The sequence below is a fragment of the Fistularia commersonii genome, chromosome 5, assembly GCF_037954325.1.
Source record: "Fistularia commersonii isolate RoL2024-O1a breed Wild chromosome 5, RoL_Fcom_v1.0, whole genome shotgun sequence".
NCBI lineage: Eukaryota > Metazoa > Chordata > Actinopteri > Syngnathiformes > Fistulariidae > Fistularia > Fistularia commersonii.
The window spans coordinates 11,151,490-11,222,086 of NC_141288.1; the positions used below are offsets into that span (position 1 = coordinate 11,151,490).

Genomic DNA, 70,597 nt, shown 5'->3' on the forward strand with positions numbered 1-70,597 from the left:
CCCGGACCTGTGGTTCATCCTCTCCATCTTTGTTTCTCTGTTTCACCAACCTGTATAAATAATTCTCTCCCTAAGTTGTACCATGATAGTACAACTTAAAGCCAGCTCCTAAGCTTCTACCCTTACTACTTTTCCACCTGGTCTCCTGGACACACAGTATATCCACCTTTCTTCTCTGCATCATGTCAACCAACTCTACCTTTTCCTGTCATAGTCCCAATATTCAGAGTCCCTACTCTCAGTCCCAGACTCTTGCCTTTCCTCTTCTTTCTCTGCTTCCGAACACGCCTTCATCCTCTCCTTCTTTGTCCTACAGTAGCCCAGTTTCCATTGGTTCCCTGTAGGTCATCGGTACCAATGGTGGTCGTTGTTAACCCGGGCCTCGACCGATCCAGTATGATCTGGTTATTAAGTTTAACTAGCATGTTTGGTTTTGGCAAAAGTTTTACGCCGGATGCCCTTCCTGATGCAACCCTTATGCAGGCTTGGGACTGGGTCAGGGAGACACCAGCCCGTGCCGCCCTGAGACTGCATTTGGCACACATCCTGCCTTTTTTTGTTTATTTATTTTACTCATTGCTATTCATTTTTTTCACTCTATTTATATTGTTGTTTAGTTCTGGTTGTATATTTATCAGCCACACTGTTCCTTGATGTTTCCCAATGTTATCCCTGATGTTGTTGCTGTTGTTCTTCTTCTTGTTCTTGTTGTTATCTGCTGTCTATTTATCTGCTGTCTTTTTATTCGTAGAAAAAAAAAATCCTCGCTATCTACTGTCTTCTGCCTTTATATTTATGTATATCTTTTTTATTTCATATTTACTTTTCTTTTCTTTGACATTATAACTGTTCCATCGCTATAACAAAGGTATTTCCCCGATGGGGATCAATAAAGTTTATCTTACCTTATTATGCTTTATTTTGCAAAAGGTGATCAAACAGAAAGACCCCTGAAAGTAGAAACTTAAGAAAAAAACCTGTACCTAACCCTACTGACTATAGCTCATACTGTCTATAGAAATGCTTCAAAGTCATTACTTACAAGCTGTGGCCACAGAAACAGCCTCCAACAGAGTCTGAAAAAAAACAGACAATTAAAAACAGGTACACACAGACCAGACATACACCAAAAAGACTCAACCGCAGGATCGGACTATCAAGTTGAGCTACTACAAGCACTTTCAAAGTGAATAAGTTTAGCCAGAATTAAAGCTACCTAAGCCTCCTGGGGAGGTAGGGGGATCCCATTATTGTGAACTCCCACACAATAAATATAACTAATCAATATCTGTCTTTCTGTTAAGCAGCTGACATTAGATAAAGTTCTGTACATAACTGGACCCAGTTTCATTGCGCTGGATGAGTGGGTATGCCTGTGACCTCAGAGTCACCCCAGGGTTTCAGCATAATCAAATGGCTTCATGGTAAGTGATGCTCTAGGAGCAATCTATTCATTGATCTGGGGTCTCTGGGGTGAAATATCAATTAAATATGAAGGGAATCCTCTGAGAGAGCTCTTGGACACTCCCGGAGATGAGATTCCTATGGGTGCAAGTGTCATTTCTGGAAGCAGAACTGGGCGATGCAAGGAAAACAATATAGCAGGAGAAGGTCCTTTCTCCATTGAAGTACAATATATTTTAAACTATCTCTTATCTTGGAACATCACATGATAGAAGCAGACTAAGAAGGAGAATATCACATTCATCCCCAGTGGTGAAATGACTGGCAAATCAAGCAGACTTACAAACACGAGCAGCAGGTAGAGGTTGAGGGGGTGCTGGTGTCGGTATACAGCAAGTGCCAAGAGCAGGACCAGTGAGCCCAGAGCAGAGCCCAGTACCACAGCAGGACTGAGGAGAACCAAAGCAGTCACATGTCAGATAATTTAGCATCTGCTTATAACTAGGGAATAAAAAGTAATTTAAAAACCCTAGTGATTTGACCAAGGATAATCTCTGTTAAATCATAGAGGTCAAAAGTCAAAACATAATTGTGTGCTACTTTTTACTTTAATTTTTTTGTCATCTGGATTTATTTTATGTTCTTTTCAAAGTGTTTGTTGATCATTTTACAAAACTTTAGTAATCCATATTTTTTAAAAGGAGAGTTATTGGAAAATAATTAACTTGGCAATAATCAAATGTGGATATTCAAAGAACCTTTATTGAAATATCTATTTAAAAATAAAAAAGAAGCCGTTATTATGGCAAAAACAGCATCTACTCCTTATGAAAAATTATACATCAGCGATAACAATGGGCGAAATCAAGGAACAGTGATTTCTAGCAACTTCTTGTTATCACTACTTGGGAAACCTCTGTACCTCTGATAAATTTGTGAATAGAATTCAATAACTGAATAATAATGATAATAATAAAAAGGATAATTTCAAAAATGTTAAAGGATATGACGAGAGCAGCTTCTGTAACCTTTACAAAAACACCTTAGACAAGATTACTTTTCAAAATGGGAGCTCTTAAAGATTAGCCAAGGAAATCATCAGCTTTGAGTGATGACCAGTCAAGTTTACTGAAGATGATAATATATGTCCTTACCTGTCATGCACGAACTGCTTGATGGGCTGAGAAAACATGAAGAGGGCTGATGTAGCCGTGGTCAGGATGATCTGCAGGCTCAGGAGGGAGTACACCTTGCGAAGGAAGTCTACGGGAAACATTGCAGTGTAGTGCTCAAATGAGTTGACAACTTTTAGTGGCTTCAACTTTCATGCCTACATGAGGCATCAACCTAAAAAATACATACTTGCTCTTATAGTTCTCTTTTTTCTGCTATTGTTTGATGGGCTGTAATATTGTTTTAGGTATTTTTTTAATACCTTTTAGGTATTTTTTTTCTGCTTTCGTTATTGATTGCTTTTGGAGATTCCTTGCTAACGTTGGTCCATCACTTACATGTATACTAATAAATTAAAAAATACATATATTTCAGGTATCTGCTGCATAAGGGGTTGAGAGTAAAATAACCATGAATAAGAACAAATGATTATACGAAAAAGTCTTCATCTGAAACGAAGTGAAATTTCGTGCCTCAACCCTTGTTCCAACACTGACTTTAGCCGATTTAGAAAAACAACACATCTTTGACTAAACAATCATTCAAAATCAATAATTAACTATATCGATATAATATCTAACGACGTTGATATGCAGGCTTTAAAAAAGCCCAAGTAATGACTGGAGTTTGGAGTTGGCTATTATCAAGATTGTGGTGGACTGTGCAGATATGAGCGTTAGCCAAGTTAGCTGCACGGCTAGCGTCATACTAGCAAGTACTATTACTGTCAAAATTCATATATTTACTTACCCATACGGATCTGGACACTCGCTGTAGCCACGTTGGTGCCATAGTTGAAGTCGTCTTCAATTGAAGACCGTGGATATTTTTCGCTGCTCATGTTGTCACCGTGGTGTTCTTTCTGCACACTGCTACGGAAGCATAGACACACACCTACAGTCAGCTGTCTGGACTGACCGAGGCTTCACATAGGCGGGCTCAATTTACATGCGTTTTTTTACGCGCTTTAAATCTTTATTTATAATACTGGCATACAATTAACAAAAATAAAAATGTAAAATAAAGGATGTGGTATCAATGTGTGATTTGATCATTTTGATACACAAATGCTTGATGAAAGACTGGAAAAAATAACAAAAATAAAGTACTACCACTAGTAATAATGATAATGACGACAATTGCAGTTAAAACAACATTTTATGTATGTTTAATACCCAAAATGGTATTAAACATACAATTAGTTTTAGGTTGGCTATATCAAAGGTAAATGTGCATGTTTGACAGAAGGAGAGAGATAGAGATAGAATTCTGACTCCTAATGATTTTTTTTAATTTTGATTGAACACAAATAGCATAAACAAATATACATAGGTACAAATAAACATGCCAAGGTAGAATCGAATGTCAATGAAACAATCGGGGATGAGGAAGCAAAGGACATAAGGACATTCGTTCTATATGTAATCAGAAGTTAACATTGTTAAAGGTTTGTGAGAAATGTTTAATGCTAGACGAAAAAGAAAGTAAAAGAAAATAAATAAATAAATAGATAGATAGACAAATTAAAAACAAAGCCTGAAAGGGGAATATAACATGTATGTAACTTGATGGTTCACAAGGAATCTCAGACATCAGATTGTATATTTTTTGGTTTTTGGCCTAATGAATTTTACTGGTCTATCTAGTATTTCCTTTGCTTCCTCTCAAGCCATATGTAGCTATCTTTTCACTTTGTGAATCTTCATTATTATTGGACTTGTGGGGCTGATGTTGTCTGTGTTTGTACGAATTGGCATGTGACAGCACGGTTTAACTATGTTTAACTATGTGTGACAATTTCTCCATTTCGCTCTCTATTAATCTTGTAGGTGCCCTTTAAGCCTTTCTTGTCAACTATTATTGCAGCCTTTTATTCTTCATTATTAGCATAATTATCAACTTCTATTAGCCATTAATCAACATTTAATAGCGTGACTAGCTAGTTTATTTCCAATTCCAGTAGCCGGTGTGTGTGTGTGTGTGTGTGTGTGTGTGTGTGTGTGTGTGTGTGTGTGTGTGTGTGTGTCTGTGTGTGTGTTTGTGTGTATGCGTGTGTGTGTGTGAGAGCGAGAGAGAGAGAGAGAGAGAGAGAGAGAGAGAGGGAGAGAGAGAGAGGTTGTTTTGGAAACAATTGAGAGGCGGAAAGGGATAGCAAAACACGTTAGGTAAGTTTCAGCATTGAGACATCAAAAAAAACAAAATCACAGACCACATGACTTTTTGTAAGTGAAGGAAACTTGATATAAATAGATAAATAAGGGACATCAGCTTTAAGTTGCCCAGAAGGCTCACTCTTATGTTTAGATTCAAACATTTAAAATCTACTTTTATCAGCAAGAAAATATCAAATCAAATTATTTAAATGATAGATTGAAAAGGATTGATAACTGTTGGTTTTTACAATCTGGATTACAACCACTCCCAGTTCTCTGTTTGCTTCCTTTTGTGTGTCTACCGCCATATTCCCCTCGTCAGTCCTCTTCTATCCTGTTCTGTCACTCATCCAGTCAGCTTCCTGTACCTTGCTGTGATCTGTCCCTTGCTGTTTAGTTAGTTAAATTTGTATGAAGGTTAAATCTTGAATTTCAATTGTTGTTCAAGTCCCCTTAGCGGAATGTTTCCTGTTCTGTTACTCAGTGTAGACTTTGATACCTTAGTTGTTGTTATGTTTGGGTTTTGATCCCACATTTCTACACACAGCATAAAAAAAGTTATAAAAGACCAACATAGCAAGATAGGAAGATGTGGTTTTTTCCCCAAAATGGTATTAAACATACAATACATTTTTTAATATATATTATATATTTTTCTTCTTTTTTTTCAACTGCTCACTTCAATAGTTGCCACAGCAAATCAAAATAGTACTTAAAACATGATTTTGATAATTGCAACAACTAGCAAGGAATGAAGCAAAAGTAATAAGAATGCTGTTAAGTATCTCAGTCTTGATGAATTATTTAAAAAAATCATATTCTTTCAATCATTTTCCCTCATATGAAATATTGCTGTTTAAAGATAGATTGTTTATTCTCTGTATCTGTGTTTTGTTTATTATTTTTTATAAATTTGGATGGTACTGCATAAGGAAGTCTGGAGTGACAGAGAAGTATGTTAGACTGGTACAGGACATGTATGCTAGCTGTGAGTCAGTGGTGAGGTGTGAATGTAGGTGTGAAAGAGAAGTTAAAGGTTGAGAGGGGACAACATCGGGGGTCAGCTCTGAGACCATTTTTGTTTACAGCGGACATCGGTTGGCTGATTGATGAGGTTAGACAGAAACCTCCATAGACAGGGATGTTTGCAGATGACATTGTGATCTGCAGTGAGAGCAGGGAACAGGTAGAGGACAATCTCAAGAGCTGGAGGTATGTTCTGGAAAGGAGAGGAATGGAGGTTAGACACCGCAAGACAGAATGCATGTATACATGAAAGGAGTGCAGTGGAACCGTGTAGCAACAGGGACTGGACATAAAGAAGGTGATGGATTTTAAGTACTGAAGGTCAACAGTGCAGAGCAATTCAGAGTTTATAAAAGTGGTAAACAAACGGGTTCAAGCAGTTCTGAAACGGCTGGAGAAAAGCTTGGGAAAATTAGTTCATCAGAGGGACAGAACATGTTAGATGTTTTGGAGATAAGGGCAGAAAGGCCATAACAAGACACCAACGTAGGCTTACGGTCGTCTCGAAAACTGCGATGGAAACACGTTGTCCTACGACGTGCTTTGTTCCTGTGGGGCGTCAGTACGAGCCTGCCTTCATGCGAAGGTGCTCCTGGCCTGTATATTTCTGGCCTGCCTAGTAACACTCTGATAGAATTAATGATTGGCGGAAAATAGCAAGGTGGGCGGCCCTCGTCCGTTTTAACCGGGCTGCTCCTCCTCGTCAGACAGTCTCTTCTTTGGTCTTCGACTGAAGTGCAACTAAACGTTCCCAAGATGGCTTGGACGGTGAAGTTCGGCGTTTTTTTGACTGCTGTTGTCTTCCTCGTTGTTGACGCCAAGTACAGTAAGTAGTTAAATGCTTTCATGAAATGCTTTCATATATATTTTGAAATGGCGTACAATTTGAAATACGCTCTTTTAACAATATGTTAGTGTGTTACTTCTGGGCTGAACAAGGAGTCGTTTAAACTACTCGAGTCAGTAGGATATTCGTCTATTTAAGTTGATTTATAAAGAAAAGCTGGGTTTTCGTCTTTTGGTTTGCCGTCGTTCAACTGACTCTTACTTTCGATTTCTCCTTGCTGCGTCACGCACATATTGAAAGACAGTTTCTACAGTTTCGAGTTCTATTCTATTTCCAAAGCATTCGGACATAGGAAATTACATGGACGGGAATATAACAATTGAATTATAGAATTCAGGAAACAGTGGCCCTGGTTTGCGCGATAGTGTGTGTGTGTGTGTGTGCGTGTGTGTGTGTGTGCGCGCGCGCGCGCACATGTTCCAGTGTAAAAACTTCACTGTCCACCTGTAGGCCCAGCCAAGGTGGTGGTGTACAGCCAGGTTCCTGGGCAGTTTGGGTCAGAAAACGTCCTGATCTGCTATGTCAGCGAGTTCCATCCTCCTGACATCACCATCGACCTGATGAAGGGCGATGAGGTGCTCAAAGGGGCCAACCAGACCGACCTCTCCTTCAGTCAGGACTGGCGCTTCCACCTGCGCAAGGCTGTGGCCTTCACCCCCAAGTCAGGAGAAAGTTACAAATGCAGGGTGACACACATTGGTAAATCAACTAACTACGTCTGGGGTAAGTCCTGCCTGTTTTTCCTTTTCTATTATTCCTTTTTTTCCAAAAATAACTTAAAATGAACGAATAAATGAATAACTGAAATAGACAGTTCAGTTCCCTTTTTCCAAAGAAATCATTTGAAAATGTATAATCAAATGTGTTCAAAAAGGTCTTCAAGGTTTAAGAGAGTTAATGTTGCCTGTTTCCTCCTGTGCCCTGTGTGTATTTGTACAGAATCTAAATACCAAGATAAAATGAAAACTTAATTCGGAAGGCAATCAGCGCATAAGCATTCCATAAAAATAATTTAGAAAATAACTACAGATGTGCGTGAAATCTTCCTCCAAATATAAAAGTGAAACCCAAATATTTGTTTTATTACTTTGGGCGGTTCCCCTAAGTGGTTGCCACAGTGAATCTACTTCCATATAACCTTATTGTCTGCACCCTCTTCTCACACACCAGCTAACTTTATGTTGTCTTTCCTATCATACAGAAATATTTTCTTTGGTTTTCCTCTGAAGATTTAAGTGAAAGTGAAACTAAAGTATTTGCCATCATGCTGGATGTATGACTTCGTTTTGATGTAAATTCTATGAGATGTTTTTTTATAGTAAAGAGAATATCTCCCCAAGTTGTTTTTTTATGGCAGGAGAATCAATTAAAAATTATAATTTTGTACCTCTTTACTAATAGAAGTTTTATATGAAGCAACAATTCCTGTTTTTTTTCTTTCCTGTTCGTTAGAGAGATATGTGAATTAGTCATTTAAAGCCAAAAAAACAGAAAAGCATTCTTTTAAAAGCCATATATGGAATAAAAAGTGTGATCAAAGCTGATAAGTCACTTCACCTGTTTTTTTTTTTTTACAGAGACTAACATGTAAAGACTCCGAGATGGGCAGCCCTCGTGACTACCACCAAATTTCCTCAACCCAAATTGAAGTATCTCATGGCATAGATACAGCTTGATCCCTTCATCATCTATCAACCAAGACTTTTCTCCTCTTATCATTTCATACTCATCAAACCACTCTGTCTTAATAGAATATTCACAATCTCTTTTCTACATTTTAAAAAGGGACATTTGGGCTTTTGCAGTGAACAAGTTGGCTGTCTTTGTATGATCTTTTATGTTTATGGCCCTTTTCACAGCATGTATTTCACATTCTCATTAGTGACTTTAAAAAATGTGGGTTGCAAAATTGAAAAAGAAACAAGAGAGGAAAAAATGAAGGATGATCTATCCGATACTCAAGTCTGAGTAACTAAGACATTTAATACAGCACTTCATGCATGCCTTAAACAAAAAAAAAAAATGTTCACAAATATTCCAAAGTGTGTGTCATGAATATTTCCATAGTATTCGTATTGTGCTGTGCTGAACAATTATGTGGACTTGACATTTCTTTTTAGTCAAGGCTAAGATGTTCCTAGAGTTAAAGATACTGGTACATTTTGAATACGGATAAGGGTATCCAGCAGCATGCCTTTACAGATCATTAAATAATGTTGAATAACAAAATCAATATAGGTTTAACAAACAGTTATACTGGTGTAATATTATTTTACTATTAAAGAAAAGCACGAAAGCTTTTGAATTTGTCCAATTTATGCAATTTTCAAAAAATGTATTCTTACTTTACAAGTGTGGCCAAGATTAATAAAAATACATGGGGAACTGTTGGTAAGATTTTTTCTTGTTTGCTTGTATTAGTGGCAATATGCATCAGCTACTGATCAAAACACATTCGACCACATGTGTGCAAAATGTCCTCAACAATCATCAAGAACATAATCATAACCTATCAACTCACCTATTTGTTTACTGTGAAAAGGGCCTTTTTGAATATACTTTTGCTATTTAACAAATAAGATCTTTTGAACTGAACGATGCAATACATTCTTAATGCAGACAATACCAATTTGGACTATGCTCTCTGAAATGTAATTAATAGTATAATCTTAATTTCTCTGTCGTAAATGCCAAGTTAAATTTGCTTGATGTTTTGCTTTTAAAAATTTAAAAGTTAAAGAAAAAGTATCCTCTAACGGGAAATAAATCAGTAAGGAGACACTCTTCTTCATCATAGTCTCATGTTTGTATTCTTATTAAAATGTTCATGTTGGTTAACACATTAACTTAAATGGTTGCCTATTGTCATCCGGATAGTTTCGCTTGACCTCTGTTTGACTCCTTACCTGTGTTATATTGTTTTATGATACTGTCAGATGAGCGCTCCTAACCGCCTGCCAAACAGTGACAGAATTAAGACAATCGCCACATCAGCACAATATTTGTTACTCATCCATTCATTATATACACCATTTATCCTGCAATCAGGATCGTGGTGGCCAGTCCCAGTAATGCGAGAGGCAAGGTACACCCTTGGGAGGACATGGCAACATACAGAGAAATACAACCATTCACTCACTCAAGCATACGTCTAGGTGATTTAGGGTCTCCAATGAACCTAAATGCATGATTTTGGGCTGTGGGAGGAAAACAGAACCTGGAGGAAAAAATGGGAACGGAAGAATGTGCAAACTCCACCAAGAATGCCTCCCCATCAGAAGTGAACCAGGAACCCTCTACCCTCTTGCTGGGAGGAAAAAAGCAACAACTGCCATGCCAAACTATTTGGTATTTTCTACATATACTTGAAGAGATGGAAACTGTTGTCCTATTAACAGTTGGTATTGTGAGGTCTATGTGAAAACCAGTAAGAAATGATCTTATATCAGAAAAAAATATTGAAGGAACTAAATGACCAATGTTTCAATTTGTTGTTCATTATGTTGCATGTTAAACATCATCTTTAAGCCAAGGAGGAAAAATACCTCCACATGCAAAGTTGAGAAGGGGCTTATCGCTGTATTTTCAAATGATTCTTATACAAGTCAAGCAAGTAATACAGTCAAAAAAAAACTGTTTTATTGATAATTAGGAAAGTCTTGTACAGTCATGGCTTTATGATGGTTTTTCAGCATTGTATCATATTTATAAAGTCACAAACTTTAGTTAGTCTTAATTAAGAAAAACTTATCATGTTTTTTTTATTATTCCTCACGTTAATATTAGACCATAATAGGCGTGGATAGTGGGGTTTTTTGTCGTTTGTACATCAAATAATACCTGGTGCAGAGGCCAATTCCAGTCAGCAATGTAGAACACATCATAAAGTTACCAATGGAGTTTTCTGCAGTACATTGTACGGAAGTAGTTTATAAAGTCAAATGATAACATACAAAGCAAATGGTTACATAGGAAGTACTGTTAGTTTGTCCATATCTCAGCAAGCAGACTTTAGAGGGGTTAACTGTGAGCATCTAGGGGAGGGGTAAGGTGTAACTCTCCACAAACACAGAGTTTTGGTTTCCTGTTAGATGTCAAGAAGTTATGTCTTGGTTATATCTAGTTTCCCAGAGGGACGTAAAGGAGCACTTTGTCTAGGTTTCTTGTGAGACGTGGAAAAGTAATGTCTGCGCCAGTCACAACACAGCAGCACAAAATGAGTACAGGAGTACGGAGGGTTGTTTTCTGGTTGAGCCACCTGGTTGGGGCTGACAATACAATGTCTGCCGCACAAGTTACAACACAGCATGGCAATCTCCCAGGATCCCTTCTCACTTCACCCGTAAAAAGAGATGTTCAATGTTCTAACAGGAAATTACTTGTGTATTTGCATTGGTTCTGGGGCCTGTAGAACCAGACCAGTGGCTGTAGTCTGAAGTCCATGGAGACATCTAGGGGTTACCCACTAATAAAAAGGCTAAGAATCATTGCTATAGTTTGTTTTGTAGGAGTTTTCCACCACTTGCTTCTTACCTTGTAATGCTGAATTACTTGAGGAAGAAAGAGCTTTTTATTTTTACATATGGTAATACACAGAGCACAACATCAGCGAAATTTGACCACTGCATTTAACCCATAATGGATGAACCATGAGCAGAAGGCAGCTACTAAACAGCGCCTGGGGTTCAGTGTTTTGCTTAAAAACAACGCTACGACATGCTAGGAGGAGCCGGAAATTGAACCAGCAAAGTTCAGTACTAAGCACAACCGGTCCAACCGGCGCCACGCCGCCCAAAAATTACTGTATATTGTAACGCCTCAATAAAGACGTCGACTACGAGGCTTTCAACCCAGATTTCGTCTCTTTATCCCCAACAACTTCTCTAGATACAACCGTGCTAGACTCCGCACTCCTTCAAGACGTTTCATCTCTTATCCTCCACAGTTCACCACAGCCGCCCCCCTTTATAAATCTTGAGTTGACCTCGGATCACCTCAAATTAAATATAATTCGCCCACTATCGATTGAGATCTTTTTTTTAACAACCGAAATGGAAAGCAGAAAGAAATCCAAAATCTTTCAGAGAAACAAAGTCGAAAGTTTGAAAATCTTTTATTATCGAATTGGAGAACGCAAAATCGAAAAGTTGTTGTACCTCAGAAATTTTGTTGAAAAATAAAAATAAATGACTGCGCAAATAATCAAGTAAAGCTTTACAAAAACCGAGTCAACTTCCGCGTTGCGGCGGCACCTCATGTTTCCATTTGCAGAAGTCGTTTTTTCTCGGGGATCGACCAATCAGCGCTGAGTTCCATTTTACTTTCGATATCAGAATCAGTTTTTTCCTGAAAACACAGCAATCATGGGGACTTTCGTCTACATGTTCCCCCTTTTTCTCGCCTGTCTCCCGGTTGTTTCTGTGGCCACAAAACGTGAGTATGCTACTTAATTTTAAACTGTAGTCAATAACACAACGACATCGGTAGTTAACTGGAAATTTTTCGACGTCCGTATACATACACAAGCTTGTAAAATTCTACGACTATATTATGGCGTTTTAGTTAGGGAAAAACTCGAGTGAAGGTAAAACGCCTGTTTAATGTTTAATGGGTTCAAACCTCCAATATTAACACTAATCACATTCCCGCCACACACAAACTTTTGACCCCTGTCAAACTCTCTTACCAGTTAGATGTAGTAGAGAAGTACAAGTCTTACTTGTGTATGTTCTAGAAAATGTAAGTATCTTCAATGTTTGTATGTGTTTATGTGCGTATGTGAAGAATCACCCATGGTCCAGGTTTACAGTAAACGCCCGGGAGAACTGGGGAAACCAAACGTCCTCATCTGCCATGTTACCAACTTCTACCCTCCAACCATTGAAGTTGATTTGCTGAAGAACGAAAAGGAGATACCAAATGCCAACCAGACCGCTGTGGCCTTCGATGGTAGCTGGAAGTACCACACGACCAAGCACGTGGCCTTCACTCCGGAGGGATGGGACACATACAGCTGCAGGGTGATCCACGAAGGGCGGATTAAGGTCTTCCATTGGGGTGGGTGTCTTTATGTTGAATGACAACACCATCATTTTTCATACCAGTGTACAACACTATTATAATCATGGGGTTACACTTCAAACTCATGGAGGAATTATTGATGGTACATTCATTCCAAACTGAGAAGGACCCTTTTAAGACAGCGGTCTCCAAACCATTTATTCTGAGAGCTACTTTTACCAAATTGAAATGGCACAGACCCAAAACAAGTTCAATAACCTTGACTGCATGAACGTATATAAGATGTTGGTGTCCACAACTCACATTTTGTATCTAAAACATCACAAGCAATATTTGTATCACGAAAGTTGACAGACTCAATACAGTGAATTGAAAACCACTTGCACCTGTTCATGTGCAATTCTAGCTGTTTTGCCACAACCTTAGCCAATGGAACATCATGTCTATCTATTGAAAAAATAGTTGATATGTGAAAAACAGGTTCAGAGTGGTTAGTGCTTCGGCCTCACGGCGCTAAGGACCCTGGTTCGATTCCGACAGGGGACCTTTCTGTGTGGCGTTTGCATATTCTCCCCATGTCTTCATGGATTTCCTTTGGGTTCTGCTGTCTCATTCCATCTTCCCAAAAACATGCATGCATGTTAATTGTGAAAATTGGGAGAATCACCCAGATGTGTGAATAAGAGAGTGAATGGTTGTCTGTCTGCTGATGTGGCCCTGGGTTTGATTGGCGACCGGTCCAGAGTGTACCTCGCCTGTCGCCCAATGGCAGCTGGGATAGGCTCCAGCATCCTGCATGACCAGGAGTAGGATAAGTGGTGGACGATGGATGAATGGATGTGAACAGGAAACAAATTAATGTAGAGACCACATTCTGATCTCTTTTATTTTTCTTTATTTTTTGCTTTTTTGGGATAATTTTTTTGCAGATATTTTTAGAAGATTTCTGGCTTAATTTTTCGGGGACTTGCATTTACTTTTGTGTAAAGACAACTTTTGTTGAGTGAAGACAAGCGATCAGCTGATAACCTTCAAAAAATGATCAAAATAGTAGTGATGTTATAAATATTACCAGCTCGTGTACAGGTCTGCCTGACCCTGTCCTGTCCAGTCCGATTCCAAGCGGCTTCATCCAGCTGAGCCAATCACAGCCAGTTCTCGAATTGGGCATGTGACTAATACGAGGCAATCCCCTTCATTTTTGTAAAACACAATAGCTGTCACCATCACAGAGGAATGAAAGAGTTAGACTCTTCATTTACTTTAAAGGGTGAAGAAAACAAACAGAGGTCTTGTAGTACAAAAAAACACCTGTGTAATGAACTTCTAAAATATGGCTGCAGCATAGTGTCTTTTAGGATTTTTTTGTAGATGTCAGGAACAATAGACATTCCTGTGCTATGATTGGTAGCACGTCATGCCAATTGTGTCAACAGTGGTATTTGCTCTTTCTTTATTAATGTCTTGAAATCTCAGATGAGCCGTGGAGGACCAAAACTATTCACCTCTGAGATTTAGTGTCTTGATGCTTGACTGATTCCATGTTCCAGGCTGTTTGGATGAAAAATGTTAAAATCAAATTGCTTTTCGTCTACCTGAAGCTGATATGTTATAACTATCCCAGGAAAACAAGCTGTTGTACATTTAATGAAGTTAATTATTTTTCTTTGTAGAGCCTGATATGTAACTTCTTCACTGATTCGCTTCAGGTATGTACTTACTCACTTTTACCGGTCCAGTCACATAGCTTTGACACGTTATCAGCACTGAATATTTATTACATGGGAATCACACTATTTACTGGAATGCAACGACAATTTAGACACATATGAAAAGAAGTTCCAATTCATGTTGTCTTTGTGTTGTACTATAAATGAAAAATTCATTAAAAATTCCATTCTGTCTGCAACTCATTACTAAAAAATAGACAGTGCCATCAAGGTTAACATAATGGAAAAGTCAAGAGTAGCTTCCATAGAGGGTGGAGAACTTTCGACATTTAGGATTCATCAAATCACATAAAAAACACATGTCAGAATTACTGTTGGCAGGGACAGACTATTTTATAATCCTAGCTTTGCCATACGAACATTGTTTTTCAATTCAGTTTGCTTTTATTCTGTCTGCTGACCCCTTGTTTAAATCAATTTTCTCAATCAACACAGAAGAAGAGGAAACAGCAGCTAATTGTCTTCCAGAAGAATTCCAGAATGTCCTTCCTGCCTGTGGGACTTAGGTTTCTTTATGAATGTTGATTTCTCAGGGTCCAGATTCCCGGCCTTCAAAGATCAAGTTGCAAAATCTTGCGACATCTACTGGTGACTTTGCAGAATCAGAATCAGCAAAAATACTTTCATATGTCTCGGTGAAACATGATCATGTCCTCTATTGTAAGTCGCTTTGGATAAAAGCGTCTGCCAAATGCAATGTAATGTAAACAAAAAATGATCTTTTTTTTTTTTCAATTATACTTTATTACCAATTTTCAGAGTGGACTTGGTCAATGAATCCCAGGGGTTTGGTGAACATCTTAATATTTAGAGATATTTAGAGGATTCCGTGGCAATGTATCCATGGTGACCATTGTGGAAACATTTTGACTTTTCACTGGAAGTGTCCAACAATGACCAAGGTATTAAAAACATCTGATTGTAACATGAAAAATGAGACAAACTGTCAGATAATTTCTGTAAAAAATGTAATAATTTTTGCTGGATTATCTCAAGCTGAGGACACTTTAACATATCAAATATGCGTGTGACAGTCTGTATTTAAATAAAAAAACATCAACCTGTTGTCATTCTGGCTGTATTGTCTGGCTACCATTCGAATAGATTTGCTCAATACAGATCCGAGGGGACATTCACAGGCCTTTCACATGAATTTTTTAACTCCTCTAGCTCTAATCCACTGAATATTCAAATGGATTAGAAATATAATATATATACATATGTATTTATATATATACTGCTCAAAAAAATAAAGGGAACACTTGAACAACACAATGTAACTCCAAGGCAATCACACTTCTGTGAAATCATAGTGTCCACTCAGGAAGCAACACAGATTCATTTTGACTTGTTTTAAGGACATTACATCAAAGTTGGATCAGCCTGGGGTTTTTACACTTTCATTTTGAGTGTGATTCTTATCCAGCCCTCCATGGGTTGATACAATTGATTTCCATTGATCATTTTTGTGTGATTTTGTTGTCAGCACATTCAACTGTGTAAAGAGCAAAGTATTTCATAAGAATATTTCATTCATTTAGATCTAGGATGTGTTTTTTAAGTGTTCTCTTTATTTTTTTGAGCAGTGTATATTACTCCTTATTCCACAGTCAGTGCTGCAGTGGCGCTGGTGCATTTGGTGCTGTCATGGGTCAAGAGGTGGGCTGAACATTGACTGATCAACTGTCAATCACTGGGCCACGTATAGAGACTAACGGTCGATCATTAACTCTCTGGGCAATTTTGAGTATTAATATTAACTTGAAACATGTTTTTGGACTGAGGGCGGAAACAGCAGAGAACCCATGCAGGCCCTTGAAATCATTTAAAATCACAGGTAGAATTTAACTAGGACCCTTTCTTCACAAGGGAAGCACTATCCGCTGTGCCACCATGCCGCCTAAAACTATTTACAAATAACAGTTCAAAGAAATTAATATAGAATGCAGAAATCATTCTGAAACCAACAAGATAATAGAGGTTGTAATATCTGAAATGATGTACTTTCAAGAGTCTGAAATTATAACCTGTGAGGTTATTTTGAAAGGCTGTATCTGAAGACCTTCCACAAGAATGAAACAATTAGGAAGTAGAACTAAATTAAGCATTTTATCATTTTACATTTGATTCACGGTTCCTTGGGCTCAGTGACCATTGCCTAGATGTAGTGACTAGGACCGCATACTAAAAGGAATATCACCCAGACATTAGCTCAGTGTGAAAACTGGGCATTCATGACTTAATAAAATAGTGATTGAGCAATATTTCACCAGTAAATATGGCAGGACACCACCTTTTTTAAGGTTTTATTTATTTATTTTCTGACTTACCTTTAATACAAACCTGACCAATATGTTGAGTTCATTTTTTCAGTGTTTAATTATTTTATATTTTACTCATTTTCCCAATTTTTTGTTTTCTTATCATTATATGTACCTCTGGCGATGTTTTGCTTCTTGGATATGTTTTCGTGGTGGTAGTAGTCAGCACTTCTGCCTCAAAGCGCAAAGGACCCTGGTTCGATTCCCACTGGGAACCCTTTTATTTGGGGTTTGCGTGTTTTCCCTGTGTCTGCATGAGTTTCCACTGCATTTAAAAACATTGATAGGGTTTACTGGAAAAATTGCCCACATGTGTGAATGAGGCCCAGTCGACTGGTGACTGGTCCACGTCTCCCAATGACAGCTGGGATAGGCCCCAGCATCCCTACAACCCCGATTGTAGGTTATGTGACAGAAAATGGCTGGATGATATACTTTTGTCTTTTTTACACTGCAACTTGTAATTATGTAAGTGTTATTTTTCCAATGAATTCATTGTTTATAACGATGTGTAATTAATTGGAATAGAATTATCGGAGCTACTTGCGGATTTTCCTGAGCTGAATGACACAGATTGGCTTTGTGATTTCGCCTTTACTGTGTACGTACTGACACACATGAATGAACTGGATGCTACAAGGGAAAAAACGTTTTGTGCATGAAATGCAAGCAAACGTCAGAGCCTTCAAAACCAAGCCAGTTTTATTTTCAAAGCAAATGTCAGACAATGTTCAGACGAGTCTGATATGTACTGTTAACAAATGAGTTTTTTTTTTTTTTTTTATAGGTATCATATCTTGTGCTGATCCGGCCTGTCTGTCAAATTGTAAAAGTCAATGTGGCCCCTGAGCCAAAAACTTTGCCCACCACTGTTCTAGTCCATACAGCATCGCTGGTCTCACCACTGTCATGACTCATGGGATCCCCGGGCAAGCAGCACAGCAATCACGGCAGTTATCCCCCGCACCTGGTGAACACGCCTCACCAGGAAACAATCCCACTAATTAGGCAAGAGTATAAAAGGTGGACCCAAAGTTGCAGACATTGTCTGATCTTGTTGCTATGAGAAGTCTGTGCAGGCTTCTCCCTGATGTGTGTATGACATCCTGGTCTAACAACTTATCAAACCATCTGCGAATCTATGAACCTGTGTCTGTCCTCCTGGGAGCCAACTGTAACAGAAGATCAGACCTGGTATGGAGCCCACAAGCTCTTCCACGCCTCATCAGGTCATCCAGGCTGCCCTGATGGTTAGCCTGGCCACCTACTCCGGCTCCCCAGAAAGTTGTAAGGGCTTTCTGTTACGATGTTTGAGATGCAGCCCACTCTGTTCCCCACGGAGAAGTCCAAGATCGCCTACATCATCTCCCTCCAGTGGGCTGAGGCTATCTGGAATTCCCCGGGCACGGTGCAGAACTTCGTGGACCATTTCAAAGAGGTCTTCAGCCTTCCCGATGGGGATTCCTCACTTCAGGCCCGACTTTTCAACCGCCGCCAGGGGAAAGGGTCCATCGTGGAGTATGCCCTACAGTTCTGGACGCTAGCAGCTGCCAGTGGATGGAATGAGCCAGCCCCTCTGGCAAAGTTTCGACAAGGCCTGAACACCTCCTTGCGCCTCCACCTGGCGGCGTACGATGACGGCATGGGGTTGGAGAGGTTCAGCTAGCCATCCAGGTATCTCATCGGAGAGAAGCCTGTTTCTCTGTCCTGGGAAGGTCTGCCACAGGGCTGTCCCAGAACCAGCCGGAGCAAGCAGAAGCCATGGAGGTGGATGCCCTCCAATTATCGACCACCGAGAGACACAGATGCATAGACAACTGCCTCTACTGTGGAGATAAGGATCACCAGATATCACACAAAGCTGGGATAGTCAATGGTGTTAAATAGACGTTAGGCGAAAGCACAGCGCCCATCTGGGGTTTACGAGCACACAGTCAGGTAGAATTTTCTCCGGTTCTTCCGGGGTGTTTTCTGGGGAGTGAATTCGTGACAGAGCGTATGCTCGCCCATTGAGCGTGCCAGGGCGATATCGGACGTTGAACTGAAATCGGGTGAAAAAGAGGGCCCATCTAGCTTGGCGGGGGTTTAACCGCTTGGCGCAGGTACTGCAAGTTCTTGTGGTCTGTTAGCACTGTGAAAGGGTATTTCGCACCCTCAAGCCAGTGGCGCCACTCTTTCAATGCCAGCTTGATGGCCAGGAGCTCTCTATTGCCAATATCATAATTGCTCTCTGCTGAACTCATCCTTTTTGAAAAGAAGGCACAGGGCTGGAGTCAGGCCGGCTTTCCATGGGGTTGGGACAGGACGGCTTCCACCCCTGTGGTCGAAGCATCAACCTCCACTGTGAAGGGAAGATCTGGGTCCGGGTGGTGCAGTCGTGAAGGCCTTCTTGAGCTCCAGGAAGGCTCGCGTCAGGGATGGGGTCCGGTCGTGGCAGTGGTCTGAGAGCCACAATCCCCCAGTGCCAGGCAGAGCGTGCCGCTGCCCTTTATGGGATCTTGATTAGTGGCATCTGGTGCCGATTACAAATTGGGATCAGGTGTGAAACCCTGACAGTACCCCCCCCCCCCCCCCCCCCCCCCATGGGCGCCTCCTGGCACCCCACGGAGCCGGCCTGGGTGGGTGACAGTGAGCTTGTCTGGTTACCATCCCCAGACCAATGGACAAACAGAACGCAAAATCCAAGAGGTAGGCCGCGACCTCCGAATGTACTGCCAGCGACACCCTGCAAATTGGAGTCAATTCCTTCCCTGGGCAGAATATGCTCAAAATTCCCTCCAGCAGTCAACCACTGGGTTGACACCATGCTTGGCCACCAACCACCCATGTTTCCCTGGACAGGAGAATCCTCAGAAGTCCCAGCAGTCAATCAATGGTTCAGGGAGAGGGTGTGGGCCAGAGCCCACTGGCATTTGCAAGGGACTCTACGCCGCTGCCGCCGCTGTGCGGATGCCCACCGAGCCCAGGCCCCTGCCTATTTCGTGGGGCAGAAAGTGTGGCTCTCGACACGGGACCTTCGCATGAAACACCCCTGCAAAAAACTCAGGCCAAAATATATCGGTCCCTTCAGGATCTCCCACCAGATCAATCCGGTTACTTTTCGTCTACAGCTCCCGCCTGAATATAAAATTCACCCTGTATTTCATGTATCTGTGTTAAAACCGTGCTATTCCTCTGACTCTTCAGCCGCTGCAGACCCTGGGGTTGCTGTGCCACCACCTCCCCTCCTGGACGAGGGGCCCATCTACGCAGTCCCTCAGATACTCCAATCTCGATGCCGCCGGCACATTGTGGTGGGCTCAGTCTGGAGCTGCAAGAACACCTGTACCTGACCGGTATGTCATGAACTGGGTTGGTCACAGTGTCCAGGATGACCTTCACCTTGTGAAGCATTCTCTGATCTGACACCACTGTTAGAGGGTCCAGCTTCACTCCCACAAAGTCACTGGCTATGGGGATCGACCTTTTCAGTCTAATGGGATCCGCTATCCTCAGCCTTGTGCCCCAACACACCACAACATAGAGGGTATCACTGGTTAACAGAGGCCTCATGCCCTGCTTTTAACCTTTCCACCCTGCCAAGACTCCGTGCACGAAAACTCTCTCTCTCTCAAACACACACACACACACACACACACACACACACACAGTTTTGACCCTTAAGGACCACAAAGTCCATCTCCGGGATCCGCCTCTCACTTTTCCATGACGCAAACCCGCCAAAACTCCATGCACCTAAACATACACAGCTGAGAGTGTATCTTCAGTCGGGAAAGGTCAGTTAACGCCCCTGAAAAGATGTCACAGCTCGGGGGAGTTTCCGTTTTTGCGCCGGTAGCTGAAGCAGCAGCGGCGGCAAAAGCAGAGAAGAGCGACGTCCGAATGGATCCCTCCACCCTGCTCATCGATGTCCCACCGCTCCTCAACGAGCGAATTTGCGTCGTCCTGGACACCGGGGACGACCGGCTCGGCTGGCGGGGACTCGGTGAGTCTACGCCGGGTAAACTATTCGGTTGGTTTCGTCTTGGAGGAAACATTGACATTTACTAGAGAGGTTATGTTCACTGGTTGTGAATTGCAAAATAGCAATTTCAGAAATGTTATCAGCATTTAGTCTTCATGTTAGACAAACGTGTTAAATTAAATACTAAATTCAGCTTGAAAGGGAGAATGGGCTTTGGTTTGTTAGGCAGAGGAGTTATTTTGTTAAACACCAAAACAGGAAGCTAGCGATTTCCCTTTTTCGATACTCCACTACGGTTGCAACCGCGAGCGCCGTTATACAGGTATATTGGACTTGATTAGCGTGTTGATTACATGTGGAGAAGCCTCGCGAAATTACATCACTCCTGACCATTGAGCACAACTGCAGTCCATGTCACTTACCGATCCTGCTTATATAGGTACTCTTTAAAATATGTAAAAAAAAAAAAATAGAATATCGTGAAGAAGTTCGACATTTTTTCACTGAATTCAGCAAGTAAAACCCATAAAGTAAAATTTATTTCCCAGAGTGAAATATTTGAAGACTTTAATTTCTGCAAATTTTGTTGATTGTGGCTTACGGATTATAGACAGTAAAGCCCAGTTTTTCAGAAAATTTTATACAATTTATACAACTGGGATCTAGCAAAGGTGCCATCAGAGTTTAGAATAAATTGCTCTTTTGACGGTGGCTTTAATTTGACAAGTCGACTAACTGCTGCCACCTTATCAAGGTCAATAGTTTAATTAGCAGTGTAACAGATAACTAGTTGCTTTTCCCTGCTTTAGAAGACAAAAAGCACCAAAAGACAAGACTAAATTTGCAACGGTGTCCTCTCATCAGCTGTTAGAATCGCCCCCAGATTGTTGGACATCCGCATTTTAGAACGCCAGGAGGCTGCAGGCCGAAGTCCTACCCGGGAGCTGCTCTGGTCCTGGGCTCAGCAGAATGCACAGGTGCAGGACCTGATTCAGATGCTACAGGACATGGGCAATTGGAGGGCCCTGCAGATCATCCAGGGTACCTCTCAGACTCTTAAAGGTAGGTGTAAACTAATATTAGTCACTCCGAAGTACACTTTTTGCATCAAGGGTACAGAGAGCCACATGTTTTTGACACTCCTGTCAGATTGCTCATTCCTAAAAACAAAAATCTAAAAGTGTCAAGTTCTAGACTCCCACAGTTATGCTGCAAGACTTGTGATACCCTCTACCTTGCTGATTTCTATATAACTTCTAGTTGATTTTTTTTTTTTTTTATGGTGTCTTTCTCATTTTGTATAATTTCTTGGTAAATTTATTCATGTGATGTTACCTGGGTTATTAAAAAAATGCATTATATGTAATTTAAAAGGCAGGGGACTGGTGCAAAGAAGTAATTGAGAACAGGTTCTTCCAGGAGTTGTTTCTTAAAGGGTCCCCTAAGAGTTTCAAGAGATTCCTCCAGAAGTTACAAGTTACTTGAAGTTTCTTCAAGACCACACAGTTTTAACATTGACAATATGTAGTAAACATTTATATTATAAACATAATTCACACATGTGTATTGTCTAGAGACTCTTATGAATAGGAATTCAGGCAGTAAACTGTGACTCCAGAGTAAACACATCAGATTATTTTTCTGATTGTAATTTATTTGGCTTGTTTCACATGAGAGATGTTTTGGGAAGCGAACATATGTTCTTCCAACTGTACTTTTACAAATACTGTTCATGAATAAAATAACTTTTTACTTTCTGAATAGCTGTGAGCAAGGACTGTGAGCATGTTTAACAAAACCCTAGTGATTCAAACAATTTGTTTCAGATGTTTCACCTGCGAGTGTTCAACCTGCTGAGTTAGTGGCGACAATGAAGGTAGGATTATTTGGATTCAGAAGCTTGGGTACAAAAATTAAGGGGCCAGGCAGGGTAAAGATTTTCCTTTTAATCTCAAATATCTCCATCTTTTCATGTGATTAGAAATATTTTGCAACAATCATTTATAGTTTGTTCCTGTTTGTAGGAAGTTAAATAAACAATATACTTTTGAAAAATGGATACCTGTATGCTCGGTTGGACAGTAAGGAGGGAGAGAGTGATCTATACAGGTTGGCAAAACAGAGAGATAAAGATGGAAAGGATATACAACAGGTCCGGGTGATTAAGGATAGAGAAGGAAATGTATTGACAGATGCTAGAAGAGTGATGGGACAATGGAAAGAGTTCTTTGAAGAAGTGATGAATGTGGAAAATGTAAGAGACAAGGGTAGAAGAGGTGACTATTGTTGACCACAAAGTAGCAGAGATTAGTAAAAGTGAAGTGATGAAGGCATTGCAGATTGAAGAGTGGAAAGGCAGTTGGTCCTGATGATATAACTGTGGAGGCGTGGAAGTGTCAAAGAGGCAGCGGGAGTTTCTGACTAGCTCATTCAACAGGATCTTAAAGGGGGAGAAGATGCCTGAGGGGGATGTGCAGAGTTGCGGCAACTATAGAGGGATAAGTTGATGAGCAATACAGTGAAGTTATGGGAAAGAGTGGTGGAAACTAGACTGAGAGAAGAAGTCAGCATTTGTGAATAGCAGTATAGCTTCATGCCTAGAAAGTGTACAACAGATGCAGTATTTGCTTTGAAATGGTAATAGAGAAGTACAGAGAAGGCCAGAGGGAGCTGCATTGTGTTTTTGTAGACTTAGAAAAAGCATATGACAAGGTGCCAGGAGAGGAGCTCTGGTATTGTATGAGGAAATCTGGAGTGGCAGAGAAGTATGTTGGACAGGTGCAGGACATGTATGCTAACTGAGACGGTGGTGCGGTGTGCTGTAGGGGTTACAGAGAAGTTCATGGTGGAGGTAGGACTCCATCAGGGATCATCTCTGAGCTCCTTGTTTGCAATGTTGATGGACAGACTGACAGATGAGGTTAGACAGGAATCTCCATGGACCATGTTTGCAGATGACATTGTGATCTATAGTGATGACAGGTTGAGGAAAATATAGAGAGATGGAGGTATTTGCTGGAAAGGAGCGGAATGAAAGTTAGTTGCAGCATGAGAGAGTATGTGTGTGAATGAGAGAAACCCAGGTTGAACGGTGAGGCTACAGGGAGTGAGAATCAAGATGTTGGAGGATTTCAGGTACTTGGGGTCAACAGTCCAGAGCAACGGAGAGTGAGGAAAAGAGTTGAAGAGACGGGTTCAAGCAGGTTGGTGAGACCAGCAATGTTGTATGGCCTAGAAACAGTTCCAATGAAAAAGACAGGAGGCAGAGTTAGAGGCTGGAGTTTGCAGAGATAAAGATTCTCACTTTGGAAGTGACCAGGATGGATAGAATCAGTAATGAGTCTATCAGCACATGTTAGATGTTTTGGAGAGGTCAGAGAAGCCAGACTGACAAGGTTTCATATACAGAGGATGAATAGTGAATATATTGGTAGACAGATGCTGGAATTGGAGCTGCTAGACAGGAGGTCTTGAGGAAAAATGTATCTTTTCAATTTCGGATTTGTGCTTGATTTCCTGAAGATTTTTTTCATGAATTGTCTAATTAACATCAAGGTAATTTCTTGCAGAACCTAATTAAATATGTTGAGGGATAGGTTTTTGTACATTTTTAGAGTTTTAGAACAGGGGTGTCAAACTCATTTCTCATCACGGGCCACATACAGCCTAGGCAGATGTCCAGTGGGCCAGACCATTAAAATGATAGCATACTCAGCAATAAATAACCAAAATATCATGTCCTTCCTCTGTTTTGGTGTAAAGAAGTACAAGGGCATTAGGAAAATCTTGGAATTTAAGGAGCAATCCTTTTAAAAAACATTTCATAAAACACTTCATATTTCCTTTGCCAAACATGTAATTTACTTTTATCATTCACATGTATGCATTGCAACTGATCGTACAAAGGCACAAAACTTTAACAAGTAATTGGTATTGAAAAATATAGTAATGCACTTTAAGATTAAATGAGACTTATAAAGAAAGGGATTGTTAAACAATTTACACATGTGCATATAAAATGTAAATGGAATCCCTGCCACACCTTACAAACTAAAGCGTGCTATTAAATGTGTAATGAAGAAAGTATTCACCTGTCCTGTAAATGTGTAAACTTCATACATGAAACATGCATACACATACAATACATAATGAAAATGTCTGGAGTTGGAAGAACAGTAGAATTCCACCATACTCTTTTGTAGTGAAGCAGGTGACTAACATTAAATTGCACATTTTCGCTAGCAATTAGGCAGCTGGCTTTTACCACTGCTTCACTGATTTCTTGGCTATCAGTGAAAGTGTACTGCTGTTTCCTCAGACCCGCCAGCAATTCGTTGATCTTATCGCTTCTCAGTTGTCTTTGCAAGCTGTCGAATTTTTTGCTGTGATGAGTCTCGCAGTGGTGCCGAATATCATATTCCTTAAATACCAAAACTTGTTGCAAACACACCAAACATAAAGGTTTCTCGTGCGTCTCTGTAAATTAAAAGGACGTAGTCCATTTTTCTTTGAAAAGTCTACACTCTTTATCTACTTTTCTGGTGCATTGTGCATTGATAACGTCTGCTGATTGGTCTGTCTCAGTGATGTGGCTTTTCTTCTACTCTGACCAAAATAGTGTGCACCCAAGCGGAAAATTCTTTAATTGCATTTAATCAAAAAATGTAATCCTTGTCTTTAATGCTTTTTTTTCACTTTCAAATTATCCTGCGGGCCAGACTGAACTGTCTTGTGGGCTGGTTACGGCCCGTGGGCCGTATGTTTGACACCCCTGTTTTAGAACATTATAGGAGATTTCGTGTTAATTAATGATTTGATGTCTTTAATAATTTTAGGTTGTTTTTTTTCCATTTCTTTTGAATTATTGGCTATTCTTGCTGATTTTCCCAGGGATATATTTAGGGTTCTTGTTGTAATTTCCAATTTTTTTGGAGGGTTAGTGGGGGGCAGTAAACTATTTTGCACAAAGAGGGCTTTGCAAATTAGCTACCAAAAAGTGGTTTGGAAATCTGAGCATTTCGAATATTTTTTAAAAATCAGGCTTTAAAAATCTATATCCTTAATTTCATTAACAGGAATCTGGCCAGTCAGAACAGAGTCAATCCAGTCAAACATTGAGTCCAAGTAAGTGAAGTTATCATATATTTTTAAATGGAATGCACTCTTCCTCACCTGGACTTTTTTTGGCTACCAGTGTCCACCCCTGCAGGAGAGAAATCTCCCCATATCACTTTTCACGACATCATCCAAGGAACCAAAGACTTTCAGCATGAAGTGAGACTCTCTGAGGGCCGATTCTCTGATCTCTACAGAGCACAGATTCATAACAGAGTCTTTGCTGTGAAGCTTTTCAAACAGGTGTGTGTGTGCATGGCTGCGTACAAGATGATTTTTATGTATTATAATTGTAGATTTTCAATATGTTGAATGAAAACAGGTTAGTCAAAGATCAATTAGGATGAAGGTTTATAGATGCTTTTAAAAAACACATTTGAATGAGTGAGGAACTGATATCCATTCCTTCTTCTCTCATTTTTCAATGGACAATAAAAACAGGGAAAATGTTGGTAAATCAGAAAATGTCTCTTTCTTTTTTGTCAATCTCTGAATAATTTTAGGCATACACATGCATAGCTGTGTTTTTAATTATTTATTAATCTTTTCAAAATAGCCTGAGTATTCACAGGATTGTCTTCTGTTGATTTCTTGAATTTCTTAAAGTAATACAGCATGGTGCAGATTTTTAAACCTGTTCCTTTTTTTGCTTTAGACCTGATTTCTTTGCATTTTGAGAACATTTTTTCCATAATATCTGCTAATTTCTTGCTTGTTCTTCCACAATTTCACATCAAAAGAGGGACAAATGAGTGAATGGGTTTTACAGACAAATAACTGCTGTTAATAGTGTGATGGGCACACAGAGCAGTTGCTGACCTCACTGTCATTTTTTAGATAAATGCTGAGTCCTGGAAAAAGACATGGGACAATTTCAGAAAGGAAATCCATCACTTGTATGTTTTTACCCCTTATTTGTCAGTTACATTGTTTTTTATTTGTAAGAGTGTGAAATATTAATTTCAAGGATTATGTTTCAGGCAGAAACATCCCAACATCTTGGATACTTTGGGCTGTTTTTCTGATGACAGCCGCTACTGCCTGCTCTATCCTTTCCTGCCCAATGGCTCGCTCTACTTCAGACTCCATCAAAAGGTTGATATATCTGCAAACGCTGACGGTCTTTCTGGATTATGTTTATGAATTATTATATTGGCAAACATTTTCTCTTATTTTAGATCTTGTTAACATCTGCATCTTTTCATTATTTGTATCTTGCAGGTTTCAATTGTATTTGGTAATTTTAAGATTTGTTTTCCTAAAAAAAAAAAAAAACCTTTTGAGCTAGCAAGCAGCAGTGAGCACATTAGAAAAATAATTAAGTGAGAACATAATAATAAACAGTAAATAAAAAAACTGGGATGATTTTTTTTTAGTTTAGAAACTTGTGTTATAGGAATTGTGAAATGGTTTGATAGGTGTTGATTTTTGCTGGCATGTATCAAAAACCCTTAAGTTGTCTCAAATTAGATAACCTAAATGCTAATTTAGGAGAGCAAAACAAAGTTTCTATAAAATTCCTCACATGTACGTAATGAGCAGGTGCACTTTTGAAAAACACTTCACACTGTGTTTCTACAACACATCTGCATAACCTCAACCAGCCAAATGTGACGCAGTGATATTTTCACACTTATTCTTCCATAGGGCAAGTCTATAATTCGGTGAACTGAAAAGTTCTCAAAAGAAACCCACTGTATTTCCTGTTCCTCTGATTTGGATCAAGTAATGCATACTTTCAAGTATTGCTACTGCAAAAGTGTTATCTGTCGGTTTGTCTGTGGCTTGTTCACTGTATTACAATAGCATTTCAGCTTCAGTTAAATAATTTATGTAAATATTACCCCCAGAGATGTAAAATATGGAATCTGTTCACTCCGATCTCTTCATTTCAAAGAAACACAAAACTCCCTGTGAAACAGGGATTTATTATTTATAATAGTTAATAAAATGAGTAGTTTTTGAATAATGTAACAGAAAATGAAGTCATGTTTCTAACATTCCATCTCGTAAAAGTCAAAACAGTGTAGACATACACATAATAATCCTCATGCTCATGTATGACAAGTGTGAAAATGGTTGATCAAAGGTTGTGTGTGGTCCTTGTGCAGAATGATGGACCTCCTCTATCCTGGGAACAACGTGTTACCATCATCAAAGGAACGGCAAGGGCATTGCACCACCTTCATACAAGCCCTCCCTGTGCTATAATTTGTGGAAATATATCCAGGTAACATTGTTATCTTTGGGAGTTAAGTCATGACTTCTCAAAGTTGAAGTTCTACAAAGAGATGGAACTGCAGCATCCCAAACATATCTAAACCAACTATAATGAAATAATACATTTTTCAAAAAAATAAGGAGTGTTAAAATATGGACTTTTTTTTAACTGTTTATGAATTGTTTCATACTGAGATAAACAAAAAGACCCTTAAAAATCTAATTTTAATAACCAGAATACTTCAACTCCACTAGCATTTAGAGACTTTTCTTGCTTATACTTACTGTATTGTGAATGTATACTATTATTTAATATGGTTTGTGCCATCATATTGTTCAAATTAATTTACAGTTTCTACATACTAAGTGTCAGATATTTCATTATATAATTTGTTCTATGTTTGTTAGCTATCGAGTAAATCTGACTCAAATCCCAATGTGCATGTGGCCATTGCCACTTGGGAATATAGAGATCCAACACAAACTCCTTCGCACCATGAGCCTGCAGATCTGATGTACTGTTTTTCTGCTCTGTCAGAGGCTTACTTTTGTCTATGACTTCTCTGCTCAGTGCAAACATCCTGCTTGATGAATCTTTCCAGCCAAAACTGTCTGACTTTGGCTTGGCTTGCCTTCGTCCTCACTTAGTCAGTCAGGGCTATACCACGACTATGGATACAAGACGCCATAGTAACCTTGGATACCTCCCTGAAGACTACATCAGAGATGGAAAACTATCCCTCAGTTTGGATGTTTACAGCTTTGGAATGGTGAGTCAAACATTACTCAAAGCTCAGGCTTGATAAAACTGGCAGTCAACTCTGTTATGTTAATTTTATCAAGCAGAAGTTACATTCATTCATCCATCCATCCATCTTTTACTGCTTATCCTGCACTCAGGGTCGCAGGGAATGCTTGAGCCAATCCCAGCTGTCATTAGGTGAGAGGTGAGAGGTGGGGTACACTCTCAATCGCAGGGGCCACATACAAAGACGTACAACATTCACTCACTCATTTGGGGCAATTTTCCCAATTTTTTTTTCCATTTAAACTGCTGATGTTTTTGAACTGTGGGAGGAAACCGGAAGAAACCAACGCAGGCAGAAGGAGAACCTGCAAACTCCGAACAGAAAGGTCCTTTGACGGAATTGAAACAGGGTCCTTCCTACTGTGTAGTTGAAGTAATAACCACTGCGCCACTGTGCTGCCTCCATTAATTCCTGCAAAAAAATATTACATTGAAACAATAAACAGAAATAGCTTTTTTGGTGTACATTTTTTAGGTGACAATTGCTGTGCGTTAATCACCAAAAAAACAAAAAACATCTTAAAATAAGTCAAACTTACATGAGAATCAGGTACAAATCATCATTGATAATTTTGACAGTAAGCAAAATACCAGATATTTACAAAGTATCATGAAGAAATCATTTAAAAGGTACGCTATCTAAGCCTCTAAAAAACCCTGTGAAATTATTTGCATATTAGCTTACGATTACACGATTTGTGCACTTCAAACACTTTCAGATTGATGCCCCACATTATTCCCATCTCTAAATCTCATAGCTTTATTTTAGCAGCGGTCACCTGAAATGCTTGAACTCCTTAGTAAGATCATTAATCGTGTGATTGAGTGTTCAGGGTCTCTAGTCACTCCCTTATTGTTACCTCCAGCCCCTGGCACCCCTGTGTGCATGATAAGTGGTTGAATAATGAATGAATGGATGCATGAAAATGTACTTAGTTGATTAAAAACTGCAATGATGATTATGGGCTTGAGTTACAGTTAAGGATATGTCTTAAATATCATCATAAGTGTATCTCAAATATACATAAGCCAGGTGTTAGACACATCTAAGACGATCTTTTACCGAATTGAGAGAGTCTCTAAAGTAAACACTTGAGTGACATATAAATGCAACTTAGTTCAATTTCGATAGAGACAAAAACAGTTCTGCTTTTATTTCAAAGGTGCCATGGTATCACATCCATATCACAGCAGGGAGTTCTTTGTTTAGTTTCGACCTTTCTTTGTGTGGTTTCCATGTTCTTAGATGTCAATAGAGGATTGTAAATGTATACAGTTGTGAATGAGAGAATGAAAGGTTGTGTCTTTGTTTGGCCTTGTGATTAATCTGCGACTGGTTCAGGTGAATCCCGACCTCTCACCCAATAGTGTCATTCTGGATTGAGTCTAGCACATTGTAACTGGTTTGCTGTATAAGAGGTATAGATTATAAATAATTCAATTTTGAAGTCATTTTTGGTAATATATTGGTACATATCCTTTTTACTGCTTCATGAATTACTGCTTATTTTAGGTCAGTAATTATGTATTGCCTGTCTGAATCCCAGGGAATTGGTATTTAAATTTTAGTTGATAACATTCAAATGTTTTGTATTTTTAAGTAAAAACACACATAATAAAAGGCAATTCTGACAACTGATATTCAATATTTATCTTTCTTTCATTTAACACTTGTGAAAGACAAAGTAACAAAAATGAAAGACAGATTCACTTGCTGACTTTATTCTTAGAGATTATGTAAAGATGTCAACTGTGATATTTTAGATTGTAAGTGGTACTTGACATAGTATAATCAAATAAACACCTTTTTTAAATATATTTTTGCCACATGCTCTTAGGTTTTGATGGAAACAGTCACAGGACGAAAGGTGATAGAAGAAAAACCTAAAAAAACCCTACTGGTGAGTCAACACTACTTGATGCATCGATGGATCAGAAACAAGACCACAACACCTTTATAACCTTTGGTAGTTGTTACAACAATAAACCTGGGATGCACTGATGTACAGACTTTACCAGATTTATATGTAGAAATGACATTTGTCATGTCGCATCTGGATGAATTTCTTTTTTACTGTTTTCCTTTATGACAGGATTTTTTAGTTCATGCAAAAGCTGATTTTACTCCGCCTCTGTTTATCAACCCTGATGTGAAAGCAGCAAATTTTTTTTTAAATTTAATCTCCAATAAATTAAAGCGCTCAGCTTACTATCTGACTTTTTTAAAATCAGACCTTAATGCACATAATGGATTTTAAAGCAATTAGTGAAAGGTGGTATAAAACATTCAGTGAATGAACATTACAACAGCATTTTTCTACCTTAACCTAGACATTCAGTGTGTCTTTCTCCTTGTCAGAGAGAGGTGCTGGTGACTGAGGTGGAGAACAGTGGTGGTGTGGACTCCTGTTTGCAGTTTCTGGATGGTACTGCCGGTGAGTGGGTGACCGCTGTGGCCATTAGACTGTTGGGTCTGGCCTTGGACTGCACCTCAAGTCGCCGCTGCAGCAGACCAAACATGGAAAATGTGAGGACTTGACATTCCTTCTAGACAACTTAAAAAAAAAACAGCTTAAGACATTTTCACCTGGATTTCACTGACTTAATCCTACTTTGCTATGCCACATAACGTAATGCTAGAGTTGTGCTAAAGTAATGCTAAAGTTGTTTGTTGACAATAAGATTGACAATGCTATGCATTCCACTGCTGCACTATGTTATTGTTTACTATTCTAAGTTATACCGTTGTTATAATATTTCACATACATAGAAGTATTTTATACAATGCTATGCTACATTATAGTGAATGTAGTGAATGTTCTGAGACTGTTACTGCCTATGGTCAGTGTATTCAAACCTCACATTGATGTAGAGGTTTTATCACAAAAAACACCTGGTCTTACATTCCCCACAAGTCAATGGCTTAATTATACAGTCAGGAGTCTCAAGAAACCTGATGTTGACAGCCTTTTTTTTTTCCAGTTTTGATGACCCGATGTGAGTCCCCTTGAATTCAGTAGTAGTAGTTAAAACTTTGTGTTAAGTTTAGTAGTAATAGGAAATTTAATTACACCAGTGAATGGGGGGAAAAAAGGAAAGTAAAAGTTTTTTTTCTTGTGCTTCCTTCTTCTGATATTAAATCTTCCTGGACTCAACCTGCCTTTGATTGCATCCTATCACTTTATACAGTTTTTTCCAACTGAAATGCAGATGATATACAATAGATTTGCCTTTTCAAACACACTTGTTGCTTTCTGCATTTGATACGTCTAGAAAAACAGTGACCAAAGCTTTTCTGCCTTAGAAAGAAAAAAGCAATTTTTGCATTTGAAGATGAATTTAATTTTTGATGTTTCCAATATTTCAAATACAATACTCCTAAATTGTTCATAAAAAATGCTTATTAGGAATATGGCTTTGTCTCATACCCTTTCAGGTGAAATTTATGTTAAAACTTCTATATCTGAACTGTCTTAAGGTAATTCAGAAATTAAGCCAAGTGCCACTGTCGAGCACCTACTTGGACCCACCCCACAGCCTGGATGACCGGGCCCCTCTAAAGGTCAAACAGAATCCTGTGGAGCACGATGAGCATCAAGACCCCCTTGGCACTCCAGGACAGTCACAGCTCTGTGAATGCAGCCAGTCCAAGGTAGCAGCCAGTCAGTCTTGTGGCGACGAGGCAGGTCTGTACAGAAGCTGGCCTGTACAGTGCAGTTGCCCAGCTGAGATGGGAGGCAGGACCTGTGAGGACTGCCGGGCCAATGGCTTCACTTCCTCCTCTACACTTGGAAAATCCTCAGTGTAAGAATCTAGTATCTACCTAATGTTACCAATCATAACATGAATCCTTGTATGATGTGAATGCTGAAGTAAAGAGTTTCATAGATCTTCTCTTTTTGGCTTTTCCCTTCAGTGGTCGCCACAGCGAAGCAACTTTCTCCATCTAACCCTATTCTCTGCATCCTCCTCTCTCACACCAACTACTTTCATATCTTCTCTCACTATGTCCATAAATCTTCTCTTTGCTGTTCCTCGAACCTCCCTGCCTGGCAGCTCCAATTCCAGCATCTGTCAACCAATATTCTCTCTATCCCTCCTCTGTACATGACCGAACCATCTCAGTCTGGCTTCTCTGATCTTCTCTCCAAAGCATCTAACATGTGCTGTTCCTCTGATAGACTCACTCCTGATCCTATTCATCCTGGTCACTCCCAAAGAGAAGCTTAGCATCTTAGCTCTGCCTCCTGTCTTTTCGTCATTGTAACTGTTTCTGGGCCATACAGCATTCCTGGTCTCACCACTGTCTTGTACACCTTTCCTTTCATTCTGGCTGATAGTCTTCTAACACATAGTACCCCTGACACTTTTCTCCACCCATTCCATCCTGCTTGAACCCGTCTCTTCACCACTTTTCCACACTCTGCTGCTCTGGACTGTTGACCCCAAGTATCTGAAATCAGCCAACGTCTTGATCTTCATTCCCTGGAGCCTCACTGTTCCACCCGGGCTCCTCTTATTCACACAAATATACTCTGTCGACTAACCTTCATTCCTCTCCTTTCCATTCCTCCACCCCTCTAGATTTTCCGTGTGTGTATTTTTTTGTTCTTTTTTTAAATATATGCAGCTTTTCACAACAGAGCTATGACTCTGACGTACTGCATAAATGGTTTAGGATTATGTCACCATTTCAGTGTTATTTATTCGTCAGAGGATGAACTGGCTTTTTTCTGTTGTAATTTTGGAAACAGTCATTTATAATTCATTTCTGCAATTACTCACCCTTATTCTGTATTTTTAATTTCATATTGGCTATTTTCAAGTTTTGCTTTTTTTTTTTCTCTCGATTCCTCCAATGGAATCTTTAATAGTCTCATTCTGTCTACTTTTAGCCAAAGAAACAGGTCAAAATTTAATTTAACTGTCAACTCTGCTTTGGACATTTACACTACATTTTAGCTTTAATTTTGATACGTTTCGGTCTCACAGCTCAGATTAGATCTAAATGTGCTAGCTGGTACTTCGGAATGATCCCATTTGATGTTATCAAAGCCATGGCGATCTGGGTTAATGTTGTTGATGTTGTTAGCTTGAGTTTGGAATTATTTTTCTACCGTATCTGATACATTTGGAGAAAATGTGATTACCAAGAAAAGTCTAGCTGTTTTCTGCACAGATTGTGTTTTTCCAAGCTTATGTTTTTAAATGATGAATGTGTTCATATGTCATATTCACTTACTGGTCATCCACAGATTCACTGCAGCAGTTGGTCTCCACTGACTCCAGGGCTGCATCATAGGTGAGACTTGACCTGAGATTGAATGTAGCATATGCTCAGAATTGATAACTACTGATCTTTCCTTGGTAATGATCACATTTGAAATATTCTATCCTATGTTAACCTAATAAATTATAAATTAGGGCTGCTGTATGACAAAATTCATTTAAATGTAATTCTATCCTTCCTGTGAGACATGCAAAATCTTATTTACATTTTAAATTTGGTGGCACAAGCTGTGTTCATTCTTGTTAACTCCTTTGCATGTGGGTTGGTGGACTAGACAGTAATCGTTTGCTGTGTTTTCTTTTCCAGCTTTGTGTGTACGTTGGCACGTGCGTGTGTGCATGCACAAATGCATGTTTGAATGTGGCAAGGTGAAGCAAACTGAACTGATTTCTGACGCACAGCAGTGGAAGAGTGTTTCTTTTCTTTCCTATTAAAAATGTAATATTGCACATCAAGACAACTTTTCACAACAAGACCTGAATAGCATTGTTTCCAACCCATTGATTTACAATTCTCATGACACCCACCCTGAGACTATGTTACATCATGATGTCTCCCCATCATTTCTAAGGAAATTGTGATCATTTAGGTATCTTTGATGGGAGTAAAACAAGTGTCTTTAATATGGAGTAGAGCTTGACAGTTTGTTCTTTTTGTTCTCTTCCCTTCTCAACGACATTTGCATTTGTAAACATGAGGATCATATCAAAAACAGATACAATCCTTGTTCAGGGATTGAACAGGGATCGTTAGAAGGAACCAGTTTGAGGGAAAAATTTCTTTCAGTAGGTATCCAGTTGTTTTACACCATTATGGTTCGTATCATATATTTCCAAATGTATTTTTTTTCTCCGCAATTAACCATCATGGATGAACCATGATGTAATCAGTCAGTGTCCTGCACAACAACACTTCGACACAGTAGTAGGAGCCAGGAATTGAAGCAGGAATGTTTGGAGCCAAAGACGATTAGAGCACTACCTAGTAGTAGTGCTCTGAATCGATCCAATATTTAGTGCATGGCTGTAAAAAAACATCTTATCATGCATTAATACAGTAAAAAGAGACGTGCATCCCAGATGGATAACTTATGTAGCTACAATAAATGCTTTTACAGCAAACAGCTGCAACACATAAAAAGCCCCAATAATAACCTTATAAACTTGCTGTATTATTTAGGAAAATAGCAGCATTTTATTCACCAAAAATTCTGATCATTTTGTCGACAAAACTCCACAATCCTTTCTTTCCTCAGAGTCCAATTATTCTGTCGTACAGATTATCGGTGCAAGCTCCTTTTCCCTGCGCACTTGTTCGCTCAGCTATAGATCCACTCTCGTTTCCCCAAAAGTTTTGGAAAGCACAGTTGCTTTTATGTGTCTGGCAGTGCTTTGGTGTCTCGTTGCTGCCTTGCTCAGGCAAGTCAAATTCGTAAACCCAGTGTGGCTCCAAACACCATGTTGATCAGTGGCAAATAACAAGCACTCCCAGCAATACAATTTGCAGTGTACCTCAGAGCCTGTGAGCCAGAGACACCGGTCATAGTTCAGGGCTTGAAAATGTTGGACAAATCCTTTTCCTGGTTGTGACAGGTTCACTAGCTTAGGAGTTGCCTGAACTTTCTTAACTATGTCCAGCTTTTCTTCAAAACTCCATCTAGAAAATGGCTTTAACAATATATTAGCAACTAAAACCATTTCTTCTCCTCCTTCCTTGTGGGTTGACAAAACCGATATTAAACAAACACGACTATATTTCTGTTTGCAGCTTGCTAGTACGCTTCTCCTCACTAGTACACTAGTCCACTCTCTGACTATCTAATCAGAGGGTGTGAATACTCTGACGTTGCTGTAGCCTGCTAGAAGGCTTTGGATGTCGCCAACTCAAAATCTGAGGGGTTGAAGGAACAGCGTCATCAACACTTATTATTTTGCGTAAAGGGCTAGTAGAACTGATCGTGCAGGGCCCCGCCAGGCAGACTTTGACTTTGTCCCTGCTTGTCAACAGATGGCTGCAATGTGATTGGTTAAATGCTTTAATATGAAAATGCATATTTGGAAGTGGCACAACCAGGGGAAAAGCTATGAAAGGAATTGAACAGACCATTTGGAATGATTTAATAACTATTCATGGACAAAATATAATTAACATCTGTGATTCAGATATTTTTTAGGCCAGCAGAGAGGGCCTTGCAGGCTCTGAGGCCCACCACTGCTATTATGGGCGGGTGGCCTTCTCTGTCTCCTGGGATGCCTTTTACTGAACGATAGTGGCTATACCTGCGGTCTTCGAACTGCCTGCTGATTAGCAGGGGGTGCGATTTGGGATGGAGAAGGTGACTGAATGGAAGGGGGAATAGTCCCTGGGCCTGGGGCTGTGGCTGCTTTACTACTCCGGGTAGATGTTGAAGGTCCAGGGTTCCGACGTGGAGGAGTGCTACCTATGTATGGGGCCAACCTATCCCTGTGGAGGACCACCCCTCTTCCCCTGGAGGGCAGCTGGACCCTTTATACCAACTCCCCCAGCCTCTCCAATACCTCTCAAGGCCCCACCCATTGACTGTCCAGCTTAGGGCTCCAACCATTCTGCTTCTTTAGACTCTATACCCACACCAGGTCCCCAGCCATAAAGTTCCCCTCACCCCGGGCCTCATGTCAGATTTCTTTTCTGCCTCATGCCTGCTTTCTGCAGCTGGTCACAAGCAAAGGCATGAGCAGACTCCATTTGATCCTGGAGCCTTCTGGCGTACTCTGGTCCTGGTGGCACCACTGGTGTGTCCCGGCTTTACCAAACACCATTTCCGCTGGCGAGCGCAGCTCCCACCCCAACATGAGGTTGGATTTCTACACAGCTGACTTGTAGGCCAATGAGATGAGAGGGAGATGCATGTCCCAGTCATGCTGATGTTCTGCTGTGAGGATGGCCAGTTGTCTTGCCAGAGTTTTGTTCAATCTTGTGACGGGCCCATCACTCTGGGGATGCAAAGGAGTTGTTTGAGTCTTGCATGTTCCAAGGCATTCACACAGCGCAGAACACCCACCTGACTCAAAGTTCCTTCCCCGGTCACTCTGGATCACTTCAGATGCCCAAAATCTGGTAAACATGCTCTCCACCAGAGCATCAGCAACAGTCACTGCCGGTATAGCATATGCAACTGGCCATTTTTAAAATAGTCCATAGCAGCCAGAACACAACAGTTACCATTGTCTGTGCAAGGAAATTGACTCAAGACATCCACCGCCACCCTCCCCATTGGGGCCCTGATGGCCAGTTGTTGAAGCTGGGCATGTAACATCTCAGGGGCACCTTTGTGCGCTGTGCAGAGATCACTGCTGTGGCGAAGTCTTCAACATCTCTCCTGAGCAGATGCCAGTAGAAACTTTGCCACTGTCCCTCTCAGTGCCCCGGGAACCACCACCTGCCACCTCTCTTGCCCTGTAGCTGACTCTTCACAGACCCTCTAGAGCACTCTCATTTACCCATTGTGTCTCAAACTGACAGCGAAAACCCAACAACTTGCAGCGCTGGTCTCAGGTCAGCAATCCTGTCCCTACTGGGCTCTCAAGTCTGGTGCATCCACAACCCGCATCTCTCTGCAGACAGGCTCTTCTCTATCCTGCATGGGGCCTTGCTCTTCTGCATGGAGCTCCTTCTCTTGAGTATCCCTCTTGTCACAGTGCCGACAACCATTGACAGCACAGGGGCGCTAGGACAAGGCATTGGCATGTCAATGTCCAGCCCTGTGCCCACTTGGAAGATGTTAGCTGCCAGTGCTTCCAGCCAGCGTACACTCTGTCCCACTGGCTCTTTGAAGGACATTAACGGCTGGAGGGCAAAGTGGTCAGTTTGGACAGTGAAGGGCAGGTTGCATAGATACTATCTGAAGTGGCTTATCGCTGTCACAATAGCAAGGAGTTCTCCGTGGGGCACACAATAATGCTGTTCCCCCTTGTTGAAAGTTCTACTAAAAGCCACCACTTTCTCTCCCTGTGCCCCCACTTGGCCCAACACCGTACCCATCCCATCCTCACTGGCATGTGTCCAGGATGAATGGTAGATTAGGGTCCAAGGGAACCAGAATGGGCAACTCAGTCAAGCCCTTTTTCAAAGAACCGAAGGCCTGCTCTCACTCAGGCATCCTTGAAAAATCACCGTCTTTTCGCTGCAGGCGAAACAGGGGCGATTCATGAAAACCCAGGCATGAACTGCCTGTAGTAGGACGCCAGCCCAATGAAGCTCTTAAGCTCTCAGAGATTGGTGGGGACTGGCCAGTCTGTAACTGCCTGTACCTTCTGTTCCAATGTGCTGATACCTTCTCCCCCAACCCTGTGCCCCAGAAATTCCAACGCCTTTCGCATGAAGCAGCACTTGTCAAAGTGAAGCTACAGACCAGCCACAGGGTCCCCAAGGCTGCATTGAAGGAGCTCCCATGGACCAGTGTATCATCCGAGTAGGTCAGGCATCTCCGTTGGGGGATGTCAACCAGCACCTTCTCCATCAGTCGTTTGAATAGAGCTTGGGCACTGCGCAGGCTGAAGCAGAGGACTCGAAACGGCTACAATCTTTTGCTGGCACAGAAAGCATTCTTCGGTCTGGCTTCAGGGCACCTGCAAAAACCCACTGCGCAGGTCTAACAAGGAGAACCAGGATGGGCCGTATACCAAGTCCAAAGACTCATCGATATGGGGCAGTAGGTATGCGTCATTACTGTCATGCTGTTTAGCCGCCTGTAGACCACACAATCATTGTATTACTCTTCTTTTCGTTCATCATCACAACGCCTGAGGCCCATGGGCTATCAGATGGCTCGATGATGCCAGCCTTCTGCATCTCCTCAATAGTGCTATCAGCAGCTGCCTGGGAACGCAAGGGGAGTAGGGGGAGGAAGCCTGGAGTGATGGGTCTGACCCATGATGTGCCACCACCGTTCGCGAGGTTGGTGGGAGTGGTCTGGGGTGTGTTAGGGGTGCACCATTTCCACCTTTCCCCCTGGAAAGGCCAGTGTGTTCCTCCCTGGGTCTAACACACAGCAGGTGGTCTGTAGGAAGTAAAGTCCTAATAAACAGGGGCCTTTTGCTGCTGCAACCCATACTCTAAATGTCACAGTCAGCCCCCCTCACATAAATATTCACCGCTCCCCTTCCAATCATGGGGGCTAGTTTACCGGTCACTGTCTGTAGCTTCACTGTTGGCTGCAGCTGCATCCTTGCTGGAACCATGTCAGGCCTTACCAGTGTTGCTGTGGAGCTGGTGTTGACAAGGGCTATGCCGGCTATGCTGCGTATGCTGGCTTCTCGTGGACTGGGCCCCTGTCAGGTTGATGGGGAGCTGACATATAGGATATCCCCTACATGAGTCCAGCCCACCATCCTTGCGGACTCAGCTGCGTCATGTGCTTCTGTGGGAAGCACATGACAGGGGAGTGGAGCCCCACAGGGGAGTGGAGCCAGTAGGAAAACATAGAACTCAGAACTTCCTCTAACAGTACTGCAGAGTCGCCATAATACCAATTTCAAATTAGAGTAAATTTTTAAAATCTATTTTAGCATCAAACTTTTCTGTATTATCTTGAATAGCCAGGAGTATTTCTGGTAACTGATCGATCCGGCAGTGCCTTTCTGCCTGTAATACTGTGGCAAGAAATTTTAGAATAAGACAATGACAAAAACAGTGTTCATGGCAATTGTTGTTTTCTGGACAGGATTACACATACATGGAATGAGCCTTTTTAAATTGTATTTATTGATAAATTATTGTGATATTATGACAAAAAACTGTAGCTATATCAACTGTATATGTTTCCAGCTCCATGAGGTGCTACATAATTCTTGCCCTTTTGTTGTATGACTGGTGGGCTTGGAGGTTATTTTCTCACTTAAAATGATTATACGTTTCTCGGTGTGATGATGTAGTGAAACGCAGCAAAATTCTTTTTGGTGTATTTCAAGAATCTGTTGTGGAAAGAAGAAAGAAGGATTGCGGAGACAAAGGCGAGTTCCAACTTTATTCCTCTGACATCAACACAAACCTGATATGGACTTCAGTGGACTATAAAGCCCCAACCTAATCCATGCCCCTAGTCCTGTGGGGTGATAGGCCACACTCTTAGTGTCCGCGGCATTGAAAAAGTTCTGTTCTCGACTTCCTGACCATGTGAAACAGATTTGGAAGGTAAATAAAGCAAATCAAATGAAATTGGTTTTTTTTTTTTCTTTTGCAAGTAAAGTTGCCCAAACATGATGTATGAATATATCATACTGACTGTTTTAACAGAGCCTGCATCAGAGATATTCAGTTTATTCAAGTACTGTTCATGGTAAATTTTTTTTTTTTTTTTTTTACATACAGGAGACTTGGATTTATAACTCGTCATCTGAAGTAATTTTGTTACACATAAAAACTGTTTTTTATATATGGAGGGTCCTGCTTTATCTCGAGATGATTACACGTGTTTATGTATGTTTAACTATTAAGCTGGAAATACTTTTGTTAATATGCTTTGTACACCTTTTGATAATGAATTGTAACAGTAAATTAAGGTGGTTACTTATGTTTCATTAGCCTGCACCCTTACTTTTTCATCCACTCCTACACATCGTTTTATTCACTGATTGTTTTTTTTTCATATCGAATATTTGACGGTTTAAATACACTGTAAACTCAGGCATTAAGTTAGTTTATGTTTTTCTACGTCATAGGTCCTGTGTGAAAGGGTATCCAAGTTACCAGTTCCTCATTTGAAAAATAATGTTTCAAACTAATAACCCCATTGTATTTACTGCAGAGTATTAATAAATGATTTTAGTTACTTTACAAGATGCTTTGTTTCTAATGTAAAAAAAGTTGCCCTTCTCAAGCTATTGTGATTCAAGAATAACCAGATTAATATAATATTCTCTTTCTCTCTCCGTTCGGTGCCATCTCTGTCCTCCCTTTTGGCAGTTAGCCATCGTGTTTGTTTGTTTTTCCTCCTTTTATTTTGAAGATCCCATGGCGGAAGTCGCGCTGTCGAATTGAGAGAGCGCAGCTGTTCGGGGACGGACGGCCGGCTGATCTCCCTGTCTGACTGAAGGGACTGTTATAAAACCTGCCCGAACGCCGAGGTTGTCCTGCGGTTTCTCCCCGCATCGCTTTTAGGCCACTGATACCGCAACTCTTGTTACCCCTTCTCGGTCGCTATCTTTTTCGGTCCGTGGGTTAACCGTAGGATGGTTTTGTCAACATCACATCAAATCGCCTTGGCTTTCACGGCGGTGCTTTTCACGTTCGTCGTCCTGCCGAGGATGTTCGGCGTCGGCGGCGGCATCGGGGCAAAGGAAGCGAGGTTCGACCCTCGCTACGGCCGGAAAGGTAGTAAGATTCAGTCTCTGAATCGACGAATATGCGTGTTTTTGCCCACGGTGGCCTCGTTCCTCTGGGTCTGTTCACCCGGAGCTCAGCTGGATGTGTCAGTTAGCATGTTTGCTAGCTAACTTAGCCCCCCGGAGTTCCAAACTTGGAATTTTAGTTCGTACAAAATTAGTACCATAATTAAGAGGTAACACAAGATCAATCAGATGACAAGATTGAATAGATAAAAAGCTACGTGTTGGTTTCACTTAAATTTACAATGTATAAAGTAGAGGGATTATGTAAACTTTGTTTTGTTCTGTTTTTTTTTTGGAAAAATACATGACATTGGAGTGTCAGGTAGAGTGGTGCTTTCCCCTCACAACCTGACTCTCAAATAGGGTCTACTTGTGAGCCCACCTATCTCCTGCTGACCAAATGTTGATTCTCATATTTAGACAAGTAATTGATTTGTTAAGCTTTGACTCAGTTTACAGTGTCCCTCCTGTCGGTGCCCCAATACAGGGATAGATAATTTAGCATTTTTTTGTCATGCTTTATTGTATAGCAAACCTTGTGCAATGGCTAAGACCACTCACAGGTTTGTCACAGTTCAAACGGAAGCCATGTTTACATAGACAGTATATTCATTTTATGCTCCCCCTTCAGACAGTAAAGCTAGTTGACAGTAGAAGATGGATTTTGAAAAAATGTTAAAATATCTTTTAAAAAATGAGAATAGTAACATCAGAGGCTTCTCGTTTTACCTTTTAATATTGAAATTTGTGGTATGTGAAAGAGAATGAAGAACTGCCAGATTCATGTTTTTTTTTTCTTTTTGGTCATGTACTGTGCCCAGCTCTTGGAGACACTGGTCTTTTTAAGAGTTGATTGTAACAGCTGCTTCTATATATGTATAAAATATTGTTTGCACATCTTAGATATATTTCCTTCATGTGAGCAATATATGACTATGAGACCATTGGTTGGATTGAATGGAAAAAAATCTGAATAGCCAATGAAAACTGTGTTCTTTACTTGTGAGTTTTCTTTCTTTGAGACACACATCAATCCAATGAGAAGTTTGTTTCTGTCTTATATTTGAAATTGCAAATACGTGTGCATGTGTGTGAGTGTGATAGTATATAGTTCTAGCTCATAAGACAGTTTTCCCCAACAGGTTGCATTCAGATGTTACTCAGGATGCATCACATGAAATAGTGACAAGGTGGATTACATTGAACTAATCAGAGTTCAGAGAATTCTGGGAAACTGTTAAGGTGATTGGACCGCTTAGGTGATTACTGATCACTCGTCATTGATGTGCTGAGCAGAAAGGAAGTGAACAATCCATCTGCATCAAAAGCAGCATTTGATTTGCTACAAGTAACAGGATGAATTTTGTTGACTGCAGTATCCTGTGACCCTAATTGCCTGCGCTATTTTTGTTCATGAGGTCCAGGTCCAGGGGCGATGAGGGGCCAGCCTGTCCACCTGAAATCTCCTCAGTCTTCTGAGAACATGCAGCACATGAAGAAGCTGATGGAGCAGGAGATGAAGAGCGACAAGTTCAAGGCCAACAACAACAAAGGCTACGTGTTCACCCTCATGCCACTCTATGCAATTGGTGTGGGCGTATTCGCTGCCTACAAGTTTCTGAAGGTACACAATGTTTTCACAGCATTAAGTGACTAAATGGAGGATCCTGTTTTAAAGTGCTCCCACAAGCAGTTAAATATACAGTGCAGAGAACAAGTATTTGATACACTGCTGATTTTTCATCTTTTCCCACTTGCAAAGGTCACGGAAAGGTCACGGAATATCACGGACTCTTAAACAAAAATCCATAAAAACACATTGTATTATTTTTAAGAACTTAATTTGCTTTTTATTGCATGACGTAAAAACAGAACTTAATAATTGGTACAGAAACCTTTGTTGGCAAGTGCAGAGATCAGACATTTCTTTTAGTTCTAAACCAGGTTTACACACACACTGCAGCAGGGATTTTGGCACACTCCTCCATACAGATCTTTTTCCAGATCCTTCTGGTTTCGGGGCAGTCGCTCTCTGGTCTTGGCCATCGTAGAGAGGTTGGAGTTTGTTTGTTTGATTGAGTTAGTGGACAGGTGTCTTTTATACAGGTAACAAGTTCAAACTGGTGCAGTTAATAAAGGTACCGTATTTTCACGACCATAAGGCGCACCATACTAAAAGGCGCAGTGTCAGTTATGTATGCCATTATTGTATTTAACACACACAAGGCGCACCTGCTTATAGGGCGTGGGTTTTATAGACAATCCACACCCACACTTCCCCCTTTAACATTCTCATTGTGTCCTCTACTCCATCTGCCTTACAACAACACACACACAAGCATAAAAGTGTGTGTATTTAAAAATAGAGCGGGAGCAAAACTGAGTTTGGTATTCACATTTTTTTTCCCGGTAATCATCATCAATCAAACCCACCGAAGTCCTCGTCCTCTGTTTCTGATTTGAACAGCTGTGGTAAATCTCCGTCAAACATGCCAGGTTCACTTTCTTCACTGTCAGTCACTTTCCATGCCCCTCGGCTCCTCGGAAATGATGCTGGCTTTTGCGAAAGATCGAACAACAGTGCCGGCAGACACGTTAGCCCGAGCATCTACAATCCATTCGCTGCCTTCCAGCCTTCCGAACCCTCTTAGTGAAACTGTGGTCTGCAAGAAGACTTTCCATACCCCGTTGTGCATATCGCTACTGTGCTGGTCCCCTTCTTCTGCACAGTGTGACTCACCGGGATGTCGTAAGTGAGCGGCACCTCGTCCATGTTAGCGATGTGGCTGGGCTGGATGTGTTTGTCGGCAATGTTTTCAGGGTTGTTAAAACAACGAAGTTCTGCATAACGCACATACCCATTCTTTTATATACAATCAACGCCCACACTTCCCCCTTTAACGTTCTCATGGTGATCTCTACTACGTCCGCCTTACAACAACAACAACAACACAGGGTGCCCTGCACTATAGGGCCCGCAACGTTTTGAAGAAAATCTAAGACTTTTATGTGCCCCTTATAGTCGTGAAAATACGGTAATGTGTGGATACAGGAGGCCTTCTTAAAGAAGAACTAATAGGTCTGTGAGAGATACAACTCTTACTGGTTGGTAGGTGATCAAATATGCAAAAGGTATGTCATGCAATTAACGGCAAATAAATTACTGAAAAATCATACAATGTGTTTTTATGGATTTTTGTTTTAGATTCCACCACTCAAGGTTGAAAAGTACCAAGGATGAAAATTACAGACCTCTACATGCTTTGCAAGTGGGGAAAGTGTATCAAATACTTGTTCTCCCCACTGTAAATACATATTTGCAATAATTTTTAATATTTTTCTCAAATTGCTACTTTTTAGGGAACTGTTTGGAGATTCTTAGGGAAATACTTGGTAATTTTCAAATAATGTCTTGCATGTTGTCAAGAAACATTCACATCATAATTTCTAGCCAAATATCATAGAACATAATTTTATTCAGATAGGGATAATACAATTTTATTGTAGTGTTATTTCAGGAAATGCGTCTGATGTCCTGTTTACAGAGATTGCTAATTTTCAACACTTGCCTCTTGTTGGCCTTTATATGAACAATATAAAACAACACAACATATTAATATAGGCGAGATTTGGTTCCAGTTGCACATGTTGCATTAATATTTGGGGTACTTTTTTCCCAAACTAACAGATCAAGTCTGCAGACGACCAGGCTCAGAAGGACAAATTTGCAAAGGGGGCTAAAAAATCAGCAGATGCAGGTGCGTGATGTATTTACATTGGCCTATTCTCTTTAGACCAACTGCTATTTGTTTAGAGGAGTCACTGTGTGTGTGTGTGTGTGTGTGTGTGTGTGTGTGTGTCCTTATTTAATTTAGAGAACCAGCTGAATGAGCTGGAACAAAGGCTGGCACAAACAGAAAGAATGCTCAACTCCATCCTCACGCAGCTGGACCCGCTCACCAACTGGTCAGTCTATATCAAACCGAAACCCTGTTCAGATGACATCACTTCCTGTTTAGATAGTGCTCCTGAAACCTGATCACTCACAATTAACTATTCCCCCTGCAGCATAGTCACCTGCGGCAGTTCAAGACCAGTTTTAACCAGAAAAATTCTGTTGAAAGGTTCAGTTGTTTCACATGTTTAGAATTACAACAATCTGCTTTATCAATTATTTTTTCAACACCAGTGGGAAGTCTCTGACTTCTTCTTTTTCTTTTGATGACCTGAGTTGGCTTCTGAAATCGCTCCACCTTGTTGTTGGTAAGGAAAGCTGTTCTGATTTTGAAAGTGGCTGACTCGTATTTTGATATTATTTCATCACTTGGTGAATTCCGGAGACAGGGGAGGCTAGGATTTACCACATAATATCATTGTGCTAAGCTAATTGGAGCTGCAGTGAAGCAGAGGGGCATCTGTCTCCTCAGCTTCTTCAGGCATCTTGCCGAACAAGCCAATATCTCCATGAAAGCCAGGAGGCTTTGCTGATTCCTGTGAATTCACTCCCAGAATATCTTCAATTATCCTGGGTTTTCAGTGTGAAGTCGGTGGCCCAGGATCAGAAGAATGAGATTATGACGCAGCTCCAGACCATCCGCTACCTGATGAAGAAGAGAGGAATGGAATGTCCGCCACTCAACGTGAACGGTGAGGCATCACAACTGTGTCCTGTCCCTCCCCAGAAATTCAACCCTTCCAAAAGACTTACTTTATTAAGACCACAGCCGCTAAAGGAGGACCTGGTTGAATGGTAAAATGGTAAATGGTCCTAAATTAAAATGTATTAGACCTAAATCGAAATGTCTTGATTTTTATTGTGAGACAAACATTTGATTCAGATGCAGTGATGTGCAGTCAGTAGAGGCCGGGCCTCACCTGTCATCACGGAAAGAAAAAAATGCAAAATGAAATAATAAATTATTTATTCAGTAATTTGTACTTTAAAGTTATTTTCCAAGTAGCTTCACCATTTTTAGCTTTTTTTTTTTTTTTCAAAATTGCTATTAAAAAAAAACCACATTCACTGTTCAAATATGAGGAAGAGATGTGCGGTGATGACGTCAGTGCCTCTCCAGACATGAATCTCACCGCACGTCACTGCAGATGTAATATCTCTTCTCCTTTCGGCTCTTCCCTTCAGGGGTCGCCACTGTGAATTGACCTCCTCAAACAACCCTATTCTCTTTATTGTTCTCTCTCACACCAAGTACCTTCTCTCACTACGTCCATAAATCATCTTTTTGGCCACCCTCGAGACCTGCCTGGCAGCTCCAATGCAAGCATCCGTCTGCCAATATTTTCCGCTATCCCTCCTCTACACATGACCGAACCATCTCAGTCTGGCTTCTCTGACCTTCTCTCCAAAACATCTAACATGGGCTGTTCCTCTGATAGATCATTCCTGATCCTATCCATCCTGGTCACTCCCAAAGAGAACCTTAGCATCTTCATCTCTGCGATCTCTAGCTCTGCCTCCTGTCTTTTCGTCATTGTAACTGTTTCTAGGCCATACAGTATCGCTGGTCTCACCACTGTCCATTCATTCTGGTTGATAGTCTTCTATCACATAGTACTCCTGACACTTTTCTCCACCCATTCCGACTTGACTCTTCCCCTCTGTTCTACACTCTCTGTTGTTCTGGATTGTTGACCCCAAGTACCTGAAATCCTCCGTCTTGATCTCCACTCCCAGTAGCCTCACTGCTCCACCCGGGTTCCTCTTATTCACACTTATGCTCTGTCTTGCTGCGACTAACCTTCATTCCTCTGCTTTCCAGTGCATACCTCCACCAAATCTGCCCATCACGTCTTCATCCCCTCTATTGCCTGCACCAACATGCCCATGGAAGTCTGCAATTACCACTCTCTGGGGATGTTCTGCATCACTTCATCTAGCTCATTTCAGAACTTCTCCATCTCCTCAAACTCACCTCCAGAACATTCCTAATAAACTCCGCCTTCAAGACAACTCCTACTCCATTTCTCTTCTTGTCAGTATCATGATAGTACAACTTAAAGCTTGCTCCTAAGCTTCTAGTCTTACTACCTTTCCACCTGGTCTCTTGGACACACAGTTTATCCACCTTCCTTCTTTCCATCATGTCGACCAACTCTCTACCTTTTCCTGTCATTGTCCCAGTATTCAAAGTCCCTACTCTGTTCCAGACTCCTGCCTTTCCTGTTCTCTCTCTGCTTCTGAACATTCCTTCCTCCTCTCCTTCTTTGACCTACAGTAGCCCATATTCCATTGGTACCCTGTAGGTCATCGGTACCAATGGCAGTTGTTAACCCAGGCCTTGACCAACCCGGTATGATCTGGTTATTAGGTTTGATTGACATGTTTGGTTTTGACAAAAGTTTTACCCCGGATACCCTTCCTGACGCAACTCTCTGAATTTATCCGGGCTTGGGATCGGTTCAGGGAGACACTGACCCATGCTACCCTGAGGCTGCATTACTCAGATGTAATATCTGAAATGTTTTTATTATGCTAAGGGCAAAAGTGAGTCGCTTCTTCATCTGCTCTAAATGTTTAAACAGTGACTTTATTGTCTCTCCATGAGTTGTTGGAACAGGTATATGAACCTCTTAACACTAATAACCACATTGTATGCTGACTGAGCTCCACGATTTGACAGAAACAAATCTCTTTAATTCATTAAAAATTCCTCAAAGGTTTTATTTGCACCATAGAAACACACCTATCTATTTCTGCCCCCGATGTACATTCATTACACTCAGCTAGTATTTGCCTGATGTTAGAAATACAAGAATTTAAAAAAGGACTTTGAAGATCCGTCCGATGTCTCCCGACTGATCAAGATTGTCTTTCAGAGGCGTCCTGTGAGCGCAACCTAGACGCCCTCATCGAGTCCCTGGGTGCTGCCGAGGCTCCTCAGGGAGGCGAAGACGTCTGTCCGCAGAACATAGAAGGTACAGACGAAGCCACAGCGGTGGCCCAGGACACGGCCGAACTCGTCCCGGAGGAATCCGGCGGGGAAATGGAGGAGGAAGATGAAGTGAGAGAGGAGGAACTGGAGGAGGGTGACAGAGAGGAAGGGGAAGTATTTGCCCCCTCCAACACAAACACTGAAGAGGTGGCCGAGCAGCCGGCATCTGGCTTGCGAAGACGCAACCGGCCCGAATGAGCTCATCTCACTAACTTTCTTAATTTATGACCTGGAAGTCTTTCATTCCCAATGCCGTGATTTTATTAACGTATTTATCACCCGAACAATCTGACAGAGAAAAACACCGCTGCAGAGAAACGTCAACATGGCTGCCCTTTGGGTGGGTTCCTCAAGGGTTCCCGCACATCCTGGAAATCCCTTGAAGTCTTCTCGAAAACCTCTTGTCTTGGCAACTGGACTTGAATTTCTTCACTTGAATATGCTTCTCCCCTCATCCGAGAGGCTTCTTCAGTTCTATTGACCTATGGGGAATTTCTGAATATAACTGCGAGGTTTTTTTGGCCCATGTTTTTCGCCCAAAAACCTGGCAGTTATATTCGGAAACTCCTCATAGGTCATTAAAACTGAAAAAGCCTCTCGAATGAGGGGTGAAATGTCCTCAAGTGTAGAAATTCAAGTCCAGTTGCGAAGACAAGAAGATTTCGACAAGAATCCATCATGATCTGGATGACTGAGAACCTCCACAGACAAATCCCTTGAAGGTTTACAGTCACGGAAAAACACTGGGAGAATGAGGGAAAGACTGAATGTCCTGGGAAATTCTGTCTTCATATTCACTCATCAGTTTCCCAAGACAGGAATGCAGAATATTTTAAATGTTGAGATAAAAGCATATTTTTTTGGATAAAGGGGAAACTTAGCTGTTTATTGTAAGATTGTATTTATTTTTCCTTTTATGCATACTTAACAATCACTGATAAAGCAGAAGTTAGACCTGAAAATCCATTGACAGCTTTTGTAAATCCTCTAAAATGACTTTGTGCTCCTCAAGGAACTAGAAATGGCCATGAAATTAACCAGGAAGACTCGATTTATTTCAAACGTTAGACACTGTGCCTTTTAAATTTGACTTTATGTCCATCATGAAACCGTTCATATCTATTTCCTGTACTATGAGTAACTTAACTCTTTAAGGTCCAAATAATTCTTTATAAGATGCTTAATACATAGAGCCAACACAGCCAGTTTTAACTGTTAGCACCTTTTTTGCATTTTAAATGTCATCTAAATCCTTAAAATTTTATCTAACTTAAGAGTGTTTGTTCATATATTAGATCACATAAAATAAGGTCAAGTGCTTTATTAAAGCTTTATTAATCACAATTCACATTAAGCTCTCATAGTCACAAAATAGAAAATTGAAATGGTTGAATAGAGGCTTGAGAATGTATTGAAAGTCTTGAATACTTCAGATTTTAGAGTCTGATTTTATATAAGTTTCTAATTTAATTGAAATTTTGTTTTATCAATAATGTTGCATTATTGAATTTGTCAAAATTGTAATTCCTGAAATAATTTTTTTGTGTGTAGATCCAGGATATAGATATTTACACAGTATATAATGTTATTACCGTATTTTCCGAACTATAAGTTGCTCCGGAGTATAAGTAGCACCAGCAAAAAATGCATACATACGAGGAAAAAAACATACATAAGTCGCACTGGACTATAAGTCGCATTTTTGGGGGAAATTTATTCAAAAAAATCAGACCAGGAACAGACATTTCACCTTGAAAGGCAAGTTATGGTGCAATGTCCAAGCGGATGTGCCCAATGATGTTTTGCTGGTTAAACCTTATCTTGATTAGAACGATTTTAACAGTTAAGCAACAGTGGCTTCACTTACCGGTAATCTTCTCCGTCTCAGCCCTGTCTCTCTTACCACCCTTACTCCCTTTCATCCTAAAACACATTCACAGCTAGTAGGAAATCACAGAACTCTAAACATTCCTCTAAACATTACCACAGGGTCGTTACATTAGTAATAACAATAGAATTGGAATAGAGAACAGGTTGCAGGTGTCTGGTATGTTAATGTAGCACATTAACAGCTATTCAGATAACTATAGCATAAACAACATAGCATAACAAGTTAACCAAACTCTCGATCTCACTATAAATCACTAAATCCATTGAATTTTTCATCCTCTGTGTCACCTCTGAGCAACTCCGACAACTCCGGAGGTAGACTGCGCGCCACTTCCTGTTCTGCTTAGCTGTTTTTGGGATGTCATTGTCCATGCTCTGATAGAGAGGCTGTTGTGTTGCACGAAGCGGTAACATGAAGAAGGTCCTGCCATAAGTTTCTTGCTCACTCCAAACTTTTTCTGCTGTTTAATTACCGTTTTTTGCTGCATAAGAATTGCAGCTTGTAATCTGCAGAATATGATTTTCCTTTTGGGGGCATTTGTGTTCAGGTTTTCTTAGTTGTCTTTATAAGATGATGTTTAAATTTTATATTTTTCGTGGTACAGGAGTAAAAGGGAGTAGCAGATACTGGCACACAAGCCTAGAGTGCACTGTCGCAGCTCTTAGTGTGAAAATAACATGCATGTGAAATTACAGTATATATTTTAATATATAAGTCGCACCTGAGTATAAGTCGCAGGACAAGGCCAAACCATGAAAAAAAGTGTGACTTATAGTCCGAAAAATACGGTGCTGACTTATAGTTGATGACTGATTACTCAGTGCAACTGTAGATGTAGTAAAAAATCACAAACGGTTCGATGTATATTTAGTGTAATTTTTAATAAAGCATGTAATGATAAAGCAAGATATGGAGTGAGCCTCAACAAAAATTGGTACTGTGATAAGTAAAAATCAGAATTCATACTTCATATTAGTTTATAATTAGTCTATATGCTGTCAACAAGTTTCTCTTGTGTACTAAATACCTTTTATTCAAACTCTTATCACACATAATCTTATTAAGCGCCTTATAAGACCTTATTGCCAATAGCACTTGTATTACAGGGACCTTATTGCAGGTTTTTGCCCACATGTGAGGAGTCTTAAGCTCAGCTGGTGTTGGAAAGCGGCAGGCTGAAATAGACAATGACGAAAACATATCATTTTCATTTTTCACAGAAAAGGTGTAAACGTTCCCTATGTCGTGTGTGTTCAGGTTCCAGCCTTAGTACAGGATTTAACAGAACTTTTGAAAATGATGTGTCAGATGCTTTTTATCCATCCTTATTCGGAATTCCATTTCAAAGAATCTTCAATAATTCCCCCCGCCATCAGAAAAGGTGAAAACCGATGTTTACATTTGAAAATGAGTGCTTTCTGCTGCACGTCAGAGAATGAAACCATACCTGGACTCTAAGTGACCATTGCAGAATGCCCATTCTGGGCATTTTCCCAAATTTTCCAAGTCTAAGAGCCTCAACCTTGCTTTTTCACTCATATTTATATCGCATCAATAAATTATGCGGGCCTCTAAGAATCTTTTGGGATTCCACATTGCAAATACAAACGCTACAGCTGGATATTCAATATTCTGAAGAAGAAGAAATGTAGGGCCCCATGTTTCAGAATTGTTACACCATTAAATTAGCCATTTTTATATTTATATTTGTTTTTATTATTATGATATGTGTGTGTGTGTGTGTTTGTCATGTTCTAGCAGAGTGGAGAGGATTTCAAAACAATAAATCTCACTGCTTCCATCACATCACTAAAGGTCTGTGGATCATTTGTGTATGAATATTGTCTAATTTCAACCTACACATGAATTTGTTTTGAAACTACTGGGATCAGCTGGCCACTCATCACACACGCCCACTGAACTCACATCCAGTGAATAGTGCTGGAGGTTACAGGTGTGCGGTTTTGTGTTTGTGGATGGTCGTTATGCCTGTTCTCACGTTTTTTCTCCACACCGAAATTATACAAACAAAAAAACGACAGTTGTTGCACAGGCAGTCTGAGCTTAAACAGTGGCCCGCAGCGCCCTCTAGTGGTCATCCTCTAAACTTAATTGGACCCACCGTTACTTAGTAACGTTACTTAGCTCATAGTAACACGAAGTGATATATGTCTATCACATCGCTGTAAAATTGAACAAATGCAAACAATTATATATAACACTGCCACACACACACTCATATATAAAATAAATAATTTTAATACATTAAAATTGTCTGAAAACAAAACGGTGTTAGGCAGTGAGCAGAGGGCCCACTACAAGGTGTTGGGCCCTCTGGCAACCGTTTTGGAGTCTGTTTCTGATTGTTTGGTCAGCAACAGTTACGCCAGTGGCCTTCTGGAGGTCATTTTTTAGGGTTCTGTCAGTGCTCATCCTATTCCTACTTTGCACAAAGGACCAGCTGAGGGTTTTAGGATCTACTACCGCCCTTTCCGGCGTGTCCTGGAGAAACTATTCGTCTCTTGGAATCTCCTCCAAGCTTTAGGAGGAAATCCCCCAGGACACCATCTGTTGTATCATTAGGCCCATGTCACGACATTGTCAGGCATGCATACAAACATGTGGGGGGCTGCACAAGCTATTCAGTTGCTATAGTGACATTTTGTCAAAATGGACCAGTCTCATGCATCATATTTCCACTTTCATTTTTGGGTTGTCTCTGATTTCACCCCTCTGTTGCGTGATCATTTTAATTTCCATCAAACTAGTGGCCTCCTTTTGTTACAAATAAATCACTTACTCATTATCAGGAGAGATATCTAAGTCCCCCCCATTTAGACCTGATTTTTTTGTAGAAAAATTTGAGTGAATCCATAAGCTGCAGTGACCAGCAGGGGGCGCAGTGGGCTGCTTTTATCGATAGAGGTTTCGTAATAGCATAAGATTGTGCAAAAATAGCATGGACTTGTTTTTTTATCATCATAGTTTTAAGACAAGAAATAAATAAATACAAACAAGAAATAAATAGTATTTAACTCTTTGATGAAAATCTTGATCAATATCCAGTATCTTTGGGATCAATCCCAAGTTAGTCAGTGGCATCAGAGGCAAACGTGCAAAGTAATAATAATAAATGAATTCTTTAATTAATCTTTAATCACAGTTTATAATTAGACACACAGAGTTTATTAATGACTTCCTCTCTGGCAGGGATTCCTTGCAAATGAGCTTCATGCTCTCAATTAACTGGCAATGTTTAATCAACTCAGCGTCCTTCTGCTGGGATTCGAACCTAATTCCTTCCATGGGCCCAGGGGTCGTAGGGTCATTTAGTTTTTATTGTGGCCCTCAACCACCCCACCCCAATTAATCATGCCATGTTCTCAAGGGTAACTTTTTTTGTTTGATTTTCCAAATGTTTTTTTCGTTTGAAATGGGCTCAAAAGCCCTTTGGTCCGCTCAACTCTTTTGAAATGTTTAATGTTTTATTTAGATGGTCTGTCTGTGCAGAATGATGAAGAATAATTTCCTTGATTTCGAAAAGATTCAGTGATTTTGGGCCACTCCTTGGACAATTTTTTATCTTGCAGTGCATTGAGGTATTTTATTTTCTGTTGATTTCAGGCATTACATGGATTTTGACACAATCAATAAATGAAAAAAAATGTGGTAAAATCAACTATAAATCAAGATCAGTTCCTGATTTATAGTTCAGCTCTTGAATGTTTTCAGGGTCATTTTATTTCCCCTGGTTTTTGGGACATTTTTTGATCAGATAAGGTGTTGTTACATTATCTACAGTGTAATGGAATATGAACAAGTTATTTGAGGACTATATGAATGATTGGTATGAAATTGAAAAACAATGTCAATAAAGAGCTTCAGGCAAATATGGATGATGAAGATTGTCTGAGATTCACATTAACCACATGATCCTGGTACAGAACTAAAGAACTTCACTGATATTTTGACTCATGTCACACAATAATGCTCTTCTGCCTTGTTGAAAATTCTACTGAAATAAGCCGTACTTTCTCTCCCAGTGCCCCCAACTGGCTCAACATCGCCCCATCCCATCTTTGCTGGCATCTGTGTCCAGGCAGACTGGGGTCCGGGGGGAACCAGGATGGGCGACTCAGTCAAGGCCTTCTTCAAGGAACCAAAGGCCTGCTTACACTCAGGCGTCCAGGATTAATCACCGTCTGTTCGTAGCAGGCGGTACAAGGACGCAGCAATGCTTGAAAACCCATGCACAAACCACCTGTAATGGGACGCCAGCGCAATGAAGCTCTGACGCTGTCGTTTCTTTGTGGGGACCGACCAGTCTCTCGCTGCCTGTACCTTCTCTTCCAAAGTGCCTTCTCCCCCAGCTCTGTGCCCCTAAAATTCTAACCCCTTTCTCATGAAGCGGCACTTGTCGAGGTGAAGCTTCAGACCAGCCACTGCCATCCTCTGTAGAACCTGCTGCAAGGTCCCAAGGCTGCACTGAAGGAGATCCCATGGACCAGTGTGTCATCACAGTAGGCCAGTCACAGGCCGAAACAGAGAACTGGAAACTGCTACAATCTTTTGCCGGCACAGAAAGCATTCTTCGGTCTGGCTTCAGGGCACCTGCCAATCCCCACTGCGTGGGTCTAATGAGGAGAACCAGAATGAGTCGGATACCAAGTCCAAAGACTCATCGATGCGGGGCAGTGGGTATGTGTCTTTCTTTGTCACACTGTTTAGCCGCCTGTAGACCCTCATTTTATTACTCTTCTTTTTGTTCACAATCACAGCGCCTGTGGGCTGTCAGATCAGCTGCTGCCTGGTGCGGCAGGGGAACACGGCAGAAGTGCGTCTTGATGGGCTGGGTATCACCGGCGTCAATTTTGTGCTGCACTAGGTGAGTCAGGGTGCCCACTTCCTCTTCTGTCAGGGCAAAAATGTCCTTAAATTCCAGCAGCACCTGGCGCAGCCCCTCCTGCTGCCTGGGATCTAAATTTTCACAGTTACGCTGCCAAACCTCTCTTACCGATGCCAGCCTGTCCATTTTACAGGCTGCCAGTTGCTGGTCCAGGGCAGGGGGTTGTTTGGGGGCAAGGTAGTAGGGGGGTAAAGGAGGTAAACAGGTAAATTATAAAAATCTTTACATGTAATGAACTGTTCCTCTAAAAAAACACATGACGAATTAATATTAAAAATGAATATTAAAAAAGAATTGAGGAAATTACACCCTAAATATTGAGATAAAAGAGAAAATATTGTCACTAATATTGGAAAATTTGCCACTAGAATTTATTACAAAATGGATTTGTAGCGTGTATAAGAGGAGGTATAATGTTTACATGGCTAATGGTGGCTATTCTGGTTATTTTTGATTACTTTTTAAATTTGCCCATTTCTTTTTTTTTCTAGCTATCGTTTTTGTGGTTTTTACAGAAATATGAAAAGAAAAGATTGTTTAAACAATGTTACTGGATGTTTTTAAATCAAAAAATCATTTTGTTTTCAAATTTTGAAGCAAAAAATACATTGCAAAGTTACTTTTTCATTCTTTCTTTGCCCTTTTTTTTTAAACCCACTGTATAAAACCCTCTGATGCATGTGAGAAAAAAAACTTGCGGGCCTCACAAACACAAAATTTTGTTTTCTGGCAGGGGGCCACAAAATATTGTTCCAAGGGTCGCAAATGGCCCGCAGGCTGCGAGTTTGAGCCCTCTGCTCCAGATGCATCCCTGCCGGAACCACGCCGACAAGGGCTATGCTGAGGAAGAGTTAGCCGGTGCGTATATGTTGTGCCACTGAAGTTCAATCGGTTACACTGTGGTGTTTTACTTCTGACACCAATGTAATGTCCGCATAGACGTGCTCAACGGTGGTGATTTAGTGGTTAGCAAACCTTATCTTTATTAGCACAATTAAACAATAGTTGCTTCACTTATCTACTGTCTCCGCATTCTCTTTTTCCACCACGGCCCCTCTAGACTACAAAACACCTTCACAGTCAGTAGGAAAACACAGAACTGCAGGGTTGCTACCTGATGAAGTATTTATATATATGTATACAAAATCTACCGCATTCATTTGATATGCAGTTTTCCATGTAATGTAAATTACATTAGATTTAAATGTTATGTCTTTTTTTAAATCCTCTTGATTTATTGTCTTTTACATAGTGTGCCAAACCAAAGGTGATCTATAAAGTGTATCAAACAAACGTAATAAACTTATGTATAAGGAAAAATACAGAAGCAGAATGATTAATATTGCTATTAAAAAGTACACAGTGAACACAGTCTTCATAAAGATTACTTTTAACTTTGATTCTCTAAAAGGACACCCTGCTAAAATCTTTTTCTTGTGTTTTGATTTCGTCAATTTGATTTTCAGATCTGGCTGCAGGGGATTTGTCTCTCTCTTGTTACATGCCCGTTGGTGTCATGACCTCCGTTTCTGTCACTTGGCAACCAACCTGTTGCCTAGATACAACAAACTGCTCCTTAGTTTATTCCAAAACTCAAACCTCCTTTTCTTGTGCAGCATATTTTCGTTATTTCAGCAGACGCTTATTTGATGACGAACAGCAGTCTTTGTACGATTGGCTGTCTGATGTCTGAATGGGTGTAGTAATATTTTAGATCACTAGGGAGCAGAATATCATCAGAAATTATCACAGAGAATGAACCTTTCTATTCAGATAGATGCGAACCGCAGATCTGACTGACTGATGACTGACTTACCTGACTGATGTTGGGTGTAGATGAAAAATATTTAACACATTATTTTAAGATTCCACATGAAACTCTTACAGGAATAACATGAAAACCTAACAGGAATAAACTAAACTAAAATAAAATAAAAATCAGCAAAAGAAAATGCAAAATAAATTAATACAAAAAAGGATGATAGCAATGTAGTTCGATAACTGCAAACAGAATGTACATGAATAAATAAAAACTGATAAGAAAATATAGAAAAATGGTCTCAGAAAACAGCTACAAACTGGTTTTGCGAATCACGGTTTTTGCATAAAGCAGCTAAAATAAAAGTAAATCAGGAAGCAATTCAGTAACCTTATTCAAATCTCTGACTGTTAAGCTATTTGAATCGGGAGGATACATCCGTGAAACAAATAGTAAAAGCAAATATACATATATTTTAAATCGGAGGTGTCAGACATGCAGCAGGAAGGAGGCTGATGAATAAACATGGCCTGCTGCTCCTGTTGGCTCCTCCACTCTCAGGTGGAGACACTGTTTGCAACTTGGCTCCCAAACAAGTCACAGGCTACGTATTTTTGCGTTTAAATTGAGCTGATTATGCGAAACTGCAAAGGCGATTTGAAAAGGAACTTCTTCTACTTCCGGTGCTGGTGTGCAAGAGTGAATCGGAGATTGAAAGTGTCTTTTTGGGCCATTTGAGCCACTTTTCCACTCATTTTTTTCCCTATATGGACTTCGTGATTCTAGTTTCGTTTCTGTCTGTAGTTTTCTGTTCACATTCGTGACTGTTTGATTGCTTTATTTGATTGTTTGGGCCGGGAGGTGCGCCCACACACCTGCCCGGAAACATGGCGTCCTCCCAGCCCCTCCCTCCATCTCTCCGGCATGGAGTATGGACTTCAGGACTTCCTGAAGTCGGTGCACGGATCATAGGCTAAAGCATGTTCAGTCCCTGAGGAGGCAGGTCTTCATGTTTTTGGAGTTGCTGTCACAAACCCTGGAGGTCTCATTCAGGGTAAAGCACAGAGATGCCTCCTATATGGTCCTATATGGCCAGTTCAGCGCAAATGAAATGTTTTGAATGTGGGGATGTGTGCCACAAACTGGTTGCTTGTCCGCACAGGAAGCTGGAATCGGATGGTGATCTGGTTACCGATGGCAGAATAATGGCGTTGTTGGCTGTGGGTGCTTAACTTGCTGCGCCAGCCACCGCTTCTGTGCCCACCGGGGCTGCGGCAGGCGCCTGTGAGTTCGGCTGCTGCGCCTGCCGATGGATTGGTGCCCGGTGCAGCTGTGTCCACTGGCACGGCGAGTCTAGTGAGCCCGGACCCTTTGCCTGTCAATAAGACCCTGGTGCAGAGGGTGCACTGCAGTAGCTCTTCCTCTATGACACGTGTCAAACTCAGGCCCGCGGGTCTGCAGTGTAATCATAATTGGCCCGCGAGATCATTTTATATTATTGTTATTAATGGCCCGTCGATATGAAGTGCTGATAACACAATACTACAGATCCCACAATGCAATGCTTCAGGTACCTTGCCGCGCTTTTCCCGCGTCAATCAAGTCTAGCTTCTATTACTGTAAGTCAGGGGTGCTCAATACGTCGATCGCGATCTACCAGTCGATTCCACAGGTATTACTGGTAGATCGCATGACATTAGAGAAAATAGACGTCAGTCTATCATCCATCCTGTCACTTGACTGATATACGGGGCAGCCAGTCAGAAGACATCTGATTTTTTTCTGACACTGAGGTCACTGCACATGCACAAACAACGGCGCGAAGTGCGACAAAACTAACAAGCCAGTCAGCAAGTCACCTCCGATTTTTAGCCCTTGGTTTTTTTCTCTTAAACTTAAGAAAGCGTATAAAGTGAGTGAGGGAGCTGGACCAAGTAACTGGATTTTTTTTTCACGATGACTTTTTCGAAGTGCGTTTGCCTCATCTGCCGGTCTATCATCACAATACCAAAGAGGGGTAATGTGGAGCGACATTTTCGGACTGTTTATGGAAAATACAACACGGGCAAACTGTCAAAAAGGAGAGCTGAGAAAGAGAAAGGTGAAGGAACTACAATCCCAGTTGTCCGGACAGCAGTCCCTTTTCACACAACATTTTTTCACAACATACTTCAAAAGCGAAGCATCGTTCCGGGTGAGTCACGTCATCGTTAATAAGGCTGGCTGCAAACAGCCACTATCTGGACTATAATTCAATTCAGTGCAAATTAACTTGGGTCTTGACAAAAAATGTACAAAATTATTTTGTGTCGTGCAATATTGGGTTATGCGGGTATGCAAGGTACAACAATAAGAATAAGAATAAGAGTTACAAGTAAAACATAACAATAATAAATAATAGTAGATCCTAAGAATAGTAGATCCTTCGGGATAAATGAAGTTGTTCTTATCAACATACATTGTACGTTTAAAGTATGTTTTGCATTTTTGTTGTGGGTAGATCATTTTGACTTGGTCATTTTATAAGTAGCTCACATGCTAAAAAACATGTGAGCACCCCTGCTGTAAGTTATTGCGAAGATAGCCCCTCACAATGCCGAAGAGAAAAGTCGATTCTGAAAACATAGCCTTTAAAAACCGACGGAAGGCTGAGTATATGTTTACTGACATTGCCGGTAAACCCGTGTGTCTCATTTGTGGAGCTAATATGGCCGTAATCAAAGATTAAATCTGAGACGGCACTATGGGAAAAAACATAAGGATAACCTGAAAGACCTGGATGCAGAGCAGAAGATACAGAAAGCAGAAGAGTTAAAGAAGAATCTGACATTTCAGCAAATGTTTTTTTTACCCGTGCAAGATCACAAAGTAAAGCTGCTGTGGAAGCATGTTTTGTTGTAGCAGAGGAGATCGCCAAATCAGCCCGGCCATTTACCGAGGGAGAATTTCTGAAGAGCTGCATGATCAAAGTGTTCGACGTCTTATATGCAGACAAAAAGGACATGCTGGCAAATATAAGCCTGGGTAGAAATATGGTTGCTGATCGAATTTGCGAGATGGGCACTGACTTAAGAACGCAGTTGAGGGCAAGAAGCAAAGACTTTATTGGCTACTCTCTTGCTGTCGATGAAAGTACTGACATGACTGATACTGCACAATTGGCCATCTTCATCCGTGGAGTGGACTCCAATTTGCGTGTTATAGAGGAAATAATGGACATTAAATCGATGCGCGGGACGACTGGAAAATACATTTTTGAAAAACCTATATAAAAGTGTTCATATTTCTAACTTGTATAATTTTAACATGAGATATTTTCGAGAGCAAAATCTTTCGGGATATTTAAAAGTTTGTTTTTTATATACATTGACATAGGAGCAAAGGCATTTGAATGTATATTTCTAACTTGCATAATTTAGCAGGATATATTTTTATGGAGAGTAAAATATTAAATGCACGTTATTTAAGTTTATACCAGACTAATGTTTCTGTCTGTTTTTATTCATATATATATTCCAAAAACATTTAGTTTTTGTTGTTTCAATAAATGCTTAACCTGTTCGGCCCGCAACCTTAAGTGTGTTTTAAATCTTAGCCCCCTGTGCAATTGAGTTTGACACCCCTTCTCTATGACAACAGGAGAGATAGGTGAGCTCCCAAGCTCCCAACTGATGACATGAAATGTGATTCAGGGTGGGACTGTTTCATTTTGTGGAAGCAATAAGGTACGGAATGATCCTTACACCTTAGAGGACATTCATGACCTCTTACATGATACCTGCTCTAAGAATATCTGTAAAAATGTCTATAATGTCTCTGATTACGTTAGTGACACTGATAAGTTTATCAAATCGGTCAGCGCCTTTAGCAAACTGCAAACTCTGCACCCTTTGGATGAAAAGAAACAGTACAGCCTGGAGAAACAGGTCACACTTCTGAGGAACTCGAAAGGTACGACTGCAAGGACAAGGAAGTAAAAGACCACTCTTGCTCTTTCAATCGCCCTGTTGTATATCATGTCCAGTCTCCTGCTCTGGTGTCTCTCTTTCCCCATTCGTGCCATTTCTTAGTATAGGCTCTTTGAACATCAATGGTGGAAGAGACAGAAACAAGAGAACACTGATTTCTGATATCTGTTTCTACCGAAAGCTGGATGTGCTCTTTTTACAGGACACGCACACAGCTCAGAAGGATGAGGAGGACTGGGGTTTATGGTGGGATGGACCCTATTACCTCACCAAGTGTGCAGGAGTAGCTATCCTCCTCAAGGCCTCAGCCAATGCAGTTTTTCTGTCCTCTGCTGGGGCAGTGAAGGGACGCTTTCTGATTGTTAGGGTAGCGATAGCAAAGTCTGTCTTTTGCCTGGTTAACATAAATGCTCTGACCAGCGGCGCAGTGAGAGTGAACATGTTTCACACTCTCAAGGGTGAACTTTCCACTTACCAGCAGGATAATATCATAGTGAGTGGAGAATGATTGCACTCTTGATGGGATTGTTGACAGAATAGGGAGGGAGCCCCATACAGCATCTTCTCAGGCCCTCCGCCATAGCCTCTAATGATCTGCTAGATACTTATAGGATACAAAGATACAGTACACCTGGGCCCAAATTTGAAATTCGGAATATCAAGGAAGGGCATGGTGGAGGCACAGGGGCTTCTGCTGAGGCCTTGCTGTAGGGGAGGAGGCTCGAACTCAGCACACTCCTCCAGGGAAGGGTAAAGGGAGCTCTGATTAGGTCCCAGTTCCTCCACCTTAAGGATGTGGATGTCCTAAGCTAATTCTTTTTCAACCTGGAGAGATCTAATGCGCAGCAAAAGCTGATGCTATACTTGAGGCTACCTGGAGGGAGAGTGACTACCTACCCAGCAGAATTGAAGGCTCATGTACTTGGCTTCTATACAGACCTCTTTTGGAGAGTGGACTGTGGCTTTGGATGCTGTGAGGATCTCCCAAAGGACCTTCCCAAACTCAGCCTGGAGGAGAGAACGACTTTGGACCAGGAACTAACCATTGAGAAGCTCACGACAGCTGTAAGACAGATGCCCCTGGGCTGGACTCTACAACTTTTTTAAACATGGACTTTGGAGCACTTTGGAGCAGTATTGGCCATGAACTTCATGCAGTGCTGGTGGAGTGCAGTCAGACCGGCCCCCTGCAAAGCATGTGGCATAGGTCGGTCCTTGCCATGCTTAAGAAGACAGGAGACCTAACCTTGCTGAAGAACTGGAGGCCTGTGTCCCTTCTGTGTTCGAAGTTACAAGATCCTGACTAGGGTGCTTTCCAATAGGCTGAATTGTCTAGGTGACATCGTACATGCAGATCAAACCTATTGTGTCATGGACAGGAATATGATAAACAACACATTTCTAATGAGGGATTTGCTTGATGTATGCAACAGTTATGATTTGAACAAGAAGAACAAGATCAAGAAGAGGAGGAGTGCATGTTCGGAAGCACAGAGAGAAGAGGAAAGGGAAGAGCCTGGGACTGAGAGTAGGGACTTTGAATATCTGGACTATGACAGGAAAAGGTAGAGAGTTGGTCGACATGATGCAGAGAAGGAAGGTGGATATACTGTGTGTCCAGGAGACCAGGTGGAAAGGTAGTAAGGCTAGAAGCTTAGGAGAAGGCTTAAAGTTTTACTATCATGGTACTGACAAGAAGAGAAATGGAGGAGGAGCTATCTTGAAGGAGGAGTTTGTTAGGAACGTCCTAGAGGTGAAAAGAATGTCAGACAGACTTATGAGTCTGAAACTGGAAATTGAAGGTGTGATGCTCATTGTTGTTAGTGGCTATGCCCCGCAGGTGGGATGTGAATCTGAAGAGAAGGAGAAGTTCTGGAATGAGTTAGATGAAGTGATGCAGAATATTCCCAGATATGAGAGCGTGGTAATTGGTGCAGACTTCAATGGCCATGTTGGTGAAGGCAATAGAGGGGATGAAGAAGTGATGGGCAGATTTGGTATACGGGATAGGAACGCAGAGGGACAGATGATGGTAGATTTTGCAAAAAGGATGGAAATGGCTGTAGTGAACACCTTTTTCCAGAAAAAACAGGAACATAGGGTAACTTATAAGAGCGGAGGTAGGAGCACGCAGGTAGACTACATCTTGTATAGACGAGGTAACCTGAAAGAGATCAGTGACTGCAAAGTAGTTGTAGGTGAGAGAGTAGCCGGACAGCATAGGATGCTGGTTTGTAGGATGACTCTGGTGACAAGGAAGATGAATAGGACAAAGGCAGAGCAGAGGACAAAGTGGTGGAAACTGAAAAGGGAGGAGTGTTGTATGGTTTTCAGGGAGGAGTTGAGAAAGGGCCTGGGTGGTCAGGGTGAGCTTCCAGATGATTGGACAACAACAGCTAGTGTTATCAGGGAGACAGGTAGAAGAGTACTTGGTGTGTCATCTGGAAGGAAAGTAGATAAGGAGACTTGGGGGTGGAATGAGGAAGTGCAGGAGTATATACAGAGAAAGCGGTTAGCAAAGAAGAAGTGGGATACTGAGAGGACTGAAGAGGACGGACAGGAGTTCAGGGAGATGCGGTGAAAGGTAAAGATAGAGGTAGCAAAGGCAAAACAAATGGCGTATGATGACTTGTATGCTCAGTCGATAGTAAGGAGGGTAAGAATGATCCATGCAGGTCGGCAAAACAGAGAGATGGAAAGGATGTACAACAGGTCCAGGTGATTAAGGGTAGAGAAGGAAATGTATTGACAGACGCTAGAAGAGTGATGGGAAGTTGGAAAGAGTACTTTGAAGAGCTGATGAATGTGGGAAATGAAAGAGAGGCAAGGGTAGAAGACCTGATTATTGTAGACCACAAAGTAGCACAAATGAGTAAAACTGAAGTGAGGAAGGCATTGATGAGGATGAAAAGCAGTTGGTCCTGATGATATACAAGTGGAGCTGTGGAAGTGTCTAGGAGAGGCAGTGGTAGATTTTCTGACTTGATTATTCAACAGGATCTTAGAGAGTGAGAAGATGCCTGAAGAATGAAGACAAAGTGTGATGGTGCCTATTTTTAAGAATAAGGGAGATGTGCAGAATAGCAGCATCCATAGAGGGTTAAAGTTGATGAGCCATACAATGAAGTTATAGGAAAGAGTAGTGGAAACTAGACTGAGAGCAGAAGTCAGCATTTGTGAACAGCAGTATGGCTTCATGCCTAGGAAGAGTACTACAGATGCACTATTTGCGTTGAGAATGCAATATAAAAGTACAGAGACGGCCAGTGGGAGCTGCATTCTGTTTTTGTAGATCTAGAAAAAGCATATGAGAGGGTGCCAAGAGAGGAGCTCTGGTATTGTATGAGGAAGTCTGGAGTGGCAGAGAAGTATATTAAATTGGTGCAGGACATGTATGCTAGCTGTGAGACATTAGTACAGTGTGCTGTAGGGGTAACAGAGAAGTTCAAGGTGGAGGTGGGACTCCATCAGGGATCAGCTCTGAGCCCCTTCTTGTTTGCAATGGTGATGGACAGGCTGACAGATGGGGTTAGACAGGAATCCCCATGGACCATGATGTTTGCGGATGACATTGTGATCTGTAGTGAGAGCAGACAACAGGTAGAGGAAAATCTAGAGAGGTGGAGGTATGCTCTGGAAAGGAGAGGAATGAAAGTTAGTTGCAGCAAGACAGAATACATGTGTGTGAATGAGAGGAACTCGGGTGGAATGGTGAGGATACAGGGAGTGGAGATCTAGCAGCTGGAGGATTTCAGGTACTTGGGGTCAACAGTCCAGAGCAACGGAGAGTGTGGAAAAGAGGTGAAGAAACGGGTCCAAGCAGGTTGGAATGGGTGGAGAAAAGTGTCAAGGGTGCTATGCGATCAGCCAGAATGAAAGGAAAGGTGTACAAGACAGTAGTGAGACCAGCGATGCTGTATGGCCTAGAAACTGTTACAATGATGAAAAGACAGGAGGCAGAACAAGAGGTTGCAGAGATGAAGCTGTTGAAGTTCTCTTTGGGAGTGACCAGGATGGATAGGATCAGGAATGAGTCTATCAGAGGAACAGCACATGTTAGATGTTTTGGAGAGAAGGTCAGGAACCATCTGACATTCTTTTCACCTCCAGAATGTTCCTAACAAACTCCTCCTTCAAGATAACTTCTACTCCATTTTGTTTCTTGTCAGTACCATAATAGTACAACTTAAAGCCTGCTCCTAAGCTTCTACCCTGACTACTTTTCCATCTGGTCTCCTGGAGACACAGTATATCCACCTTCCTTCTCTGCATCATGTCAACCAACTCTCTACCTTTTCCTGTCATAGTCCCGATATTCAAAGTCCCTACTCTCAGTCTCAGGTTCTTTCCTTTCCTCCTCTGTCTTCTTCCAAACACGCACTCCTCCTCTTCTTCTTCTTCGATCCACACTAGCCCAATTTCCACTTGTACCCTGTAGATCATCAGTACCAATGGCGGTCGTTGTTAACCCGGTCCTTGACCGAGCCGGTATGATCTGGTTATAATGGTTGATTTGTATGTTTGGTTTTGGCAAAAGTTTTATGCCGGATGCCCTTCCTGACGCAACCCTACATTTATCCGGGCTTGGGACTGCCTCAGGGAGACACTGCTCCGCACCCCCCTGAGGCTGGCTCGGGGAGACACCGGCCAGTGCCGCCCCGAGGCTGCGTTATAACCGCAAACACATACAGGGCACAATTTGAGCCTGGGGTGACCAGAGACTGTTTGTTTTGAATCACACCCTGAAACATTGCCTCATTTATTTAATTGAATGCCCCAGGCTGGTGCCACTGTTCACTTTCTTGAAGGGTTTATTCCTTTGTTTGAGGGTTAACGTTACCTTCCAGTTATTTATTTTTGGTCCAAGATATTTAAAGACAAACAAGAAGGTGTCAGTTGTGCTGAACTTTTTATCGGCCTCTGCCAAATTAGCCATTTGGCTGTCCCGGAAGAAGAAAGCCCATGAAGGGAAGAAGAGTCCAGTGACGGTCTTTTGATTTCTTTTCTTTAATCAGCAACTTGAGGAACTTTAATTTTACTTAGGTGATAGGAGGCACACAAACAATCATGGTGAGTTGATATTCTCATTCTAAGTTGATCCCCTGCCACTGAGCTGTACTGAGTATCTTTACATGTTCTCATTGAACATATACCTGAATGTATCACCCAGCGTTTGAATAAAGGGAATTTTTAAACTCAACTCTTCCTCTTCTTTATCTTCTTCTTCCTCTAGGCTTTAGATTACAAAGCAGTGCTTTGAAGTGCGGGAGATGTTCATATCATGATCTTGGGGAGCCTCTTTTTTAATATGGTCATGACTTCTTAGGTGAAAAAAAAATGAATAAATGAGAGAGTGAATGGTTGTGTGGCTCTATATGTGGCCCTGTGATCGACTGACGATTTGTCCACGGCAAACCCAGCTCTCGCCCCAATGGCAGCCCCCCTGATTCTTATTCCAGGATATGCGCGTGGCATAGTCAGATTTTATTCATATGGTGCCAAATAACAACAGAGTTGTCTCATGACACTTTTTTTCCATCTAGAGCAAGTTTGGACCACACTCAAATGACTGACAGAAACTCAACATTCTCCCATGAGCAAACACATGGCGACAGTGGTGAAGAAACACCTGGACAGATCCAAGCTCATTACAGGTGGCCTTCAGTCTCTACAAATTTTGGGTATAAAAAGAGAGAGAGAGACCTTGAGAAAGAAAGCAAGAATGTGATACAGACAGAGGAGGATATGAGGTGTGAGGGTATAGAAAATCCATGATTGTTTATTTAGATACGATTCATTTCTTGCTATCTGCGTCCACTCTCCAGGGACGATTTTTTCTCTAAATCTTGCTTCTTTCGAATGAATTACAGTGTAACAAGTACTTTTTCATTTATAGCAGTGGATTATGATCTATTGAAACCTGACGGATCTTTTCAGTCCCGGCCCTGTATTCTCAAGTGGCGATTGAGAAACACACACACACACACACACACACACACTGTAATTTTCCCCTTCTATTTATGCCTATTTACTGTGTCGACCAGACAAAAACGACTGCTATTCATGCTTTTTTTCTGTATTCTAACTTGATTTTTTGGGGTCAATGATAAAAAAACTTTCACATCTGTTTGCTTCAGATAAAGCTAAATTCAAGTATTTGGGCCAATTGGTTTCATTTTTAATGCTAATGGAAATTATATTCAAAATTGTTTAAGCAGATTGGCATTCAAACTGGGGCAGTTGGTAGATCAGACATCCCTCCAATTGTAAGCTTGGTGGTTCAATTCCCACCCCATTCTGTCTGCATGCCAAAAAATGTCCTTGGGTAAGACACTCAACCACGAGCTACTCCTGATGGCCTGTTGAGTGCCTTGCATGGCAGTTCTCCTGCTATTGGTATATGAGTGGGTGAATGCTCAGTTGTGTGAAATGCTTTGAGTCAGAGAGTCAAGTACAAGAGAAATGTAATTTTTATTTTCACTAAATAAAGTTAATTATTATATTTCTCTTTCCATACGGCCTTGGACGGTGGATGCAGAGTGACAGTGTACATTAGCAGTGTAACGGCAGTGCTGGGGTTGGGGGTGCGGTTGCACTCAACACGATTAAGAAATCATTTTTCACATGAATTGCTCCCAATCTGTGCAACACATCTGTTTAACATTAATTGGCTCATTAAGTAACCACTGGCAGGCCGACATCGATGGCAGATTCATAATCTCGGACCGGGACACATGGAGACCCTTGCAGCTTAAGGATGTGGAGCACAGGTGACGGCCAACTTTTGAAGAGTGCTGGTGTTCTGCCGCTGCGAAGGAAAGCGTAAGGTCGGACAAACTGTATTTTTCGTTCCTCCAGATGATTCATTGATGTCTGGACTAAAAATAACCACAGAACAAGGGCATCAATCTCCAGGAAAGCCAGATTAGCTGCTATATTAGTCACCGCATCCCCACTATAGTCGCTTAAATACCGCTGACTGCTTTTTTTTTCCTGCCCATGGAAAATTAATAAAAGCTCATAGAATAACCCCAGTGATACTTTACAGGTCTATGGAACATTAGCTAGAGGTGTGGAGAGAACCATGCTCCACTATCCCAGGCCCTTTTCTGCACGAAGGATAAAATCTTCATATTATAGCTCTGTTTTTTTGGTGAAACTGCTTGACAAGACTCTCAGAAATCATACTGCAAAGATGGGGTTTATTACATTGTACCTATGTATATAAGTCAAAGGTGAAAAGTCAAAGGTATATGAAGGTATATAAGTCAAAGGTAAAAAGGTGCTTTACACAATTTAGAAATGGAGAATTAGTTGACTTGTTTGAAGAGAAGTACTCTCCTTGAATTGGGATTTTCTGACTGTTAGTCTAATTAACCCCCCTGGTAGTAATCATCACCGTCATCTCTCTCCACTGGCTTCCTGCTCGAGGGAGAGCAAATCCCTGGTTCGATTCCAACAGGGGGCCTTTCAGTGTGGAGTCTGCATGTTCTCCCCCGTGTCTGCGTGGAAAAGCAAAAACTTATAAACTTAAGTTCCCCAGCCTGAAATCAAATGCAAGCTTAAACCTAGATCTGCAATTAAAAAGATGAGGACCAAGAGGTGTCAGCACAGGGCAACAGGGGTCACAACACAACGGCACTCCAACAGGCGATGTTTTAAGAGAAACACCCATCTGGGAGAAAAAAGATAAATAAGCCACTTTTTTTTCTCCCACATCACTACATAAACAAAATAACCACTGGTGCCGAGCCAGAAGATTTTCACATTCCGCGACAAGAGCCTCATCTGCTTTAAGTGGATTTAAGTATATGAACTTTGTCTGCAGGCTACAGCATCGGGATGTATGAAACAACATCAAAACAGAGACAAAAAATAAGACAAACAATTATGTAAACCTCCTTATCATGAGCGAAGCATGCAAATCGAGAGAGGATGACCAAATAATCGTGACTGTGCAGACAAACTGCTCTGTTTTTCTGAAATGCTCCTGGTGGGATAGCTAGCTAGACGAAGAAAGTCTTCCTTGTTTCCCAAACATGGAGCCTGTATGCATCCAGTGGGTTTGGGAGCTTTGGGAGATCCCTTGGTCATCTACAGCGGAAGTCCCCGGACAGACATTCAGGATCAAGTACATCAACCAAGTGATAAATAAGTTATCACAGTTTTTCATGTTTCTTTTGGTTATTTTGATAATCACCATTGTTGTTGTTGCTGCTGTTGTTGTTGTTGTTGTTGTTGTTGTTGTTGTTGTTGTTGTTGTTGTTGTTGTTGTTGTTGTTGTTGTTGTTGTTGTTGTTGTTGTTGATGATGATTATGATTGATGATGATGATGATATAATTATTTGTATTTTAGATCACATTTTGAAAATCCTCCTACCCTTTGTAGGAGTGATTATGATATAATGTCTTATCTTATCTTATCTTATCTTATCTTATCTTATCTTATCTTATCTTATCTTAAATTTCTGATGTCATTGAATGTGATAAATACACACATTTAAATTGAATCAATGTGTAGTGATGCAGAGTTCAGGGCAGGGAACATTGTACCTCCCGGTGAAGCTATGTAGACTCGTCCTCTAACAACCTGTTGCTACCCGTGTATCAAATGCTGAAAGTGCGTGCAACCACAGGACAGTGGGCAGGGTTACACTGAGGCCTGTTCAAACACACTGGCAACCAATGTAAGCGTGTACAAAAGACGTGAGATCACGTGCACTCGGGCTAAATTGATGATGCGGCGCCTCTGGAGTGCAGAGACTGGCTATACTTCTCTCAAGCTGCTTCCATAATGTTGCCCCCTTTCTGCTCTTGGAGCAGAGTGGAAAATCCAAAGTGACTGGAATTATGTAAAGTAACACACCACTGGCTTTTTTTAGAAGAGGACCGCCTTCCTGTAGGCATGGCAACCTGCTACCATAATTGGCCCCTCAGTTCTAGTGGTGAAAGTCGAGGCATCCTTGCCTCTGAGCTCCTGGATAATGCAGCCAGTGATGGATGCATGTTTTATCCACCTATTCATCGATAACAACCTCTACTTCCACCTCCGGAGCGGCTGGGCTATCTTATCTACAGCTGACATGTTTCTCTTGCTACGGCCCACTGGTGTCCTTGTGTGTCACACCGCAGCAAACAGCACAAAAACCCAACCCCCTGAATAACAAGACCCTCCCCTTTAAATCAAGACATCTCCAAATTCGGGTAGCCTTCAGCAGGTTACGTGTGACCAACATTACCCTGGGAAATTTGACAAATATCAACATTTCTAGGTTCAAAATATTCAGAAAATATTCAAAAAATGCTAGAATTCATATTTTGGGTGTTTGTCATTCATTATTAATACTCATAACACTTATATTATAATTTGATTATTAACATCATCCAAAATAATATAAAGTCAAGTCATATCTGCTTAGAATTTATTTGTATGGCGCTAAATCAAAACATGGTTGTCTCTTGACATTTTCCATGCAGAACAAGTTTGAAACACTCTCTTAAAATTGATTGATAGAAACCCGATATAAGATAAGATTACATTTGCAAGACTTTATTGATCCTGCGACAGGGAAATTCAATTGTCACAGAAGCATTACAGTGTATAAGTGTGCAAATAATAATAATAATAACAATGTTCCCCCATGTGTTAGCACTTGGCGACAATACTCGGGAAAAACGCCCTTT

General features: G+C 41.0%; 5 protein-coding genes across 10 annotated transcripts in view; 4 read left to right on the forward strand and 1 right to left on the reverse strand.

Moving 5' to 3' along the window:
- tmbim4 (transmembrane BAX inhibitor motif containing 4) overlaps positions 1 to 6,319 on the reverse strand; it is an 11,360-nt gene extending 5,041 nt beyond the window's left edge. Inside the window, exons 1-5 of one of the 2 annotated variants that reach the window (XM_086146783.1) lie at positions 6,253 to 6,319; positions 3,328 to 3,449; positions 2,559 to 2,667; positions 1,748 to 1,853; positions 1,043 to 1,076 (exon numbers count right to left, since the gene is read on the reverse strand). In XM_086146783.1, the coding sequence (XP_086002909.1) occupies positions 1,043 to 1,076; positions 1,748 to 1,853; positions 2,559 to 2,667; positions 3,328 to 3,418 (340 nt within the window). In that variant the 5' untranslated portion in view covers positions 3,419 to 3,449; positions 6,253 to 6,319. Of the gene's footprint in view, positions 1 to 1,042; positions 1,077 to 1,747; positions 1,854 to 2,558; positions 2,668 to 3,327; positions 3,498 to 6,252 lie in introns of those variants that run through there. The other variant, XM_086146782.1, reaches the window with a different exon arrangement.
- A 144-nt stretch (positions 6,320 to 6,463) lies between these two features.
- On the forward strand, positions 6,464 to 9,394 carry LOC147234061 (beta-2-microglobulin-like). The gene is made up of 3 exons (XM_086146784.1): positions 6,464 to 6,582; positions 7,054 to 7,326; positions 8,181 to 9,394. The coding sequence occupies exons 1-3, from the start codon at positions 6,513 to 6,515 to the stop codon at positions 8,192 to 8,194; spliced, it is 357 nt and encodes a 118-aa protein (XP_086002910.1). The 5' UTR covers positions 6,464 to 6,512; the 3' UTR covers positions 8,195 to 9,394.
- Positions 9,395 to 11,875: 2,481 nt separating this feature from the next.
- LOC147234062 (beta-2-microglobulin-like) lies at positions 11,876 to 15,420 on the forward strand. 2 transcript variants are annotated; one of them, XM_086146785.1, is made up of 4 exons: positions 11,876 to 12,036; positions 12,388 to 12,660; positions 14,298 to 14,333; positions 14,790 to 15,420. In XM_086146785.1, exons 1-3 carry the CDS (start codon positions 11,967 to 11,969, stop codon positions 14,309 to 14,311), a joined length of 357 nt encoding a protein of 118 aa, XP_086002911.1. In that variant the 5' UTR covers positions 11,876 to 11,966; the 3' UTR covers positions 14,312 to 14,333; positions 14,790 to 15,420. The 2 variants fall into 2 exon arrangements, with proteins under 2 accessions (XP_086002911.1, XP_086002912.1); XM_086146786.1 differs by having other exon boundaries at positions 14,793 to 14,940.
- Positions 15,421 to 20,521: 5,101 nt separating this feature from the next.
- On the forward strand, positions 20,522 to 40,845 carry irak3 (interleukin-1 receptor-associated kinase 3). Of its 2 annotated transcripts, none has more exons than XM_086146789.1 (14): positions 20,522 to 20,660; positions 21,504 to 21,701; positions 22,466 to 22,515; positions 25,715 to 25,763; positions 25,834 to 25,997; positions 26,592 to 26,650; positions 26,735 to 26,849; positions 27,866 to 27,984; positions 28,546 to 28,744; positions 30,621 to 30,683; positions 31,142 to 31,309; positions 32,261 to 32,586; positions 34,038 to 34,084; positions 38,410 to 40,845. In XM_086146789.1, exons 1-13 carry the CDS (start codon positions 20,558 to 20,560, stop codon positions 34,063 to 34,065), a joined length of 1,641 nt encoding a protein of 546 aa, XP_086002915.1. In that variant the 5' UTR covers positions 20,522 to 20,557; the 3' UTR covers positions 34,066 to 34,084; positions 38,410 to 40,845. The 2 variants fall into 2 exon arrangements, with proteins under 2 accessions (XP_086002915.1, XP_086002914.1); XM_086146788.1 differs by lacking the exon at positions 38,410 to 40,845 and adding an exon at positions 34,379 to 34,589.
- Positions 40,846 to 41,113: 268 nt separating this feature from the next.
- LOC147234064 (uncharacterized) lies at positions 41,114 to 48,887 on the forward strand. 3 transcript variants are annotated; one of them, XM_086146790.1, is made up of 6 exons: positions 41,114 to 41,422; positions 42,858 to 43,063; positions 45,128 to 45,197; positions 45,315 to 45,405; positions 45,977 to 46,086; positions 48,274 to 48,887. In XM_086146790.1, exons 1-6 carry the CDS (start codon positions 41,281 to 41,283, stop codon positions 48,585 to 48,587), a joined length of 933 nt encoding a protein of 310 aa, XP_086002916.1. In that variant the 5' UTR covers positions 41,114 to 41,280; the 3' UTR covers positions 48,588 to 48,887. The 3 variants fall into 3 exon arrangements, with proteins under 3 accessions (XP_086002916.1, XP_086002917.1, XP_086002918.1); XM_086146791.1 differs by having other exon boundaries at positions 42,864 to 43,063; XM_086146792.1 differs by having other exon boundaries at positions 41,144 to 41,175; positions 42,864 to 43,063.
- The last annotated feature ends 21,710 nt before the right edge of the window (positions 48,888 to 70,597 follow it).

Excerpts from the sequence above, each read along its gene's own strand:
- LOC147234061 (XM_086146784.1), top strand. The coding sequence starts at position 6,513 with ATGGCTTGGACGGTGAAGTTCGGCGTTTTTTTGACTGCTGTTGTCTTC. Across the intron at positions 6,583-7,053 it reads CGTTGTTGACGCCAAGTACA|GCCCAGCCAAGGTGGTGGTG; the intron begins GTAAGTAGTTAA and ends GTCCACCTGTAG.
- LOC147234062 (XM_086146785.1), top strand. The coding sequence starts at position 11,967 with ATGGGGACTTTCGTCTACATGTTCCCCCTTTTTCTCGCCTGTCTCCCG. Across the intron at positions 12,037-12,387 it reads TGTTTCTGTGGCCACAAAAC|AATCACCCATGGTCCAGGTT; the intron begins GTGAGTATGCTA and ends GCGTATGTGAAG.
- irak3 (XM_086146789.1), top strand. The coding sequence starts at position 20,558 with ATGGATCCCTCCACCCTGCTCATCGATGTCCCACCGCTCCTCAACGAG. Across the intron at positions 22,516-25,714 it reads AGTTAGTGGCGACAATGAAG|GAATCTGGCCAGTCAGAACA; the intron begins GTAGGATTATTT and ends TTTCATTAACAG. Across the intron at positions 25,764-25,833 it reads CAGTCAAACATTGAGTCCAA|TGTCCACCCCTGCAGGAGAG; the intron begins GTAAGTGAAGTT and ends TTTGGCTACCAG.
- LOC147234064 (XM_086146790.1), top strand. The coding sequence starts at position 41,281 with ATGGTTTTGTCAACATCACATCAAATCGCCTTGGCTTTCACGGCGGTG. Across the intron at positions 45,406-45,976 it reads CTGGACCCGCTCACCAACTG|TGTGAAGTCGGTGGCCCAGG; the intron begins GTCAGTCTATAT and ends CTGGGTTTTCAG. Across the intron at positions 46,087-48,273 it reads TCCGCCACTCAACGTGAACG|AGGCGTCCTGTGAGCGCAAC; the intron begins GTGAGGCATCAC and ends ATTGTCTTTCAG.